Genomic DNA, 71,518 nt, shown 5'->3' on the forward strand with positions numbered 1-71,518 from the left:
AACAGACCTCTGAGAGCAAATGCCCAGGGTCCCAAACAGCTGCTTTTCCAGTTAAAGCAGCTAATAGACCCCAGGAACACTGCAAACAAGGGAATTCAACAAAGCTGCATTGTAAAAAGCACCATTTTGAGCTTGCATAGCTCCTTCTGGACAATAAATGTAAGTATTTTATTCTGTAGTAAACATTAGATTTGCTTGAAGCTTCTGGAACAATAGCTTGAGGATAGCTCAGCTGTTCTGCTTCCCCAGCACTGGGTGCTGCAGCTCTTCTCCAAGGCTGCTGAGACGACACCAGCCTCTGATGGGTCCTTGTAGAAGGATTCATCAGTGGGTTCTTTAAGTTAAGGAGTATGTCCCACTGTGGCCATGCAAAGATGTGAAGTAATGTTGTGCAGGTACAACCCACCCTGGCAGTCCCAGACCACTGAGCATGTGGTATTAGAAATAATGTCCCTCAGCGTCTCTTTCTTGCCTACTGAAGAACCTGGCTTCATCTTGTACATGATGTGTGTGTGATGTGATGTGTGAGCAGAGGATGTGCACCAGTCTTGCTGTAAAGTCAGAATCAACAATGTGAACAACAGGTCTCAAGGTATCTATTCTTAAAGCATCTATCTTCATGGATTTTGATTTAGTAAACCAAGAAAGACCAGTTAAAGTTTGCAAAAAACTGACTAAAACAAAGGTTTCCCTGTGGAAAAAGATTAATTAGGGCAGGAAGAAGCACAAACAAGCAGCAATGTCTGGGGAACCATCGCAAGAACTTCAATGGTTTGCTTTGCAAGTCTTTACAGTGCAATTTGAAACCAAATCTCCCAACCATTTGCTTGATCAGGAGAAATGTGATGCTTCAGCCCTCATAAGGACTAAAGCACATTTTAGGGCAGGTGACTTTGTAGATACAAGCAAATCCTTTGGCCTGCTCACAGTTTTCAGGTTTAAAAGTAGTCTTCCCAGACCCTGACAGGGCACCCCCAAATGAGAGCAGGAGGCTGTCTCAGCACCGAGCAGCTGGAAAGTTGTGGCCTGGGAGGAGATGCATGGCCTTCCAGAAGAGCAGATATAAACATCAGTAATTACAGGCAAAGCAAGGCCTAGTCCTTCAGTGCCTTTGTGCTATATCAAAGACACTGGAAAGTCCAGCTTGGCTCTCAGAGAGAAAAAGGTCTCTCCAGGTTTGAAATAAAGGGTCATAAAATCAGCTGCTGCCTCCTCTCCTCTTCCCTGCTTCAAACATAACTGGCCTGTCAGGGGAAAGCTGCACAGGGCAGCAGCTCCCTGGTGCTGTGAGAAAGCACCGCCGCAGCTCTGAACCAGGCAGGTTGTGCACAGCAGCTCCAGCCCCTGGGGAACATCAATGCAAACACAGCAGAAACTTTTAAACACCCATCTGAGCAACTCCTGCCTAGCTACACTGTGCACAGGTCTTCCAGGCCACCTTGGGTTGGTTGGGTTGGGAGCCTAAACTCCAACAGGACTTTTTTCCAGTGGCTAAATATTTCACTAATGCACTTTATACACACAGCTGTGATGCTGAGTCACTCCAGAGCATCTTCCCTCCAGTTCTTACTCATTATGTTGCCATCAAGGAACACCAACACTTTTCCCGGACCCTGGGGCTCACTATAGAAATAAAAGCACAGCATTGTGTGTACTTGAGTTCATGAGTCCATTAGCTATATTTAGTTCCCATCTACCCAACGATTTGCAAGAAAATGGATGAATGTGCAAACTTAATTGAAAGTTACATCCTATAGATTCTGACAGTTATGTCTTCCCTTGAAATATGCCTCCAGGATGCAGATCTCTCTGAGTGTATCTAGTGTTTAGTTACTCAAAATGACTGCACAGTGTGCTGGAGCCCCCAAGCACCCTCAGACACTCAGCATCAAAGCTGCAGTCTCACAGCTACAAAGCTGATGTATAGCAATGGTATTTTTTGAGGGCAATTTTCTCCTACTAGTTCTTCATCTCAATGGACTAGACAATACGTTAGTTTGATTAAAAAGCAGCACAGTAACAATTCACGACAAACACAGAGAGAAGTGGAAGAAGATAACCAGCTGACAGAGGGCAAGCTCTTGCTGTTTTACTCATTTTTCAATTTATATTGAACCCTGATATACTTTTCTGGCTGCGACATCCCAAAGCAGTACCTTTCCTTGTTAAACCCTGGGATTTGTGACCTGATGTCTTTTGACTCCAGCTCAGAAGAGGTCAACAGGAAGAAAATACATCTAAAATGATAAAACAGGCAATTCAGAAGAGCTGTCTTCTGTTGCTGCATTTGGAAGACACCTGTTTGACCCCCGCAGCTTACTCGGTGTTCAGTTACAAGTAACTTCGCCAAATTAACACTGGTCAGGTTGGAATTTTCCACATAATTTTTTGGTCTGTAGTAGGAATCAAAGGCCATTTCAGGAAAATTAGCTATTTTCTATGACCAGAACAGGGGAAAATTACAGAACATTAACAGGAATGAGATTGTTATTGGAAAAGAAAAAAATAAGGGATGCATGTGATGTTTGCAGGTTGCATCTCTCTGTAGATTAACAAGGGAGAGGAATTAGAATTTTATAGGAAAACCTCAATTTTAGCAGTTCATATCAATCAGCTGGTGTATTTTGCAACCTAGGTATCATTCTAGCAAACTAACAGAATGAAACCAGCACTACAGTGGAGTCAGGATCCTGGGAACTTTCCCACTGTATTGCACCAGAAAATAATTCCAGCAGTCTGGGACTCTTCCTGATCTATGGTATAAAATGTAATATTTAATTAAAAAGATAAGTATGAATTTCTAAAAGCATATATATAGTTTGCTGAGGAATAAACATAAATTTAACAGATTATTTTGTTGTATAATCATACACTGTAGATACCAAAGGCATCCAGTGAATTTTCTATATGATGATCTTTGTCCCAAGCTGAGGGACTCCAGATGGATTCGTTAGCATCACCATCACCAGGAGCACACTGGGGAGGAGAGCCACGCTCTGCAGACTCACCACACATTTACTGCTTGATGCTGCTGACTGCACAGGGCTGTCCAACACACTTGCTCGCTCCTGCTCCTCACGGCTCACTGCAGTGCTGAGCCTCCCTTCTAGAAATATTTCTTGGTGTTGTCTGCATTGAGGAATCTGCTATACTGAAGTTCCTGAGAGATAATAATGCCACAACCCAGCTATTTGATCTGTCCCTGGTGCAGCCAGCTTGTCCGTAGCACACGGCACATGTCCACTGATCCTTTGCAGGCTCCTGACACTCACAGGAATGGGACAGTAGCAGGAGTCACGGGAAGGAACACCCTGGAGGGGACAGTTCTTTCGACAGCATTTGTGAAGGAAAAAAAAAAAGAACTCACAAAAACAGGGCAGCTCCTTCAGTGAAGCTTTCCTTTGGAAAATGACAACAAGCCCCTGCACAGAGTGATGCTATGGCATGGTTTGTCCCTGTCCCTGCCCAGCTCTACCCCTTGCCCAGCCCCAAAGTGGTGATGGTCCCTCCCGCCCACCACAGCAAAGCTGCAGCAGGGAAGAACCTGTTTCAGCAGGTAAATGTGTCCTGCTCTTGCTAGGGGATTTTTTCTTTCAGGCCAATCTGTCCAAAGATTTTCACTGATCTAAACCCATACACCGAAGCGGAGCAGGACCGTCAAACTCGTTATTAAGTGGGTCTCTTGACCACACTTACCAGGGTTTACATTGCCATAGAGTTGGCCCCATTTCTGACCTTTTGGACTCTAACAAGTTGCAGAAAGAAGGAAGTAAAGCCCGTTTGCTCCTGTGTTACAGAAGAAAGGACAGAGGGGGGCTATGGGGTAAAATTGGTTCTATATTTAAGGACTGCATCCGGTTGTTATGGCAACAGGAATTCCAGCCACCACGGGCTCCTCCAAACGCCTCCCTGCCATCCTCTGCAGAGCCCAACTTTGCATCACCCACCAGCCTCCTGCCTAACACTTGGGCTGAAGGGGAGGAAAAAAAATGTGCAATTCATCTTTTCACAGAAAGCGTTTTCCTCCAGAAGTGAAAAGCAAATGAGAAGAACAGCTTAAATAAATATGCCTACAGATACAAGCACTGAAAGCCAAGTCTAGTTAGCAGGAAGGCTCAGACCCTCTCAACCTATGGAGCCCACAGGGGCTGGGAGCCACCAGCATGACAAAACCCACCTAGTGTGTCCGCAGGGGACAGCCACATGGGTCCTGATGTGGGCGAGGTGCTTACGGAGTGCATCCCAGTGCGGGGGGAATGAACCCCTCCTTCCACACCCACCGCTGGTTCTCACCAGGACAGGCCTGCAGTTCGCACATACACTACTAGCAGCAGTCTGTCCCTCACAGTGCCACTTCCCCAAGCTCCGTTACTTTTGTCTGTCTGGTGAAAGTCTGCATTTCATCCATGCATCCATCTATGTACTTATATGGTCCTCATCTCCATCATGCCCAAATCTCAAGGGCCACCAGGACATTGTTTGCTTTTTTTTTCAGCTATCATGCTGGAATTCATAAACACAAAAGCTGTATTTGAGACACATGAAGTAAACCTTCCCTTCCCCATTACTAAAGCCTCAGCTGGAGTTCTGCATCCAAGTTTGGGCACTGTTCATCAACAAAGACAGTCCCCAACTGGCGAGAGCCCAGAGGACAGCAATAGGAGTGACCAGAGATGTAGAAAACAACCTCTAAGGAGAGACAGAGGAAAAAAGGTCAATAAACTCATAAAAATGGAAGGCGAAGTGGACATGGGGTAACAGTTTTTGGTTGATAAAAGGTTCCTGTAGAAGAGAGCAAAGACTTTCTTTCCGTATTTGCTGGGAAGCAGACAAAAAGTAATAGGATGGGAGAATTAGGATGGCTGTTGGGGAAAACTTTCAAAGCAGAAGAACAATAAAGCCCTGGAGTAGATTACCCAAGGAGTTTGGAGGGTGGAGACAGCATTAAGACTTTCAAGAAAAAGGTGCTTAAACATCTGTCGGGGATGGTCTAGACATATTGATCTTGGCTTGGTACAGGAGGATGGATTGGGGTAGGTCTTCGTGTCCCTTCCTGTCATACATAGCCGTGATTTTTCTATGACAACCTCATGTATGCATTACAATCACATGGTGATCTTTAAAAGCCCACCTCACACCTCAGCAGCCATTTACAGCAATAAGTTTTCCTGGCTGTGGTGACCAGAATTAGGTCTGGTATTTCAGAAGGCAGCCAAGGTTTTTAGCGTCACCCCTGGAAACACCTCACTTTGCGTACACACAACAATTTTCAACTTGTCTTTTTATGGCCACACCAGCCTGGAAGTTCAATGTCCCCAGCAGCAGCATTCACAGTTCTCTCTGCTCTATATCCTCCCACCTGATGTCCTTTTACCTTAAACCAGCAAAACCTGTTATTAATCTATCAAACGGGACTCAGGATTAGAAATGGCTGTAATGCAATAACACCTTTCCTGCAGCCCATTAATTCCTGGTTTTCTAAACAGCTTCTGCTAAAGTCTTGCCCGTTCCAGAATTAGCAGCAGCTCATTTCATCTTACCAGGAATCAAAAATCCTTTTCTTAGTAAGACACTGTGGAAAAGAAGTCAGGATATTGCACCCGTGTTGAACGGTGTGCAGTTGCTAACGGGGTGTGGTACCACATTAACACTGACCCAGGGATCCCAATGGGGAGGCTGCTGAGCAACAGGGCAGCTTGAATCCCAACTTATTTGAATTGCAAATATAGAAAACGGAACAATTGGTAGTTGAAACAGAGAGAAAATGAAAGGGGGGGATGCAAATGGAAATGAAATATATTTAAATTATCACAGGATAAGCCAGGAAAGGGGCAAGCTGCACCCAAGGGAGACCTCTGCAGCTGCTGCGAGAAAAAAGGAGCTGATGTTCTCACAGTTGTGTCTTAACTCTAACTTCTCTTGAACACTGTTGTACAAACCCCACATCAGCTCCGTGTGCAGCAACACGACCATGCGCACTGTGCGATGGCTGCAAACCACAGACATGGGGCAACACCTCTGTTAGAGGCACCCAGTCCCCTTGAACAGTCTCCTAAGTTGTCCAAAAGTTTTATTTTCTGGTAAATTCAATTCTAGGAAAGTAAATCTCAGAGCTATTGGTAACCAAAATACGCAGAAGAAGTGTACCAGCCCAGAACAGCCGTGTCATCCAGCATCTCCTGAGTACATCCATGTATCAGCTTTGCAGCGTGTCCTCTGCTTCTAGTTATTTTTTCTAATTCACCTTGAACTGCTGCCATGGCTGCAGGATACTTTAGAAGAAATAGGAGAAGCTGAAAAACCGCAAGGCCTACATCACCCTAAAAATAAACACCCGAGAAGAGTCAGAATTATGAAAACAGTGAGTAGATGAACTGGAACCAATGGAGCCCCCATAAAGCACAGAGAGCAAAACACAAACCAGTGTCAGCACCACTGTGGTGACAAAAGCCACCATCGCCGTTCACACGCTGCACCAAGTACTCCAGCAGGACATGAAACAGCCTCTTTACAGCAAAACCATGATTATTGCAACATAAGACTGGGAGGAAATGCAGCCAGTCAGTGGTACAGCAAGGTATCAGATCAGCCAGCATCGGGTATTTTTGTTCTTGTTAATAAATAAATAAATAAAATTGTGATGATTAAGTGGAAGCAAAATAGCACTGTTATCAATACAGAGTGCCTATGCAGTACATTAAACCCAAGTAATTTAAAGAGCAGAGCATATCATATAAATAATTCATTCTCTTTTGGTAAGCACAATGCAACTTTAGCTGCCTAAATTTTCAAGGAGGGGGTTGCTTTTTAATTAAAATGTAGGCATTTACAAATGCACATGGGCCTTTAATCATTCATGTTTGAAGCAAGCTGACTTGGTCATGCATTAGAAAGAATAAAGCAGCTTTCATCTTTCTGTAGATTACACCCAGCAAACTGCCAGGGCTGTGAATGAGCTGAGGAAGCTTGTCTTGTCATGAGAGCGCATTTTGGTCCCCCGTGCAGCACAAAGTCATCTGGGAAGATGCATTTGCTGAGGTCAAACCAAAAAAAGAACAAAGTGCTGGAGAGCCAACGCAATGCAGAATCAATCTGTCTCAGTGTCTGCCTTAAAGCAGGTTCTCCCCAACAATTAGGAATATTATGAAAGCAGATAACCAGAGTGCAGATGATTTCAAAGGGTTTAATTGCTTTCTTCCTAATGATACTGCAGGCAACAGCCCTCTCCCTCCTCTCCCAGATCTCTGGCTCAATGGAAGCTTCTCAGCTGGTTTGTGGGGTCTGGGTCTGGCCTAGGCGAGGGCAGCACAGTGGGAACCTCAGCCCTGCTCTGAGCAGTAACTTCCACAAAATGGATTTCAGACTAAAATAAAACTCTACTGCTCAGGAGGTAAATCAAAAGCACCCAACCTTCATTATTTTGAAATCCTTGGATTTTTACCCTAAGGTGCTGAGTCTTGAGAGCCTAGCACCATGAAACCAGCATTTACCTGCACAGCCTGCTGCAAGGCATGGGTCTCTGCACGGATCCTGGGCTGCTCTGCCCCAACCTGCTAAAACATCTTGCAGCAACCAAAGATCTCTTCCACAGGTTTTGTATGCACCAGATGACCTAAGTCTGCCTCAAAGCACATAAATTACAGTATTTCAAAGAAAATGAAGAAAGGAATATTTCAGTTAAAACAGCCCAGTGACCGTAACCTGCTCCGCTGGGAATTTGCAGCCCACCAGGAGGTGAAAACAAAGGAGAGGCTTGCAGCCCAGATTCTGTGCTGATGGCCAGTGGCTGCCTGAGGAGAGGCTGCAGCTGAACCTGGTGGCACTGAGCAGCAAGAGAGGATTCATGTTCACCTCTGCCTGGCCAAGCAGATCTACCTGCATGTACGGCTCTGCCCCGCAGCTCCCCTCCTGCTCCCAGCTCCTCCAGACAGCTCCCATCGCCTTTGCTGCTCTGGCTTTTCACAGACAGAAGTTTCTAGAGATGTTCTTTGATGCTGACAGCCTCCTTCTCCACTGCATGGAAACAGATTCAGAAATTCAGGTGCTAACATAAAGTCTTGCTGCAGCAGAAATTCGGCTAGGAATGCAAAGTCTTGCAGCACCCACTTTGCACCAGATTTGCCCAATTTATGTATCTGCAGGTGGGACCCCAGGCCTGGCCAGCGCTGGCCCCCAGCTCTGCACAGCCCCTGGCAGAGCAGTGCCTGCCGGGCCCTGGCACAGAGGACAGAGGCTCCAGCCTGTCCCAGCAGTGCCATCTATTGCCACACTCGGCTCCTTCACAGAGGGCCAGATCTAGGCAGAGAGGGAGAAGAGGGAAAAGGCAAATTCCAACTTCCCGGTTCACCAGCACACTGCTCTGCCTTAGAAAAATTGATAATGTTTAAACTATCTGCTTGTGTTAGACCACACTAATCCCACGGACAGTGATACCTGAGAGCTCTGTTCCCCATCAGAGCCTGGGGTCAGATGTTCCTTCATCCTTCGTGGGCCACAGCTCTGCTCTGACCTTGCTGGTGCAGATCTCCTGTTGTTGTTATCTCCAGCATCCCGGTGGGCCATCTGCCCGCAGCCCCAGCCTAAGGGGGAGAGCAGGAGAGCTGCTACATGGTCCCTCCAGCCCTGGCACTGACCTGTGCTCAGCATGGACCAGGCATGGCATCAAAACCTGCTCCACTTTCCCAAACTCCTCATAGCTGTGTCCAGTGGACTACTGCAGTTTTCTCCATCAGTGCCAGACAGTGTCAACTACTCAGCTCTGCTTCAGATGAAGAGTGAAAACATATTGATGCTCATGTTGTTTTAAATGCAGGGTGTGATACCTTGACTCTATGGATGTCTTCATCTGATACATCATCATTTTGATATTCAGTGGCTTTCTTGTCTCTCACTTCTCATTTTTGGACTCCTGATTAAAAAAACAAAAAAAAAAACAAAAAAAACAAACACTGAAAACATCCCCCAAACTTCCAGTAAATGCCTCTCCTCTTCCCACAGAGAAGCAGTGATAAGCATCACTGGCACACAGCACTGCTGGTATTCATGTTTCAGTTTCCACAAGGGAATGACTTCCACATTTCGGTTTCAAGGAGGAATGACTTCTGGGTGGGAGAGAGGCAGCTGCAGGCTTGGCTTGATAGCGATTGGGGTGGTGAGGGCCGTGGCTCTGTTGAAACGTTTGGCTGGCACAGCACAGTTTTTCCACACAGAGATTGGCATTTCTGCTGACAAGGCAGCCCCACGCCACTTGCATGACCAGACCCAGTCCTCTGATCTTTTCGTACCACCTCAGTAGTGTCTGAGGGAGCAATTTTACATCCCCTTTAGCATGTGGAGTCACAGGGCTTACCCAAGGGATTTCCAGAGCACTGAGCCTTTTGTATGAAACCACGCTGGTTTAGCCTAACTCAGTACACCATGGTGCTCAGACTAAGCACTCCAACAACCCACAGATGGGTAAGTGGTGTCTGCTCTGTGCCCACTTCCCACAGCATCCCGTGGTGAAGGGACCTGGCTCTGTGCCCCATGCAAAGCCATCACCTGCTCAGCTGCTGGCAAGGCACCTCCATGCCTGAGGAAGATGGAAAAAAATAAAAAAAATCAAACATCTAACTCAGGCCTTTCAGGTTTGTAACTTGCTCTTAGCTGAGTTATGTCTGTTACAGCCTTAAGGGCAATCTCTGCCCACCCAGAGACAGTCCTGGCAGCCCCATTCCAGCTTTCTGCCCTTCTCTCAGCCTGCACAGCTGAGACACCGATGTGCCTACACCTACACAGCAACTACTGCTTTGGAGCTTTGGCAGCTAAACCCCAACCTTTGCTCCAGAGCTCTCTCCCCAGGCCCAAGCATATCATAGTACATCACACTGACCTTGGAGGCTCAGGACCTCACAGAGGGTCTTGGCCAAAAACAAGGATCACAGTGCCAGAGACAGAATTCAACTCACCCCAGCGCCATCCTGCCTTATCTGATTCATTTTCAGTCTGGTGCAGAGACTCAGCACACAAATACCCAAACTATAACAGAAATTGCCAATGATTTGATCATCTTTCAATACACTGTATAAATCCCTTTAAAGCAGCAGAGGAAACCACACTGAGCGGGGACATGCTGCAAAGATTTACCTCAGTCTGAAGTGGTTGCTCTGAGTAAGGGTCTGAGGGGGAGCACACCTTCCCCTACAAAAATAAAATAATATAAAAGTCCAGCTCTGCCATCACTCTTCTGGGTACATTTGGATAAGAAATGGGTTAGATTATTGTGAATGGAAACCTGACACTGGAAACTCTGGGCTGCTGCTCAGAGCACATACAGCCTCCTCCAGACACAGGCCTTTCTGAAGAGCTCTGCTACATGTTCAGAGCAGGGTCACTGCAGAGGGAAAAGTTATTGTTTGTGTTACTTACTAATGTCTTTATTTTGTAAGTGCATGCTGTACGGACAATAATACAAGATCTGACAGATGGCGAGCAAGGAAGAAAACTTGCACTGCAAGGAAGGGGATTTAACCATTCAAATTCAAGCCCAGGAAGCATGAATCTGCTCGAGTGCTGTTGATACTCTCAGATCAGCACAGATTCAGGCTGCGAACTCTCATTTGGCTCTGATGCAAAGCATAGTGCAAACCTAGAGAGTTCTGAAAAAGTATTCGGATACACATATATTATTATTATCCCAAGAAAAACATGGTTTTCACCTGATTACTTGAGGTTCCTCCTTTTCATTCATATCCTTTGTTGAAACCATACACACGGCTACGGCTGTAGCAGCCTGAACAGATGCTGCTGTTTAATCCCTGAGCATATTTCTCAGCAGGTCTTGGACCCTCCATCTCTACACATGCCCTGCAGGGAGCAGAGCCTCCCGCAAGAGGCTGATGCTGAACTCAGCTCACTGCATCAGGGCTGATGACTCTGTGGTGGGACAGAGCCCTGGCAGCCCCAGCAGAAGGCTCAGAAATTGGAGGGAGGGCACAAAGGAGCAGCCAGCAATCATGGCACACCAGTATCAGCATCATGATTTTAGCTGTAGACTGCTTTAGCAATCAAGAAGGGCAACTGATAATGCTGATATTGTGGTAAATAATGATAATGTTAAAACAACATGAGCATCAATATGTTTTCACTCTTCATCTGAAGCAGAGCTGAGTACTTGACACTGTCTGGCACTGATGGAGAAAACTGCAGTAGTCCACTGGACACAGCTATGAGGAGTTTGGGAAAGTGGAGCAGGTTTTACCCAGCCAAATAAATCTCTCCTTGCTCCATATCCACACAGCCTCACATCTGCCTCAGGCAGAGAACAGAGGAAACCCAGGCAGGTATGTGTCTTCTCTGCCCTAGAGAAAGGGAGAGGAAAACACCATATGCTGCTAGCTAACGACACTGTCACAGCTCTTGCAGAGTAACTCCTTGAGCAAGGGTGAGAGAGCGAGGACCATGGAACCTTCCGTGGTGCATTTCCCTGTGTTCCTGTTCTAGCCAAAAGTATTTGGGAGTGAAAATATAATGAAGTCAAATATCTGTGTGTGAAGAAGTTGTCAGTACTAGGAGACATTTTCATAGAGCATGAGCTGCCTTCCCAGGCTCAGCAGCTGAGCCATCCAGTGACAAGACACGGACAGACACTGTGGAGCAGAAGTCTGGACCTGGCTGTTTCTGAGCCAAGCAGCTGGGTCTCCAGCCCTTCAGGCTGCAAAACCTTCCAGTGAATTTAACCACAAAGGTTAAGCACCTCCAGCAAACAAGGCCAAGTCATTTGTTGGTGGAGGTTGCAGACCCTGAAGGTGCTCCTGCCTGGGTGCTGCAATCATAGAATATCTCAAGTTGGAAGGGACCCACAGGGATCATCAAGTCCAACTCCATCAAGTCCCAGTAGGAGAAAGTATTGTCCTTGAACCATTGGAAAGCAACTAGGAAAACTGCTTTTGGTCAGTTGTCACAGCCTGTCCAAGTTGCAGCCATCAGCATTGCATCAGGAAAGTGTGGGAAGTTGCTAATCTAAGTACAGCATCACACTTGGGACTCTGCACTTTCAGATTCATCTCAAGCAAAATATCTATAACTGCATTTTGCACTCAAGATATCGTAAAGAAGAAAGCAAAAATAAAAACCCACCATCAAAACAGACCAGCAGGGCCCTACCTACCACTCACTGCCAAAGGCTGTTTGGAAATGCCAGTCTCCATCCGCCTCCTGAAACACAACCAGGAGCTGGCAAAGGCGCCTGGTGATGAGCAGCCTCCTCACCCTGCTGCAGGGGGCTTTGCAAATCCACCAAACAAAGAACAACATTCCAGTTTTTAACTTGAGTTTAGCCAAACATTTCAGCAGATTGTCTTTTCCCTGACACATCTAGCAATATTTTGTCATCATAAATTGACTCTGGTTTATATTAACTAAAACCCTCTCTCATTCAATATCTAGCTTGAGAAATGTTGGCAATGAGCATTAATTCAAAGTAGATTTATACCCACAGACCCTGCTAGAGCACTGGGGTGAGTTTCCCAAAACATGGACCTAAGTTTACCAAATAAGAACATGAAAAACCAAAGAACTGATTCACATCATCCAACTTACACAAGATAGATACACGAGGGCAGCGGGAATCCGCCAACATAAACCACTGTCAGACTTTGCGATATTCGTGTATACTTAAGAAAACATGAACTGCAGTGTCTCAAGAGTAGACAGTACTTGAAAGGAGTCCAGCATGGGGTTTAAAAATTCACTGCATCCTCAACTGCCCCTTGTGGGACACAGTGCTCCTGGAGCTGGGGCAGGAGATGCTTCCAGGGAGCAGCCACTGCTGACAGCTCACACAGGGCCTGCGAGCAGGGATGCATAAGTTAAGATACCTTGGTTTTCCAAGAGATATTTTATTCCTTGTGAACTTCTCACAGGGAGAAAAAACTCTAAAGATAGATTCATGGGATGTGCAAAAAACACTGCCTGCTTTTCCAAATGCCTTCCCAAATTATCCCAACTTACATCCCAACCTCCTCCTATGCAGACAGACAGCCGGACTGTCACAAACATAGCTCACACCCTCCACTGAGACCGTATGTCCATAGGAGACCCAGCTCCCCTCTCTCTCCCTCTGATAGCCAAATGGCTTATCCAAATAAAGCATCAGCATGGGGAACTTCGGCTCCCTTGTAGGCTTGGCCAGAGCTCTGCTGGGAGGGCTGAGGGCCATGAGTGCCATGGCAATTCCTGGAGGCACCCAAGAGGATGCTGCATGTCTCCAAAAGCCAGAAGAATGAGCACTCCCATGCCAACAGCAGAGGAAAGGACAAAAGGCAGGTGGCTGCAAAAGGTTGGTGTGGTGAGCAGGGCAGAGGAATCCAGCCCTACTAAGCCCCAGTGAGAGAGCAGGGATGCTGGGAGAGGCGCCTCACCACGAAAGCAACTGCGAGAGTACTTGGGTTTCTAAGCCCATCCCTTGGAAGGAGAAGTGGCTTCACCTCCTTCCATCCATCTCCCAGAGTGAGGAAGACCTTGCAGTTTGTCATTTCAGAAGGCTGACAGTGTTAGAGCTAGGCACATTTATTTGATATTTCTACAGAAGAATATGTCTGAGGAAAATCAGACTGCTGTTTGGGCCAAAACAGCCAGGGAAGGAGGAAAGGGGGATTTGAAAAATTTCCAAGCTTTAAAAAATTTTATTTTACTTTTTTCTTCAAAGCAAAGCTTTGACATTAAGAGGGGAAAAATGTTATGTTGATAAATATTAATAGAGAAAAGGATTAAACAGAAGGGTAAAATAGCATGAACATGAAACATCATATTTGAGTTTGAGCACAAATGTTTCTCTTCAGCTCAGAGCTTTCCCTGGTTTTGGTCATTGGACAAGAAAATCCACAGCAGATCCATCAGTTTTGCTCGGCAGAGGGGCAGGAGAAAGATAGATCCTTACGGGGCATTCCAGTGGCTAGGCACCCTGCATAAGAAAGCAATTAAGCAACTGAAAAATGGTTACAACGATTTCTTCTACTAAGTGACAGCTGCAAGAGCAAGAGTAACTCACCCAGAGACAGGAAAGTCATAAGGATGTCCAGGAGCATCTTCAAGGCCAGACTTTATCTCACGCCTAGGAAGCAAAAGCCAACAGCTGCTTACCTACCAGCAGCTCAACTTCCTCGGGCACTCTGACACTCATACTTGGCTTTCACTCTGAATTTTTAAATACCCCTAAAAAGATGGGACTTCTCCCTCTCTTGCAGGAATTGGACCCAGTTTTTCCTCAAGCTATTTTTTATTTTATCTACCTGATGTTATTGGCCTGATCAGCAAACGTCGGGGATGCAGGGAGAAAAACTTTTTCTCCTGAGAATGGAGAAATACCCCACGGCACCTTCCTTGCCCTCCATTCCCACATCCCCAGGCTGCCCCAGCCCCATCCCCTCCCCTCACACCCCCAAGGCCTTTCTCCACAGGCTCTCTCTGCTTTCCCCCTTCCAAGCTCACTCTTCCCCACCTCGCAGCTCCAGCCCGGTGCCACCGGGACTAGCAAAACCTCGCTGCGAGCCACCGTGACACGCAGCCCCGCGGGGAGGGCACCGGACACGGGTAAACCGGGCGGGACGCCGCAGCCGGCCTTGCCCTGCGGCTTCGGGGCAGAGGGCCCTGCGCGGCCAGGCACGGGGGCTGCCGGCCGGCTCGTCTCCGGGAGTCGCTGAGCAAACACGCGTGGGTGCCCCGGGGCCGCCGTGCCTACGGAGTGGGGGGGACGCGGGGTGTCCCCAGCACCGGGGCCGGGATCGCTCGCGCCCGCCGCCAGGGGGCGCCTTGGGACCGCGCTGCGCCGCCGCCCGGCACACGGCCCGCCCCCGCCCGGCCACGCCCCCTCACGGCACCGCCCCTTCCTGGCCCCGCCTCGCTGTCGCCCGGCCACGCCCCCTCACCGTCCGGCCACGCCCCTCACAGCGTCGCTGCCCCCCCTCGGAGGCCGAGGGGCCAGGGCTGGGGCAGGGGCTGTGGCTGGGGCAGGGGCCAGGGCGGGGCTGGGGCCGGGCTGGGGCAGGGGCTGGGGCCGGGGCTGGGGCCGGGCTGGGCTGGGGCAGGGCTGAGCCGGGCTGGGGCAGGGGCTGGGGCCGGGCTGGGGCAGGGGCAAGGGCAGGGCTGGGCCAGGGGCTGGGGCCGGGCTGGGGCAGGGGCAAGGGCCGGGCTGGGGCAGGGGCTGGGGCAGGGCTGGGCCGGGCTGGGGCCGGGCTGGGGCAAGGGCTGGGGCCAGGGCGGGGCCGGGCTGGAGCTCTGCCCTGCGGCTCTGCCCTGCTCCCGGGGCCCGCCCCGCTCCTGGCGGTTCAGCTGTGGGCTCCCGATAGCCCCGCAGCGGGTGGGTGGGTTCAGCCGTTTGAGGGCACCTCTTGAGCCCTCCCCTGAGCACCTCTGGGCCTTGCCGCGGGCCTGGCCCCCCGCCTGCACCCGATGCCCTCAGCCCCTGCAGCCCCCTGCCCCAGAGCGGCTGGCCCGGGGCGGGGGGACAAGGCGAGGCCCCTCTGGCAGGATGGGGCCTGTGGGCACAGCTCCTCATCAAGGTGGAAGTGCTAATTGCTCTCCCCAGCCTCCCGCATCACTGCTCAGCGCCTGGTGGGGGTCTCACTGAAGCACCAGTTGAAATAAGGGCTGCAGCTGGGTGAAGGGGCTGGGGGCTGCTCTCCTCCCCCTCCCCGCAGGCTGGTTTGGGGCTGAGCTGTATCACTGCAGCTTTTTCTTTTTACCTCATGCCAGGGTACCAGGTAGTCTCACTAACACAATTTTGGCTACCCTGTGCATGCTCTGTAGCTGGGGGTGCAGAGCTTGTGGTTGCTTTCTTTGTTAATAGACACTTTTGGCAGTGAAGCAGAGAGAGCTGCTTGGCAGGGACTCACTCAGGCAAAAAGCTGATCTGTGTTCAGGTAACCCCTCCACTCCCACAGTCAGAGAGCTCCGAGCTCCACTGGTGCCTAGTGCCAGGCAGAATTACTGACCATTGAGCTGCTGTAAACCCTGGCCCTGGCTCATTTGACCCCCCTCTACATGGGCTCTAAACCCCAACAGAAATAAACTGTTAAAGACAGTGTATTCTGTCCCCTCTCCGCCCCGGGGCTGTCTGTCAGGGGCAGTGGCAACTCCAGGCTGTTCAGTCACCTATGAAAAGTTTCCAGCCACAAAGCAGCTCTGAATTATGAATGAATTTGCTTTGTCAAACGAAGGTCTTGGCTCAGGGATTAGGTCTCAGCCATGTGCTGGAGACAGTTACTGATATCAAAGTCCCCAGCACACATGTACCCTGTGATGGATCCCGGGCCATTGCCCTGATAAAGTGATTAGCTGCTTTAATGCAATCAGAAGGGGAGCAGTACTGCCATGAAAGTGAGGAGGCAGCAGCCTGGGTGCCTGCGAGTGATTCCTGGGCAGCACAAGGTTGGCCCGTGGCTGAAAGTAAACTGCTGCAGGGCTGAGACGTGGCTGCACAGACTGCACTGAGGCCATTGGCTTTACTCTGATGCTCCCAGGGAGGCACAGCCTGTCCCCAACACCTCCCGGGGCAGAGCAGGGGAGGGAGGATCCACCTGGTCCCCGCGGCAGATCTCAAGGCACTGCTGTAGCTCACATTGGCCCTGAAGTGAGGCACTTGTTGCAAGGTGACTCACAGTTTTATGGCCAAGGAAGCATTCCTGTTCACTAGGAACCCGCCGCACCAGTGAGCAGGCGATCCTGGTGATGCGGGTGGTTGTGCAAGACAGTCCTGAACGTGCTACCACATTCGTGGCCTTCAGATACTGCCCTGCTGCTTGCTGCCCCTGCAGCTCGAGACAGCGCTTTAAAGAGTCGATTTCTCAACTGGATGTCCAGGCAACCGGTAGTTCTCCCCAGCTGACCAGCTCTGCCTGTTTGGCTCAGCCACTGTGGCCCACCCACCCATCCATTCATCCTGCATCCCTGCCAGTGCTGGAGCGGGTGGCATCCACCGTGTCAACGGGAGTAAAGAATGAGTTCAAGCCCCTCCTGCTCACAGAGTAGTGTTTGCTCTTGCTTCACCCATGTGATACTGGTTATTGTTTTTTTCCCATTTTTAATATTTTCTTGTCCAAAAGCAACTCAGCAGGCATGCAGCACTGTCAGGAGTGCTGGAGAGCCTGGGAGCCATGATATGCACCACTCCCCAGGCAGCACAGTCTGAAAGTCCAGATAAACGTTACCAAGGCCTGGCCTAACTCCCTCCAGGAGCCAAGCTGCCACACAGGAGGGCAGCACCCAGGGCTGTGGGCTCTTCTCTCTCACAGGGGAGCACAGGAGGTGGCTGGCACAGCCCAGGGGGGTCCAAAATCCCTGTAGGGACACAACTGAGGCTCCTTGTCCCGGTCGGCACTGCTGGGGGCACAGCAAGGCACTGGGTGGGCACAGGCGGGGTGGCTGGTTGGTGAAGGGAGCACCTGAGGCAGTGGGAGATGAGATGCTAAGGGCAGGCAGCAGTGCAGCAGACATTGCCATGGGGCTGAGCTATCCATACTGATCATGAGAGAGGAGCGGGGACTGCCGGCAGCCCTTGGCTGTGTACCTGGGAGAGTCTTTCAGAAGAAAGGTTTTTTTGGGAAGTCCTTCCCAGCAGGATTTACCAAGGGCAGCTACCTGAAAGCTGCAGTTAATCCTCCATGACCCCATCGCTCCTGCTTGCTTCTCCCCTCACCTCGTGACTACCAAGAGCCCTTCTTAAATAACAGTCAATATTGTCAGACTGCTTGTCCAATGGAAGAATAAATATCCGGGGACACCTTGTCCTTCTCAGGGGGAGAGCGCCTGGAGCAGCAAACCCACAGGCTCGGGGGGCCAGTGCAACTCCCTGGTGGTGCCTAGTGGGGGTGGAATCACCTTTCCCTCTGTGGGGGGAGAAGAGGCCAACACAAGAGCCACAGCACATTGGCATGAAGCTCCATGCTGTGGAAATTAGTAACCCTAAAGGGGAAGAAAATTGTTGCAACTAGGAACTTTTAAAAACAGCTACCTAGTGCTGCAGGAGCCTGTGAAGCCATACTGAGGTTTCAGACGGGGTATTACCTCACACGGCAGTCCAGCTAAAACTGGGGGACATGCTGATGCCACGTGCCAGCAGCGGGCACTGCTGGGCAGACAGCCCAGCCCTGTCCTGCCGGCACTCACCACCCCCATTCATGTATGGCTGGAGTAACTCATCTCCGTCTGCCTGACAAGAGGGGCGACATCATTTTCATAGCCCTGTCTTTAGTTACATGGGTGCAGCCAATCCTGGTCTGGTGCCTTTAAAGAGCCATTTTTGGCAGGAAAAGGTTATGATGCATGAATCCTTGGAGGAAAAAAGTCATTATGGTTTTTGTAGTATTCATCAGCCTGATTTCTAGAGAAGGTGCTCTGAAGGGAAAGAAGTAGATGCAAAGCAACATTAGCCTTGCATTTCCACCTCGTGGTCATTGCAGTGCCGGGACCAGCCCACCTGCCCACGCTCACACCTCCCAACCCGCTGGGGCTGGGGAGTGCCATGAAATTCACGTGAACAGGACAGAAACCCCTGCCCAGCTTTTCTACCAGCTCCTGAGCAGGGCATCCCCCTGGGCAGGGTCTCGGGGCTGCTCCAGGTGGGCCGAGATGCCCCACAGCCACATATGCCCCGGGGTGTGCATGGTTCCAGCTGCCATCCCAGGCAGGTTTATTGTGCCACACAGAGATGAGGCAGGGAAAGAAGTGGGAGAAAACATCCTGCTTTGGCATTTGGGGATTTTTTATGCACTCTGCAGAAAAGCTCAAGGATTTTGCAGCACAGAAGGCTGAGCTATTTTCCAGCCTGAGCAGGGAGCACTCTCCCTCGCAGGCGTGGGTTGCTCTTGAGGAAAGCCTTGCTCTGCGGCTGCTGGTTTGCAGTGGTGGCCGTGCTGGAGCTGTGCTGCAGCTGTGCTGCCATGCTGGACCCTTGCAGGGCCCCTCTCATTGGTACCCTCTTAGCACAGCCCACGAACAAGAGGGTTTACTCCTTTTTGCAGCTGGCCCCGATGAGAGGGTCCCATGCACACACCTGGGACACAGGCTGGGGGCTTCCTTACCTTTCTCATTTTTCTTGTATAGGGGCAACCCCAAATTTTTACACATACATTCATCTCCTCCAGCCCCTTTAGGGCTGACACAGGCAATGAAATCTCCACAACCAGGCTACCCGTGGAGGAACATGGCCATAGGGATCCCCCCAAACTAGGATGAGGGACTCCCACCAGTGCACAGCCAGGAGCGAGACAGGCTCCCACCCTTGCTCCTGCAAGGGGTGGCACGGGCTAGAAGGAGCCTGCCACCCCACAGGCTCCAGCTGAGCACCGTGGGTGGGAGGAAGCTTCCCAGAAGATGGTGAGCTAAATAAAGGCAAGGCCTGGAACAAGCTGGGGCTGCCAGCTATTTATTCTAGCATGCCTGTATGCTGCAGAGCAGGAGAAAGACATTTTAAAGCTGCTCCAAGGAAGCCTGTCTGTCTGCCTGGGTTTGTTGATCAAAAATCTAATTACCAACCCTCCCCACCAACATCTCCAAGCCCTGCATCACCTTCAGCCAATTATCTTCCTAAATGCACCTCCTTCAAAGCAGCCAGCCCTTCTATCAGTACTACACTGAAGCAAGTTGCTTGGAAAAAAAGGCTTTAGCATATACAGAGTAGCAGGAGCTTGGGGAGCATCCCCATCCTGCACTTCATTTACTTCTGCCCAGCCCTAATGAGAAATTTCTAACCAGCTTTTATCACCCAGGTCTCAACGCTCGTCCACTCAAAAACTCTCATTAGCACTTACCCCTCTGGGCTTACAGATCTCACCTCCTAGAAAAAAAAAAAAGCACACACCCCAACCTCCTATTAAAAAAGCAGCCACTGCAATTTTTGTTCTTGAATATGTATTTTTTACTGAAAAAATCATTCATAAATTAACAAATACAAAAATGTACAAACACATGGGTAAATAAATGTAATGACACAAAGGATTGCTTTGCTGAGAAGTGTGTGTGTGTTTTAAAACACTAGTCTTCAGTGCAAAAATGTCCCCCTGGCACCTCTTAAAAACATAACAGTAAGCTCAAAAGCCATGATGATGGAAAGCTACTTTAGAGTTTAAAGCCACTTCTGATGGTGAGCGACCTGAAGTATGTGGCTGTTGCTCAGACGGTACTTCCCTTAGAGAAGCAGAGCTTTACAGGTAACTAAGTGTCAGTAAATAGTTTTGCAAATAAAACCCACATGGCTTATTTAAAAAAAAAGAATTCAGCATCGAACAGGACCTGCCCTCCAGTGGGGCTGACCGATGGTGTCAACATGGAAGGGGCGAATGAGTGGCCTTGTTGAATTTCAGCTGCCAGAATATGTACAAGTTCTCCTTAATACAAGAATTTTTACACCATAACAGCACATGCGCTTGACAGTATGTTTTTAACAGTTACATTTACTATACAGTATTTGACATAGCTGATAAGATTAACAGTGCACATTTTCAGATATTCCACATTTTAAAAAGGGAAAAAAAAATTCAACATGATTAGAACAAAGGAACTATGAAGAGGGATGCTGTTGGGGGGGATGGACCCTTTTGTGCCAACCGTAGAGTGCATTTCTGAGCAGAGGTAACGGCTTTTTGTTCAACACAAGGTGCAATGGGTGTCAGGTACACATCGAAGGCTGAGGATCCCGACTAAGATAGTTTAACACCTACTCACACACACATGCATGATTCCTGGGGTAGTGAACTTGGACTAGTTGAAATACATTCCTTGTTTGAAGCACCATTAAACAAAGACAGATTTCTAGCAAGGTCTCAAGATGAAAGAGAAGGGGGCAGAGCAACGTGGGTTCAGCATCTGAAAGGGTCCATGTGAATTAGAGATCAAGACTCAGAAGCAGAAGTCTTTATTGCTATATGCGCCATAAAAAGCAAATCCTCACCTCTGCCTATAAATAACCAGGTTGAATCCCCTCAGGAAGCAAGTTTAAAGCACATGTAAGTTCGAAGACTTTAAACCTAAGTTACAAACTTATCAGCGCTTTTCAAGGGCAGGCTCGCTGTCCTCTCATACCGGCCGATAAGATCTACACAAGAACTCGTGTTTTCTAAACTAACGTTTTCTGGATACAGGTTAGGAATGCCCTGGGCAGTCACACCCACAACAGATGTGTATGGGGATCATACGTCCACGGAACCAAGAAAACAATGTAAACCATGAGAAGTTAAGGAAACTGAAGGCAAACAATGCAATAAAAAGTAAGTTAAAGTACTTCAGAGGTTAAGTATCCACTGTTGTTATGTATAAATACAAATTAAAAAGCAACCCCCAATGTATTTACTTTTAAGTCAGAGAGGTCCAGTAAAAGTGACTGTGTTGGTGCTGGTCAGTGGGGAGGAGAGCCCGGAGCCCAGCCTGCCCACCGCGAGGAGGAGGGGATGGCAGTGGGAGAAGGGAGGGGGCACTCCAGTTTGGATGGTTGGATGGGGTGTCAGACCAAGCTCTCTGGTTCCCGGTCCTCCTGTTTTCATGAGTTTGATTCATGTGTCCTTCATTTCTCTCGCTCTCACTAACCTGCAACAACCTGCCCCACCAGATGTGCCTGTGAAAGTGCTGCCAGGTGCCGACGGTGATAACCAAGTGCTAACCGAGGTGATAACCTGGCTCTGGCAGCACTTTGGTGTGCTGCTAGATTTACACAATAAATACAAATGAAAACCACCTCCCAAACCGTACCATCACGTTACAGGAGTGAGGGCAGGGCGCTGCCGGTGCGGGGCGGGCTCGGTGTGGTGCGGCCAGCTGCCCCATCCCAAGGAGGGCACGTGGGCAGGAGCTGGGGGCTGCACTTCCCACAGCAGCGTGGAGGCAAGCTCCTGAGCAATCTGCCAAGCTCCCACTTGCCATCAGCAGGACAGAGAGCAACAGGCAAGGGATTTTATTCCCTATGGCTTTTGGATTAATTTGCTCATCACGTTGCAAAAGTGACAGAAAGGGGAATTTTTCCATAAATATTCCCATTTCTTCACTCTCCCTGGAAAAAGCCACCCCAGTGGTTTCTGGAATAGGCGATGACATGGCTGTATTTCTCATCCGCTACACTGGAAAGTTTAGGGCCCTGTCCCACAAACATTTCTGCATATGCACAGCTTAAATCATGCAAGCAGTCTCACTGGCTTAAAAGGGAACACCTTGCACAAGTACAGTGATGCACACACAAGTGTTTACAGAATTCAGGACTAAAATGAGTGACCGTATGTAAACCTCTAGCTTGGATTTGAGCCATAGGAGAAAAATAAAAAGGGGCAATTTACACAGCATATTTACACTTACACTTCTTTAAGAAGCGATCCTGTTGTATGTACTTCAAGCAGGTCATTTAAAAAACCGCACAGACGGAGAAGAACGGTATCAGAAGTCGTTGGATCTCCCACCAGGGCAGTTGCCGACAGAATTGCTCCCGACATTCACTGTCGAGAAGCCAGAGTCCCTCAGCTAGGCCACTTCCCGGAGGAGGAAGCGTGTCTGAGGTGAATCCCAGTGCCAGAAATTGCTGGAGGAGGAATGTGGAGACGAGAGCAGCAGGTCAAACCGTTGTCCCGAAACCCAGAAAGCAAGTGGCGGAAAAAAGAAAGAGATTGCTGAGCTCGCTGCACAAGTATCGGGCTGGACTGATACAGCTAGGGCAATTTGTGCGTGCACCTTCAGCCTTATTCTCCAAAATACTGTGATCCTTCATTAGACAAAGTGTTGCTTGTCCTCAATAACCCTTGGAAAAGAAAGTCTAGCATGGTGCTTTCTTGGTGAAGGGCAGAGCAAAGTTATTTTCTCCTCTTAATATTCGGTCACCAGAGCCAGCTCTGGTGTCAGGTTAACAGTGATGTTCTTATACAAGGCGTCATATGTGATGTTTGGAAAGTAGTTCAAGTTATTGAGGCCATCCAGGGCTTGCCTTTCTTTTGACTTCCTCAGCAAGGCATACCTGTGCAACAAGAACCAGAGGCCACAGTCATTTCCACATATCCCACAAAGCCCTGAAAAGTCCTCCCAATGCTACTAAAACACCCTTAAAACAGCCAGTCCCAGCAGCAGCTACAAAGCAACGGATGTGATCTCTTAAAGATAACAGTCGCATTTTCTATATCAATAAATATCCCAATAAATATTTCAGAAAACTACAGTCTATCAATTAATGTGCCACCAGTGAGCACTCAGCTGTCAAAACAACCTGTAACTCCTGCCAGAAGCCTGTGGGTCCCATTCCCAGGATGGGGGCTAAGCTTGAGGTGTCCTGCTGAGCCCTGACCAGCCAAAACATCCCAGAGAAAACAGCTAGTGGGTGATGTGGTCCTTTCCATTTATAAGAAACTGGACCACAAACAAGAACAGAACTAAATGGTTTTAGTCAGGGATGGGGGATGAGGAAGTAAAACTAGAAGAATGATGGTTTGGGGAAGGAAACTGCAGCTGGTGCACAAAACCAGCCTCAACCAGATTTAGGGGCAGCATGATGTGATATAAGGGCAAAGAGTGGGTAGGAAAAAATAAGATAAGTAGAAACATCTCAGCAGGACAGGTCACTGCCTTCCTGCACTGCAGTGCTGGGGGCCTGGCAGCACCAGGGCCAGTGAGAGCTGGGATGAGACCTGCAGACAGAGAAAGCACCACGGAAGGAATGCACTGCGAGGAAGATGAAGGTGCTGGGTGAGAGTTAAGAGGGAAGTGCCGAAGCTGGTTTCAAAGAGGTCACAGCATCAGGACATGGACAGGACACTTAGTGAGTAGTGTTGGGTCCCCCTGCTCCCTGCCTGGGTGGGAGAAGCAGCAGGGCTTCCAGATGGCCGCAGTTAGTACTTGCCTGGGGGTAAGTGCAGAGCAGAGGGAAGTAGAGATTTCAGAGGCGGGACACAGAGGATAGCTATTGCTAAGCCTCACCTAGGCTGAGGGTCAGGCTCCAGATGCAGCAGAGGAGGCAGGAGCGCTCAGCAGCATGGGCATCAGCCTCACCGGGGCAAACCCCTGCCTTGCCCACCCTCACCACAGATCCCCCCTCCCACAGAACTGGCCCACAGCTCCCGCTGACATTGAACTAGGGCTCCTGGCTGAGGCCAGAGGAGACCAGGAAAGCACTGGGAACAAGAGCCCAATGCCATTGCACTGCCAGCCTTCCACGCTTCAAGGGTTTGACTAAAAATGGCTTTTTAAGCCAAAACCAACTTCTTTTTCAAGAGTGAAATGAGAAAAGCATCTCTTACTGGCTGCATTCTGTCCAACAGAGAAATGAAAACTTGGGCTAAAGATGACATAACCTCAAATGGAAACTGCCCTCAGAAAGTCTTCTGTAAAAAGAGACCAGCAGACAGCTCAGATGGTATCTGCAACATAAATCCTCCCTGCTGCCTCTTCTGCCAGCAGCAGCCAGCAGCCCCTCTGCAAAACAGAGCTTGCGCTGTCCAGCAGCTCATCACCTGAGAGTGTTAACTCCTGCAACCGTTTGTGAAAAAGGTATTTCTCTGGTTTTCTGTTGCACAGTTTTCAGAAGACTCAAATTCCACCAAGATCCCCAGACAAAAGCAGTCAATTCAACCAACTGTTGCACTCTCCAAAACAACCCTAGCTCCTGGACAAAGGGGTCAGAGCCCTCCTGGAGAGCTCCGGGGAGAATTTAGCTTTTTGAGAATAAAGACAAAGTGTTCATGTAGTACTTGTGCTCCTTAGGTACAGGAGACAGTTACTGCTCCTGATGGATGTCTGAAGTCTAACAAGAGAGCAAACCCTGAGTTCAGGGGCTCTATACACCCATTCCAGCTTGTGGCCAAGAGGAAGGAACGGAAGAATGGAGAGGGATGATGTGCTCCATCTCAGCGCTGCAGCGGAAGTGTGCTGGAGCTGCTGCCATCTCCCCATTCACACACACCATCATGGGGTGAAACCAGTGTGAGTGCCACCCTCTGACTCGAACCCCTTACGCTGTCTGCTACCGAAGAACACCAGTGCAGGGGGACACTGCTTCTGCACCAGCAACTGCCATTGTAGAGCAAACCCAGGGCGTTGCTACTGGACTTTGTTAGTGTTCCCAGGGATACCTGATGCTTTAGCAGCCACACCCCAGGAGAGACCCTGATCTCTGCCTTCTGCACGCTGAGCAACACCTCCTTCGACACTGACACCAGACTCTTCTAGAAAAACAGAAGCTTCTCTGACATCTGGCATTAGCCACCCTTTGGGAATATCCCCCTGGAGATACAGGACAGGCCCCCAGCCCACTGTGCTGACAACTCCATCTTTTGGATGGCATCCAAGCAGCCACAGCCACAAAGCAAGGATCCTTTGCTGTAGGGATGCGGGGGTATAAAACATAGGAATGGAGGAATCCAGGCAGTGCTCTGCCTCTATCTCCCTGCAGTTAGTTTCCTTCATGAGTTAAGGTTGTTACTGGCCTCAAACAGCTGCAGGGAGCTTCATACACAGCACAGACTGTTTGTGAAGGGCTTTGGGATTCTTAAAAAAAAATTACTTGCCTTCCTAGGAACTGCACTTCTCCCCGGTGATGGTGGGGAATTGATTTGTATTTCCCTGTGTCTCCTTCTGGTCGAGTCACTGAGTAGCCTGCATACTGCACTCTGCAATAGTAATGGGAGAAATAAAAAAAATTAAATAAAACAAAAAACAACAGTTGCACTTGCTGTGCTGTCAGGGCTTGCCAAGACAGCACAGATAATGCACTTGGGGCTTTTCCTTTCCACCCAGCAGAGAAGCTCTGCAAGCCTCCCCACTCCAGCCTGGGCTCTGGACAAGTCACACAACACTCAGCATCTCAACGTTTCAGCTCAGTCAAGATCAGTTTGAGCTCAGCAGCGTGAGATACTGCACACAGAGCCAATAATTTCCCAACCAGCACTTCTCTGTTTGCTTCCCATCTACTGCCTGCACAGGCTGGAGCAGGTCCCCTTCCCACCGAGCCACGGCAGCCAGGCTGGCTCTTCCCCAGCCCCCAGCCCGGGTGCAGTGGGCACAGCAAGCCCAGCGCCGGCTGCAATGGTGCCAAAGCTCCCCTGCAGCACGTGCAAAGCTTGGCTCACAGAACCACCATCACAAGCAGAGTTCAAGGACGCAGGCTGAGCTGAGCCTGTACCTGTTCCAGAGGTCATCGTCTTCACCACCCCAGCCCCAGAAGGCGTTAGGGAAACCATTGATCTTCTGAAACTGCTGAACAGTCAGGCCACTCACCCCACCAAAGAACTCGTTGTAAGGGAGCCTAAGCAGGAGAGAAGGGGTTAAGGCAGAGCCTGTCAGCACTGCAGCTCTCCCGCCTGCAATGGGGAAAGCCCAAGTTGTGAGGATGCTTTTTTCTATTTCCCTCTCATGTTCACTTTGCACAAAGCCTGAGAAGCAAACCAAGATTCATCTGACACCTTTTAAATAGATTTTACTTTTTTAAAATTTAACACTGGCTGCTTAGCTATTATGGTAGTGAGGACGAACAGTGCTTACAGATACATGTACTTATCCAGCTTGGCTGCAAAGTGCCTCGGCATCTGTCCACACCCATAATAGTTACGGTCATTTTCTGGTATGTGGTCCACATCATGAAAGATGAGACAGTCCCAGTCCAAGTCCTTCATTGCTTCCCGAAAGCCAACATTGAAGAGCATGGCACGGTTAAAGGGTTGGTTTCCAGCCTAGGAGGGAGAGAGTTCCATCTCAAGGGGAGCCCTGTGCAGTTTGTGCTCTGCATGTGCGTTCTCAGTCTTGTCGAGAAAACTGCAGAGGGCAACCAGCTTCCACATCAGTGCCGCAAAAGGAAATGATGTGTTGGAACAGACAGACAAGTGAGATCAACCAAGATTTAAATATTCAATTTACTGTGCAGAAGGCAAAAATAAAGATGCTAAAGTCTTATTACTCAGACACCTGAAAAAAATAAATTTTGATTAATCTTTTTAAGAAAGAGCTAAATATAGAAGTAAATTTACTGGGTGGATGAAGTCAGACAGCTTAAGTGACAGGTTCACATACACATCAAATGAGAGCCTTAAGTTTATTATATTCATAAAAGTCTTCTAGATACTGCCCAGACAAGAAACACATAACTCTGGTCAGGCCATTGCTGTGCCTAGGTGATGCTCCCTCAAACTACTACAGGGATATGCAAAAATAGCACAGTATTATTTAAACTGCAAACACCTGGTTCAAAGATGTCTTTTTTTAAAAAAAATCTCCTCCAATACAGGATTTTAAAAAAAAAAAAAAACAAAACCCAAAACTCTGAATCTCTACTTTATTTCTTAGAAAAATAGTCATTTTTGGGCATACCTCTTAGCTGTGCCACTTTTAGGCAGAATGGGACAACTTACACATTGCAACATGAACCCTAAACCTGTCAAAGGTTAAATGATGTGATCTGGCAGGTAAACTACTTGGGACACAGCACAGATCTACACTTACAGCTTTGGAAGACACTTTTTTTTTTTTAAGCACAGCACATCCGTGCCCCAGCAGCTGCCGCCCCAACCACCCCAGGGCTCACTCACTTGTTCCACAACGTAAAAGGCAAACTGTAAACGTTGCCGCTGCAGCATGGGAATAAGGTGTCTGAAGAGGACGGGAAGATGCTCGTATCGATTGCGGAACGGGATCAGAATAGCCACCTGAAGAAGAGAGGACACAGCTCTTACTGGAACACCCGTGGCCCCTGCTGCCGACTGAACCCCCGGGCTGGGGAGCGGGACTAGCTGCTGTGGTGTTATAGGCAAAGGAGCAGCACTAAACATGGTGTCTCAGCTCTCCCATGTAGTTCTGAGCAGCCTGAAACCCTTCCAACCTCCACAACAACGATTTCTTATTCACTTTTTGGGAAACCGATGCTTTGGGGAAATTCAATGTAACGTTGAGCGGAAGGGAGATCTGCAGCCCACCCCCCCCCCCTCACTGCCCCTGCCCAGCGCTGGGGACAGCAGGAGTGGGTCCCAGCAACTGCCTCCACGCTGCCCTACCTCCTTGTGGGGACAGGAGTCCCCAACACTGTCACCTTGCCTCTCTGGGCCAAATCCTACCCCAGACAGGGCGGCGGGGGGAGTAGGAGGCTCAGCAGCGGGGAAGCAGGCAGGCAAGCTCACTGCCTGACTCTGTAGCAGTCTGTGCAGAAACTCAGAGCTGACTCATGCATCATTAAAGCAGCCCTCGAGTTCAGCGTTTATTCCCTAGGTAACTGCACCCCACACTTCAGAGATCCTTATATTCATTACTCTGGAGCTGCAGCACATATCAGAGACGTTTCCATTAACGACTTCCCACCACCCACCCAGGACTGTCCATCCCCCTGCGCTCAGCAGGGACACGGGGCTGCCCAACTTCCCAGTCACCTTCCAGCGAGGCAGGCAGTCGCTCGGCTTCCAGTGGCCTCCCAGCTTGATGGAGGGGTCTTTTGAGAAGAACTGGTGGATATCCTCCATCGTGATCTCACTCATATTTACATCAATGGGGCCCTCTGTGGAAACAGAAGGGAGAAGCAGAGTAGGGGGTCAGGAACTGCTGTGGTCCTGGGGCAGCTCAGTGCCTGCTCAGAGTAGCACTCTGATGCATTCCTGCCCTCTATCCCCAGCACTGAATGCAGGCAGCCTCTTCTTTTTCCCAAGCACCAACAAAAACAATTAGGGAATGCTGCTGGCATGACTTGTAACACTTCCACCTCCTCAGCAGCTGGGCTCTGCTCAGCCTTTGTGGCTGCTGTTGGATGCAGCTCTCCACCAGACACACACACCAGCTAGGGCAGACCTCTACTCCTCCATACAAGTTTCCAGCAGACATAAAACCCCACACATCAGCAGACAGCTGTTTCCCACTTTGAGTAAACATTTACTCCAGAAGCCCAGTTCCCTGGCTATGGTTCCCTTATCAGGGTCCAGTCTGTCTCCCACATCAGCTCCTGCCCAGCTGTACCCAGTACAGCTCAAGGCTGGGACTGGCAGCACTACCAAGGGGCAAGGGAGCCACCCTGCCACCGCTGCCCCTGGAAAAAGGGCTAGCTGAGCCTCTTCAGCAGCTCCCAGCACACAATCCCTCTTTTATTTGCATTTGCCAAATGATGGGCTCCTGCTTCAGCAGGGAAACATGCCTCCAATGTAGCAGGGATTAATTTGTGTGAGTGGGTAAACAACTCACACAGGAGAGGACCAGGCTGAATAGCACTCCCATTCATCCCCAGGTGCCTGGCAGCGAAAGTACAACACCAGCAAGCCAGGGAGCAGCACGATGTGCCCTCCAAAGCCATGGAGCCATGGGGACATCAGGATGCTACTCACTCATAGAAGGGAGCCTCTCGGGACAGGTGTGGTTGGGGAAGTAGGTAAAGTCTTCAGGAAGAAACGTTGTGGCTTGCAGAAAGGTGTCATTGTGGTTCAGATCAAGAGGATAATCTGGGAAACAGGAAAAAAAAAAGTTTACACTCGAGCTGCAGGTCTTTTTTATTTCCAGCCACCTGCCCATGCCACTGCGAACAGACTCCAGAGCCACCCATGGCTGAGGATGTCCCCAACAGCATGGGGGGGTCCCATGCAGCATGAGCTCTAGACTTGCAACCCAGCTGGGTGCTCACCCCCATCCTGGGGCAGGTGGCTGCAGAAACACCAGCTACCTTAGACAACACTACACCAAAGAAACCTTCACATTTTCTGGTCAGATGAAGAATTTTGAGTGTCACCTTTAGGCATCACAAACAGATGAAAGGAAGGAGGCACGTGGCGCTCAGAAGGAAAAGCTACTTAGCACCTTGTCTCTGAAGGACCATGGCACAGCGAGAGGGGACGTGTTCCTCCAACGGGTCCTTTCCTAACTGGCTCAGAAAGGGAAGTCCCCGGGCAGGTCCCAATGCCTGCAAGGACTGTCAGCACAGCAGCCTGCGCAGGGAATCCTGCCTCGCATCCTCCTCAAAGGATCAATAAAGACTATCACATTACACCAGCCTTTCCTCGGGTTTGCATCATGCAAGAGCAGAGGAGCCCCATGCCCCAGCAGTCACGGCAGTGCCCAGCACAGTCCCTTCCTCCAGCCCCAACCCACCCCCCCTGCCATTCCCCTCCATCCTTTTACCTCCCGGGCAAAACCCCTCCAGCCTGTTACACCTGCAGATGCTTTAAGGAGGTTTTTATATAATCATGAACTTCTGCTTTCTACAGTAAACCCACCAGAGATTTGCGTAAGGCATCTTTAGCCAAGCATGACCTTTATTTTAGGCACTAGAAAAAGTTCCCTGTCTGCAGAAAGGCATCAGCTGCTGCAGGAGGATGCTGCCTCTTCACTTCCTCCGAGCACCAGATGCTTAGTCTGGGGTTGGCCTTTTGATCCCACAGCACCAGCCTTATACCCCAGAGAGGTCCTGGAAAGCAGCTGCTTAGGGCTGAGCCACCCAGTCCCATCAGAGGCAGCCTCCAGACCTACCAGGACAAGAAGGTGTCATCCTCTCCAATCACCTTACCATGCACAGGCATTTCTGCAGCAGCTAGCTCGCAGAAACATGACACAGGGCTGACATTCACCATACTGACTCAAAGCAAGAGCAGCCCTGGTTTCTCATGAGCACAGTACAAACCAGCTGATGTTCAGGCACCCACAGACAAAAGAAGGGCTGGTGTCCCGCCCATCACACCCCAAGAGCTGTCCAAGCAGCTCTGCAACGCCTTGGACACAAGGGTTGCAACAGAACCATCAGCAAACAGTCGATTTACAGTAGGTAGCCAGATTTTTAAGTTATTTTACCGAACCCAGTGTGAAATTCAGATATTTTTTTCTCAACCAGCCACTATAACCTTTCAAATTAAGCATACATTTAGTTTCAAGAACATATTGATAGCAAAAAAAGTTTCACACATTTTGTCCTGAGAGTAATTTAATAAACCCAGAATTACAGCATAGTGAACTGAATGAATTGGTTAAGATTAAAAGTTAAGAACCTAAGTCATATTTAAGGATAGGGACATTTAAGTAATTACATAAGCACAGTATATTCATCATAGCAAAAAGGCTGTATCTAGTAACCACAGTAATGAACTATCATGAAAAAATAATCTAGCGACAATTTAATCTTTTAAAGCAAAGCAGGGAAGGTAGCATTTACCTGCAAGGTCAAAATCTTTCATTTAAATCAACTCAGACAAGTCATTGCTGGCCTGATATTTCAGCTTACTTTATTGTGCTAGTATCTACCATCACGTCATTAGTAGTGTTTATCTGCTCAAATAAGTGGTGCCCAAACTATCTCAGACTCAAGATGGACTTGTAAACGAACTTAAGGGCTTTTCAAGAATGATAGATATTATTTCAGATGCTTGATACTGCTCTAAATATTCATAACCTAATTCCCATTAAACTCCTATCACCAGAACACACTCTCAATACTTAGTCCAGCTGACAATGCATGGTGAAGCTCAACAACCCTTTTTTGCATGAAGGGCTGCCTTTTTTGCTTGCAGAAGCACAGAAGGGACCCCTCTCAGCTCACCGAACAGGAAACCTATTATGACATCTATTAGCAAATGCTGAAATAGATATAAATTACTTCCTCATTTTAATACAAGAGGAAAAAAGCTAAGGGCAAAGAGTAAGTGCAGATGAATGGGGGCAGGCACACTGTGCTTGCAGCAGACCATACTGTGCTTAGCCACCTTGACATTCAGGGTGGGATATTGCATTTTTAAGGAAGCTACCCAGAAATTCAAGTAAAGCCCCAGGTCCCAGGAGAGCACACACACACAAGGCAGCACTGCACAAAGAGCGGCTCCCCCCCAGCCCCTTGCTGGGACCCACATGCTGTGGAGGAGAGGTTGCAGCTCCGAAAGCGTCTTCCTACCTCCCAGCGCTCCCAACACAGCTGGAGAAGGGACCACCAAAGAGGGGCCACCGGTGTTCTACTGCCCAAATTGGTTTGTGATTTGTGCTAGCTCATCCCTCACAGCAGCATCCCTGCCCCTGCTCCGCATGCCTCTCCCAGGAGGAGAGGGGATGCAGGGATGTGACACCCACTGCTGCCTGCATGGTAGGATGGGGGCAGGAGAGCCCGGGAGCTGCTCCCAGCAGCTCTGAGTCGTGACAGGGATGGCCAAGGCCTGTGCTAGGTCCCTCCCTGCAGCCAGAGCAGGTGGGTTTGCTCTCCCAGCCATCACACTACCTGAAGCAGCATGGGGAGGAGGCACTTAACCAGGCAGCATGACCCACTCAGATCCCACTGAGGCACCTGAAAACCAAGATGGGTAGGGAAGCTGCCAATCCTGCTGTTAACATAATCCTTGTGGCCACAGTGCCACATGCCTTCCAGATGTCACTGCCAGCTGTCATGCGTCTGCTTTGGGGAGAAGTTCGCCCAAGGATGGTGCATATTGCTTGTATATGTTCTCGGGGCAGGAAGGGTATCAGCCCACGCCTGCTCAGCTGGGATGGACAAGAAGCCTGAGCAAAGCACGTTATTTCAGTTGTTGCAGTACCATTATCAGTGACACTAATGTGGTAACCATTTCCCTATATGCTGCAGACAGCAGGAGCACACAACAGATTTTTACAGGGCTCAGAACCCCAAGGGCCAGGATTGCAGCAGGACATAGGCTCTCATCACCACAAGCAGCAGCAGTGGAGCTCTAACCCTCCTTCCCTCAAGCAGTCAGCTACTTCCTCACCCTGCGCCTGCCTTACTTGATGTTTCCAGCCTTAAAAATAGCCTGGGCTGGCAGCCCTGGACGTCTTTGGCACAGAGAGGATGTGACCCAGGGTGTCGATCTCTTGCGCAAGTTGATAATTCCCCTCCCGTGCCCATCCCTGGTCAGAGTACAGCTGAACTGGTGGCCACACCACCTACTCCTCAGCAGGCTGGGCAGCAAGGACATGGCTTGTATTTTTTATTAATAAGGAAATAAGCTTGCTTTGTAGTTCATCAGACCCTGCTGATGAACCCTCACAGCGGAGGAGCTGAGCTCCCCGGCACAGCCTGATGCCAACACACCAGTGAGGTGTCAGCAGGGAAGGTACATGCTGGGTGTCACACCGGACCAAAGGCAATGCCTCACTCTGGCTTATACACAGCCATGTGCGTTTATGCTTCACTGTACCATATTTACACCAAAACTTGTAACCCTGTTATCAGCTTTATATTATGGATGATGAACAGCCTGGGAGTGGAAGCCTGCAACTCCACTCCTTGCATTCCGCCCAAAGTTCAATATATTATTTGTGGCAGATCTCCAGCTAAATCATCTCAGTTCACCCTTGCATGGGAAGAGTGAAGCTTGTGAGCACAGGCTCCTCCACGTGCACAGAACCAGGGCTCTGCGCAGGCGTGTGCCTGGGAAGTTTTTTAAAATATGAAACCTGATCCTTGCACTGAATTTGAAAATGTTTACTCTCAGACTGGTTGAAGCTAACAAGTTGAATTCCTGGAAAGCAAAGAGGTTTTTGTCTCAACATCCCATCACTTGAGACCTGTCAAGATTTTCACTCCTTATGCAAGTTACAGCATTTGAATTTGTTTTTTTACATATCTATATTAAAAAAATATAATTTTTACATAGTATATACAGTAATTCTATATATACGATGTATTTTTATGTTATATATAGTATGTATTTATATATATACACACACAAAAATAAAACCAGAAGCAAATTAAAGTTCCCACCCTGCATTTACCAGCATAAATTAATTACTTCAAGCAAGAGTGGTTCAGGTTAACTTGATTTCCAATGAAAATGGAACCTTTGATCAAAATGACAATTATTCAAGAAATACCTGAGTCATTTACACTGCTGTTCCTCTTGGCATAGGCACTGCGGACCACCTGCTCATACACCTGAGCTCCTATTGTTCGCATGTTTTCACGAATCATGATGCCTTGGGCTTGCATCATGAAGAGGTAGGTGTTCACTGCAAGGAATGAAAAAAAAAAACAACCCAAGATTATTTCCATGAGCACCAGCTTTTGTAGGAAAGAGAAACAGGAGTCTTTTGGAACCATTCCCAGCCTTCTGCTAGGTTTCAGCTCCCTCCTGCCAGAAGGATGCCCGGGTCGCACGTGCCTCAGTTGCCCGACAGGAGCTGGGAAGGGCACAGAGTTGGGAAGCGGAGGCGTAGGACATGTTTGGAAACCGGCTGGTTAATAAGGGGAACGTACCCAGCTAGACCTGACAATGCAGACTGTAATGCAGCATTGCAGCTTAAACAAGAGTACCTTTTGCTGCCTAAGTAGGCAGCTTTAATTAGGAAATACCATTATAACAGGAAACTAAGCTGCACGCCTGGAGAAAGGTATTCATTCCTAGACTGCAGCACCAAGGGCTGACACTTGTTTGGCAGAGGTACCTCAATGGGCACAGCAAAAAACATCCCACTGCCAGTCTGAGCCCAGCGGCAATCCATACATCCCAGAGCAGGCAGCATTTTGCAGCACAAGTCCCCTGGGTCCATGGGGCCAGCCCCCCCAGCCAGGTTTCTCTCCCCTGCTCCTTTCCCGCTGACCCTGTGCCCTGGCACCGCTCAGGCTGAGCCTGCTTAGGTTTCAGTTTAAGCTGACACCCGGCACTGGCAGGAACAGGCCCCAAAGCAAACAGCAGCAGGCACAGCCCTGCGTCACCAAAAGCGCCTGTGGGGACAGCAGGACAGCCACCAGCAGGGATGGCAGGATGGCCACCATGCATACCACAGCACCCCTCCCCATCACAGTGCCAGCCACGGCCCCAATGCAGTGAAGTTTTAGGCTGAAGGAAAACAAAAATAATCTTAACTTGAAAACAGGGAGGAAGGGAGATCTAGAAGGTCAGTTCTGCACTAATAATTAAAAAAACAGGTCAAAAGACACTCCAGAAGGGATGAAGAGAGCACTAAGCCAAGGAAACAACAGAGACCCTGCATAGAGGAGGGCAGTAACTAACGAAATGTCACCAGGAAACATCCCACAGGCAGGTCATTTCTACAGCAGCGTATCGCAAGCTGTAATAACCTGAAACCGGCGGCTGCCAGTGCCAGGAAGATACAGTCATCACTGCAGCCACCGGGAGCACAGACTATAGGGGACCCCAGAGGCAGCACTGCTATCAGAGGGCAAGGGTCCCCCCAAACACTGCCCACCAGTACATATGCTGATGCACTGCCCCCCAGGGTGATGAAGCCCCACACCATGTCCAGGTGCTGCCTGTGCCCATTCTGTCTCTGAGCTATGGGGAATTGCTGGGTTTTCAGCAAGAAAGGTGTCGGCTGCATTAAACACTTGGCAACTAAATGGATTGAAATGCAATTTTAAATGCCCATTTCCAGCCCTTCCCTTCCCACGCACGTACCCTTCACACTGGAACCAGCGATGACACCTTAAGCCAGCGGTTACACCAGAAACAAGCAGGAGCTGCCTCAGCCAAAGCTGCACTCAAACCCTCTTTGCTCACCCACCTCTTCTAGGGCCAGCTCTGCAACCCAGAGTAACAGCAGGGTAGGTTAGTGACAGCTACAAAATATTTGTGTGTTCTGGGGCATTTTCTTGGCAAGATATTCCTATTGCAATGACAGTGAGAGGCAACAAGGGCTGCTCCTGCTCAGAAAGATGGGAAATTTGCTCTAGCAGATCCCCAGGGAATATAGCTCAAGGAAAAGCTGGCATTTTGATGTGGCACCACAGGCCAGAAACAAATGTTGCTGAAATTCCCCATGCAAAGCCTCACACTCAGCCCAAAACCTTCATATGCTCACACCTGGACTCATCTCCTGCTTGGAGCTCAGCATGAAACCACATCACCTGTGGGCACCAGCAGTCCAGCCCCAGCATCCCTCCCCATTGCAACCCCAGCTTTGCCAGGCAGCTGCCAACCAGGACTTAGGGACATGGGATCCTGGGGGAAAAGATGTGTTATCGGAAGTGGGCTGTTCATGGCTATTCTGGGTTATTTACAGGTTAGTGGTAAATAAATGAGAGATGCAATCAGGCTGGCATGGCCTTGGGGCCTAGGGCAAGATGCACAGGGCAGCTCTGGACCGACCTTGCCTGGCCAGGCACAGGGCAGGTCTCCCAGATGACCACAACAAGATGTGGAAGTTGGTAACTTCTCCTTCAGCCCACATCCCAGCTCTGTCTTGGTTGCAAAAGCAACATATTAAGGGTTGAGGCTTGGGGCACATTTATAACATCTTGCCCCAGTGACAGCACCCACCCCAAGCTGCAGGCAGAAACACTGCGAGGCTCTACCAAGAGGCAGCACAATCCAACGCATCCAGCAACAGGACAGCATCCTCCAAAGGCAAGCAAGCACAGCAGAGCACAGACTCGTAAGGGAGAGCGGCACTGCGCAGTCTCACCTTGGCCATCAGCAAACAGTGAGGGTTAGAGACTGCCCAGCTCCCTTTCCAAAAAACCTAAAAGGCTAATCAAGAGCCAGGGCACAGCTCCTTGCCTCTGCACAGAGCAAAAGGTAGCTGAAGCCACTCAAGTTGATGGTTATCAGGACCAGGCTGTTGATAAGTGGGGGCAGCAAGCTTGTACCTTCCAGCTTGCATAGAGTCTGAGTCAGTGGCGAGGCATAACTCACTGATGCTGAACAAGTAATTTAGCTTTCTACTTCATTATGCCTTCTACTTGCTGGATAAAGCAGAACCAGGTTTGGTGAAGCATGAAAGAAGAGGAGGCAAATCAGCATCCAACCCCTGCTTAATTTAAGGAAGAGGGAGGTTTGCCGGGCACAGTGAAAGCGCCGTTTGTTCCCTGCTCCCTCGGCGGGCAGACGGAGCAGGACCTCACCACAGCCACATGACACAGCTTGCTGGGTCGGACTCGCACGGAGCTGCAGTGGGAATCCTGAACAGACTGTCACGGCAGCCACCATCCCAGGGGAGCACGAGCACAAACAACACCAGCTTTGTTCAAGGCAGTAGCTGCCTTTTCACATATTAACCCCTTTACTCAAGCAATTAAGAAGATACCTGGCCAAGAATCAGCTGTGCTAGCAGGGCATCATGCACTCAACACCAGGAACCCCCATGACCATATTGACCTTAGCCCAGGGACAAGAGCCCCTTCTCCTGACGCCAAAACAAAGCACAACCATGAGATAAGCTCTGCCACTATGCACTTTTTAAACCCCATGCTTACCCAAAACATGCAATTCATGCAAGCCAGAAACCAGATTTAAAACATGTTATTTAAAAACATTTCAGTCCCCATACCCATGCAGCCCATGGGGTCACTGGGGTCCAGACCTAAATTTGGGCATCACTGCACCAAACTCAAGCCTCGCTCCTCAGTTTCCTTCTAATGAGAAGCTGGCCATGTTTTAAATTTATTAAGTCTGACCTGGCTGACCCTACAGAGCCCAGGGCCACTGTACCTGAGAGGCAGCATTTCCCGGAGCCATAGTGCCAGAGCCAGCACCAACGGAGGAAGGAGATGCTGAGCATCCCCACCACTGCCCTCTGCCAGGGGAGGAATGAGCACACAGGCACGCTCACAGCATGCTCGGCCTGAAACAGGGTTCAGCCAGAAAGCAATTCTCTGTGTTGCAAGATATTGTTAATCTAATCACATAGGATGATCTTGAAAATTACATTGGCCTTCTGCCTTTATTCCATTTGAGCACGCAGCACTTCAGACCACATACACGGAGTGATAACAGCCCAGCTACAGGCACTAAGCAGCAGGACAAGAACAGGAGGGGGATTTTTGCTGCTGTTGGGGAAGGGCAGGTGGGAAGATGCCCCTTTTCCAACAAATTTCCAACAGACCCTCACTACCCACACAGAAAGTGAGCAAAATTTAAGAATCCATTTACCCAAATGACTGCCTTAAGATTATTCTTGTTATTTCATTAAAGGACAACTGAACCCTGCTGGGCTTTAAACATGTGGAAACCATGATATCAGACCTACAGCTTGCCACCAAGTGAAGCAAAGGCACATGGCTGCACCCCAGGGGCAGTGCATCACTCGGGATGCTGCACCCCAACATCCCTGCTCACAAGCAACAGGGAGGACAAGTGCTTGTCCAAGCCAGGAGTGGATGCAATGACTTCAACCAGGGAGGTAAAGTTCAATTATATAAATGAGCACTGAAGGCTTCCTGTAATCATTTTTCTGTTGGTATTTTCAGAGCACTTCTAATCAAGAAACAGCTGACTCTCTCACAGAAAATTAATTTCATCGTGATGATACGTATTAGAAGAGGCAGCAGGGTAATTTGCAGCTTGGGAGTTGATTCGGAAAAGGTCTGAGTGTGATCCATGCCAGCTACCAACACAGGAAGGGGACTGACCTGACACATCTTGCTCCTGACCCCAACACGCTTCTGTCGCCTGCGGAAAGGACCTTCCTCCAGCATCCTCCAGCACAGGGAACAGCATGGTATCCCAATCTCCATGTCAGGAGAGACAGCTGCCGGAGCTGGGCTCAGGAAGAGGGGCCAGGCAGTTCACAGCAGCCCTGCATGCCCGCAGCAGTATCAGCGCCCAGCACGGTGGTCAGGCTTTCCTGAGGAAGGAGTGGGTCTTCCTCTGCTTTGAGATTTAGGGGTTTTTTGTCACATTCAGCATTTTTCCCTGTTCATTAGTCATCAGCACTGCAGAAGTGCAGAGAGGCTGTTTGAGTTTATCATGGTCTCACTGCAACATGCAGCTTTCTCCTGCCAGCACTCGGGGCTCTGGAGGAGCTGGACCCCATCTTGGCAAGGGCAGCTGCCGCGAGCCCCTGCCCTGCCCCGGGAACACACATCTCAACCAACAGTCATAAATCCATGTACAACCAGGGAAACTGCCACTGAACAAACTGCTTTGCAGACGTTCGGATCAGGTATGAAGCACCCAGCAGAGCTTGAGGGATGCCTGCGCGTGGGAGATGCAACAGAGACTCTGCCAGGGGTGATGGTCCTGCAGGCAGCAGGGATGGGTGCTCAGGTCACCCCAGCACCCTGCCAGAGCTGGGAGATCCTGCCCCCTGCAAACACCTCCTGCAGGCCCAGAGACAGAGAAACCAGCAGAGTCATGTCTACCTTAAGCCTTTTGTTAAGCTCTCCCAGCAGATCCCCAGCATCAATTCAGCTCCATTAGAATTAGCAATACAAAGGGGTTTAATCAAACTAAGCCTCCAAGGAAGAGATAGACAGTTACAATAGTCTTAACTCATAAACAACCTCACTAGGAAATTTAGCAGCATCCCATTGCTAATACACCATGAGACCGCTGTGTCTATTAGCCTTCCAGTGGCACTGTATTCCCCAGACGTACAGAGTACCAGAACAATTAAATACGAGGTTCCTATTAGTTTTAGAGAATTTAATATTAATGCCATGACTGTTACTTAGCCCTTCGCCTATAAATAGCACAGGAAGGAATAATTTGATATGTTAAGTGGTCTAAGAATTAACAGTGCAGCAGCAGCACTGAGCTGGTAATTACAAACCACCCATCCCCAAAATTGGCAAGTTTGCAGCCTGCACGTGCATGAAGCAAGTGGGGAAGACGGACGACTGCAGCGATGCGCGACCAAAACCTGAATATGGGGAATTTGCATCTGAACTGTCTTAGAGAAAAATAACCCTGGGAAGACAAGGGAGAAGAAAATGGAGATTATTCCAGTAGTCCCTAAATTTTTTAAAATACCATTTAAGATGGTAACTTTCAGTTGCAATCCCACAGCTGGCTGAGCTGATACTTGTGCAACTCACTTTGAAGAATACCACACTAATTTTAGGACAGCAAGAGGAGCACGACATACTCTGCACACATGGAAAAACTTGGAAGGTCAAGGGAACTCATAAAGCATTTGCAGCACCAAAGCACCCATGGAAGGAGCCCTGCACCTTGGCAGCAGCCAGGGCTGATGGTGGGACTGAGCTCCAGGTCACCCAGGCACAGTCCCAGCCCCCAGGGCAGCCCAGCACCGCCATGCATGGCACTGAGCTCCCCAGCACCGCTATGGACCGTACCCAGGTGATGCTGCAGGTGGAGAAACCAGAGGACACAGTTTACCCGTGCACCAGGGCAGTAATGGTGAGGATGGTTGTAAGAGCACACAGGGCTCTGCAAATCCCAAAAGCAGCTCAACTCCCGGGCTCCCCTGCAATCCCTCTTTGCGAAGAAGGGCATAGCGACATGTGCAGGCTAGAGCACAGAGCATAACAAGCATTTGCCCAAGTTAAATATTACCCTTCCTAGCGAGATTTGGACTCTCCTACTTTAATTGCAGTTCAGGAGATGCAATTGCACACGACAGCATCTCCTGTTTATTTTCCATCCCTCCTCTGCGGCGATGGGCAACTCTCCCCATCTACAGCCAGCCTGTCCTCCCCATCTTGCTTCCCTTCGCCAGGGTCAGCGCAAATGCTTCCAAGGAGAAAAAGAGCATCAGCTGCCAGCAGATTTCTCCGCACACAGAGCATAAAAACACAGCACTCACTGGGCACTTGTGGGCACCGCACAGTTAAATGCACAATAAAAGGCTCTTCAGCAGGCGGAGTGAAATGGTTGCTAACCTCTCCGGCTGGCAGCACTGGCAGGCTGCTGTTGGCTACCGACAGCAAACATTTACAGTTCAGCATTTGTTCCTTAGGTTCATTAGGAGACAAAGTGGTGGAAATTCCTGCGTCCTGGACACCATCTCGATGCAGCAGGAATCCTGACGCCTGAGCCCGATGCTCACGTAGGATCAAGATGAGGAAACAGAGGGAGAGCTTTGGTTAAAAAAAAAAAAAAGTATTAAGTGAACACTTGGGCAAGCAAGGCAAAGGAAGAGCAGGCAGATGCTTCCCAGGGCTGCCCCTGAAGCAGGAGGCCACAGAAGGACATAGGTGGCTCAGGACAACTCCTTGTCTCCCGGGTCATGGGAATCAAAGGACAGAAAGGAAATCCTCAGCCTTAGGACATGCAGGAAAAAGGGGATGTGGGATGGTTCTGTCCAGGAAATGCATTCAATAGGGAGCTTTCATGGGGCTGTCCTTCACCACTTGAAGCAATCTAGAATACTGCCAGACCATGGCAGAGAATAGAAGACAGGCTGGATTTGGATTTTAAATTTATATATACATCATAAACCATTTAAATAGATTTTGAAATCACTGACTTGTTAGTCTTCCAAATTAGGAGATTAACTAACTATACCTATCGGAGAGTATAAAATTGTCAAGATAAAAACAACCTAACGAAGTTACGGATTTACTGAATCAGTTCACACAGTACAAACTGCACAGTCTGAAGTTTTAACACCCTGACTTTGATAGAGGAAAAGAGAATTGGACTGTTGTTTAGGATACTCCCCCAAACCAGACAGAGACCTGATTTTTCAAGCATGCTTTACAAGTTCAGCATGGCTGAACAAAAAGGTTTATCACATGTACAGCCTCATGTTTGCTGCAACCGAGCTGTTCCAAAGCCGGGGGTCTGAGATGTTGTTTCTGGTCACTGGTTTGCCTCTTAGACCAGGCTAGACCATCCCAGTTAACACGCGTGAAACAATATGCCCTTCCAGCTGTCATGCTTAAATGCAGGCACAGGATCTGTGGTTACAGCATTCATTCTTTGCTCCATTCAGCAAGACCCACGGCACAATGTCCACTGCCATTTATGGCTAAAGCATAGTCCAGTTCCTATTTACACCATCTTCGTCTCTCAGAAAAAAGATTTACAAGGAAAGTCCTGCTCCCTGTCTTGTTTGCCCTTGACGTACGCATCCCAGCAGACCCGCTTCTTGCTACTGGAAGCACAAAACCCAAGGTAGAGATTTCTGCCCCAGCCGTGTGCTTGCCTAGGCCAAGCCACTGGCTGCTTCGTGTTCCCGATCTTGGCAGGGCAGGGTGCGCCAGTGGGGACACATCACAAACCACCCCACGGGAGGTGCAAGGCAGGTCACAGAGTGAGCACAACCCTCAGCCCATACTAAGGCACGTACTGTGGCGACCCCCAAGCACCATGATGACTGCTCTCACCAGCCTGCAGTGTCCACCACTGGAAGTCACAGTTTCCATCTTACTGGACACTGGGTGTTTCGACTCCTCGCTGGGGCTAAAAAGCCCAGAGCCAGAAGCACACAGAGTAATATTGTGGTCAGTACCTGCTAGTGAAAATAAAGTATGCTGCAATTGCTTCTGCCCTGAAAGTATAAAGGCTGCTTTGCAGCGAGCATGATTTGCACTGTGGAGATTGCATCTAAGGAGCAGTCCCTCTGTAGCAACACCCCAAGACTGTCCCTGTAGTGGTCTCTTTTCCATACATTGCCAGGTCCTGGGAAACCAGCTGTTTCAGCAGCCAGAGAAGGAGCACTCACTGCCACAGCCCCACCTCCACACTACGCATCAGCCCGGCTCGTCCGCTGGAGAGCCTGTCAGCCCTTTCAACTCCTAAAAAAAATTCTCCAAGCTGAAATTCTGTAATCACGTGGGATTATTGTTGTCAGAGATTTTAAAAGGCAGCAGCCTGGAGCTCTCTGCCAAGGCTACTTTCACCATACAGTGCCATTAAGATCCACAGGAGCTTGGCCTTCACAGTCAGATTACAGAGTTGTTCTTGTCTGCAATAATTAAAGACTGCACTGCAAACAGTCAGTACAGCTGTTGTGTTTTTACAGAAAAAAAAAAAAAGCTATCAGAGAGAGGATACAACTTTGCAGTTCCAACATACAGACCACTATGGGACTTCGTTAGAACTCTGATGTCCTAAGATATTTATTAGCCTTGTTGTGAGCTATGTAGCCTTGAAATACTTAACAGTTTTTATATGGTTTTCTTCCGCCTGACAAGCAAACTGGTAATACAGCTGCTGTAAATACATTAACCAATTCCATTATCAGAGTAGGGAATGACTTCATTGGAAATAATTCATCCCTCTATCTATGAACTTATTTAGCACTTAACTAAGAGACTACACATCAAATCACAGCCTGCATGATACCTTCCTGTGCGTCAGCAGGAAAGCAATTGCATGAGAGCCTGTTTGGGATGCCTTGAACAGGGGAAAATGGAAGAACCCTCCACTCCATCACCCCACGCCTCAGACCTCTGCCGTGCACTTTAGGACCAGACACTGGGGCTCGGCACATGCCAGACCCCTCTCTTGGGAGAGCAGGGCAGGGATGTACCATGCCCTGTGGCTTCCCCCCAGGATCACCCTCCTCTCCCTCCCTCTGCTGACTCGTCCCTCCTGTCCAGTAAATGTTTGCCATGGCTAACAGCACTGCCATCCTGGTGCCAGGCATAAGAAAACCCTAAACCTTATCATGGGAAGCAGGGAATAAAGTGCCCTGGCATCAGAAACCAGATTCACACCGCCCTTTACCACAAGCACCCCACTTGCAGAATTGCGCCTAACGCACTACCATTAAGTTACATATTAATCCTAGATAAGCAGAAACAAGGCTATTAAGTGAGCAAGCTCAGGCTCAGGGATAAGAGCGTCCACAGGCTGAAGCTGTAACCAGGGTTCAGGATCCACCATGGAGTGATGGGGACATTGCTGACTGCAAGGACCAGAAGTTGGTGCCCTCCAGACTCCCACCCCACCAGGTTTTTCTCCTGTTTGTAGAAACCCGACAAAACTCAACAAGTTCAGAGACACAGGTTGCCTGTGAGCAGGCTGTGGGGCTCCAGGCACCAAGCCTGGCTACTCACAGCCTGGGATCCCAGCAGCATGGGGCACATGGTGCCCTGCCTGTCTCAGTGCAGGCAGAAGGCAACCATCGTTGCCTTCTCCTGCCCCTAGTCATCAGCCCTCATCTACATGGTGGCTCTGCAATTGTCTGGGGACTTACAAGCCAAATTTCTTCCCTATTACCCCTCCTCACAGCTGTGGAGAGGGACAAGCACACATAGGGGCATATCAGGGAACAGCAAATACCCCCTCCCTTCATCCCACTCCCACTGAGAAACACCTTTAAGCTCCTCACACACAGCAGCAGCTGAAGTTTCTAAAAGAGTTGTGTGTTTACCAAAGGATCTGACCACTTGCTTAACGATATGAGCAATAGTGCAGGGGGTAAAAAAAAAAAAAAAAAGCCTAATCAATTCCAGCATGCCTGTGCCCAAGAGTCAAGCTCTGCAAACAGGAGTCAGACATCCGGCTACCTTGGAAAAGATAAACACGCTGGGAATAGGAGGCCAGCGCTCCCTGGGTTGAGCAGCCCTCCCCAGCCCCACGTGGGACACATCTCCCCCACTCGGCTGCACTGCCCCAGCCTGCCGACTGCACAAACTCCTTGGGTAAGGAGGTGGCACTTGGCAAACGAGGAGGTGAATTAATTTCTAAGAGGTGGGCACGTCTCTCTGCTTCGGTTCAGGAGCTGGGTTTTGGACACAGTGGCTCCAACAGCCCATCCACGGGGGCTGGACTGGACACACAGCACGCAGGGGCTGCTCCAGCCCCTACCACAGCCTGCACACAGAACTTGGGTAGGCAAGAGCAAGACAGAGTGAGAGCTGGGGAGCAGCTCAGTGCTTTGTCACTGCAGCACAAGGGCGGGCTCTGGGAAAGCTGGGAGCATGCTGGCACCCTCCTGCATGACCAAATCCCAGTGGAAAGACACCACAGCTGAAGGAGATGTTCAGCCTCCAAACGGGGAGGGTGGGATGGCTCAGAAATACAACAACTAAATGCAAACCCTGGCCACCCAATGCACCGAGGCAGCGTCAGTCCCCTACTGCATCTGCCTGCCCTGGGCTTTCAGTCTCAGACACCGAGGGGGAAGCCCCTGCACTCACCTGAAGCTGTGGTGATCCTGTCATGGGCTTCCCTGCCCTTACCCAAGCAACTCCCCATGACCACATAGAGCCCAGAGGTACCAGCTTCCAGTTTCTGTCCCCTCTCTCATCCCACTCCCATTTAGGAGTCTCCCTGGCCCTCATTCCTACTGGCTACTACATTGCTACCGGGAAGTTAAACTTGCAAGTGGGTAGTGTGCTATGAAGTCTTGGGGATGGCATATTTTCTTTGCATCCTAAAAATACGTACCAAAACACGACATATCTCAATGTGCACCTCAAAGATGCACCAGAACAGCTCCTTAGCAGTCTCAGGGCCAGGCACAGGCATCACCCTGGCAGGCACAGGCAGTCCCCACACAGGACAGCTGGAACCAAGGCAGCTTCATCAGGGGCTTAACAACCTTCTCTCTGCAATATCCTCTCACCTCAGACTGGCATGGTTGGCCACTGCGGACACTCCCAGGTTTGGGAGGGCACAGTGAAGGAGCTGGGCACAACTCCTCCAGGCCAAGGCAGCCCCAAGAGGCCACAGGGAAGGAGCTGATCAGGGCTGGCATCCCACAGACTCTGCCCACACCAACCCCTCCAACACACCAAGCAGAGCACCAGCCCACCCCCCTCCTCACCAAGGCACCAGACTTTCCCTTCACACTGGATAATGAGATTTTATATTACACCAGTTTATCCACTCAAGATACTTCATTTGTCCATGTCCTGTTTGATTCTCCAAGGTATTACTGCTAAACACCATCCTCCTATGCTCGCCCCATCCTCCACACAGCCAAGCCCTTGGCAGTGCTCTTCAGCAGCACCCTGCAATTTGGGGATTTTTCATCCACTCCTGAGCCAGGTGCAGATGCAGTGACCCACATACAAGGGTGGGAGACAGCAGAGACATGTAATAGAGGTTGCTCTTCTGCAAGTACAGTCTCTCTCTGACTGTAGCAGAGTCCTCTTCCATCAAAGCTGGTTTTTAGCCCTTTTACAGGCTTGGGAACCAAGCTGGCAGGGGACACACACCCCCAACCCCAACTCCAGAAGCCCACTGCTACACCAGGATAGCAGGACACAAGCCTCGTGTGAAAATTTCCACCAGTGGGGTTTTGGTACCCATCAAATGTGACACCAAGAGCCCCAGTCACAACCAGGAATCTCCTGTGTCCTCGACAGAACCCAGGGACATCACAGCTGCAGCCCGAGGCTGAGCAGGGGACCGCAGCTGGGGGAGGGCAGCATGGGGGGAAAGGGTTGGTGTCAGCACCCACTGCGAGCCCTGTTTCACTATCAGCTTTCTGCAGCGCAGCAGCAAATGAGACAATTACTATGTTGACTGGCATTTTTTCTTTTTTAATTAGGTGAAAGCAGGGTTAAACTAGAGCACCCTGAAGCTGGGCGGCCTTCCCAGCACAGCTCCCTTCATCTGCTCCCATCCTATGGCCCTTCCCAACTCAACGTGCAGAACAAACAGCCCTGGAGCTGCTGAACAGGGCCAGATACCGGCAGACACCTCAGCGCTGCAGCCTAGAAACCTTAAGACCCTTTGATACAACACAAGACACCAGGAAGCCAGTGCTGACAGGATGACTGCAAACCAGCAAGCCTGCCAAGGCCTCTGAAACATAACAGGATGCTTGACCAATCCTTTCTTGTAATTACAAATGCAAGTTAGGGCAGGAAAATGCACAATGGGTTTGGGCTAGAGGAGAACTGAGGCAAAGCCTCATTTGCAGGTTTGATTAGTAATAAATGAAACACAGGAACACTTTGCACACACCTGTCAGCCACACAAGAAGCTTGGCCAGACCCACACGAGGGCTCAGGCCATGTCCAGGAGAGACAGGACAGCTGGGAAGCCCATGCCTGTGGCACAGGTGGGACACAGCTGAATTTATCTCCCTGTATTTACTCCAGCATCATCTCCACTGCAGCACAGAGTGAGGCAAAAACACAAGGAGGTCCAAGAACTGGAGGGGAGAGAAGTTTGCAAAGCCCCAACGCTGCTTTAAGCAAGGGGAAAGGAGCAGAGACGCTGTGGGGAGCACTGGCACCTGCTGCTGCGTGAGAACTGCACAGGTTGTTTCACCTCAAAGCAGAAGTTGCCTGTATCCGTTCCCCAGCACAGACTCCTCCAGACAAGGCATTTGGTTGGGGTATTCTCTGTTCCGCAGGCAACGCCGACAATCACGTTCACAGAGCGGAAGAGCTGTGAGCTGCGGCTGCCCTCCTTATGTCAAATGGCAGTGAGATGGAAAGTGGTTACTGGAATAAACTTCTCTTTTTAAGGAAGAGGAAAGGTGATTTGAACCGCTGGCGTGTTTTCAACAGCTTGCTCAGCTAAGTTGGGACAGCTCGCCGCACGCAGGTGAAGCAGCACAGGGTGTGCTCACAGCACGCTGACCGTGGGCATGGGGACAGGGCACCTGCAAGCACCAACACACCTCTCACAGCAAAAACCCCTTACCTTGCAAGAAAGAGCTAGCCATGCACCTTGGACACCCCTGCCCTTCCACTCCAGGCACACCCTGGCAAGTGCAACAGCTCTTCACTGGAAGGTCATTTTAAACTGGTCTCAACATCTGCTTATAGCAACACTTCCTTCTGCCCACCTCAGCACACACGCAGAAACAAACTCTGCACACAGGTCTGCTGCTGCCTCCACCCCCCGGCCCCCTCCTGCCCTGTGCACCACTCCGTGCTGAGACAAGCTGCAGGCAGGGCCGAGCTGAGCGGGACCTCACAGCCGGCAACCCGCTACCCTGGGAAACGGGGAGAGCTGCTCCTGCTGCAAGACGTGGGCTCCCACCGCACAGTGCAAGAAGCAAGTGTCTCTATGCTAAAAGATGCAAGAAGCATCGTCTGCTTTATTCCTCTGCAACCAGCACGAGCACCTCTGCTGCCACAGCCAAAGTCCCACAGGGTCCCAGGGCAATGCTGCTGTGGGGACCAGGACGAGGGGAGTGGAGACCCTTGTGAGCTCCAACTCAGCTGGTGGCCACTGCAGGGGTGTGCGGGGTTCCCTGTGAAAGGACTGGAGAATCTGCAGAGACAAACAAGCTCACACAAAAGTCATAGCTGCTTTTCTGGAAGGTGGAAGCCAGACTGCCAAATGCCAGAGCATCTCCCTTACCTGCCAGCACAGAGCTTTATATATCTGAAAACAGGTTTAAAAGAGAAAGCTAGAAAAGGAAGCATTTTTCCCCAAAAATCCTCTGGGATGCTGAATGACTAACAACATTTGCATGCTCCTACCTCCCCATCACTTCAGACTTTCCCCATCTGGTTTTGCATTTGGGCACTGCTAAGGTCTGAAACCTGCCTGCTGAAGTACCCAGCTTCTTTGAAAGCAAGCCTTGCCACACAGAAACACAGCTGAATATTCTCACTTGGTAGCTGGACTCCAGGCGAGCATTTTCAAGGGCTTTGATCCATTTCAAATAAGGCAATGAGCTTAGCCCTTGATTAAATACATAGCATAATCCACCTAAATCTTGTTAGCTGAGAAGCAAGTCACTCATCTCACTAGTTGTGGGTGGCATTGTGTTTCACTGCCAGGCAAGCAGGGCTGCCTGCAGCGTGAAGGTGCCCCTCAAGGGCTTGGCTCAGGCGGGCAGAAGCACTGGGGCAGCTGGCAACGGCAGCAACAAGGCATACCACTGGCCATCACAGCCCCAGCAAGCCCATACAGATTCAAGGTACACAACTTCGTGGGATCCTTCTGCAAAGCTTCCCCCTGTAACAGGCAAAAGCCACCCACAGAAAGAGCTTGCCACCTCCCTGTTGGAGGGCACAGGGAGGGTCCCTCTGGGCTTGCCCTGCAGCCAGGGCTATGGGCACCTGACAGCCAGCAAAGCCCTCAAAAAAAGCACACCAAGAGATATCATTGACCCTGAGCAAGGGAGCCAGGCTGCAGCAGAACAAGGATGTACTGCAGCTTTGTGGGCATTTCATACCACATTGGTCATGTTTCCCCTTCCTCGGCAGGAATGAATCAGTAGCACAGCATTTGTAAAGCCTTAGCAGGAAGGCCTGGGTGCCAAGTGGGAAGCATGCCATGACAAGGACAACTGTCCCTGCTGCTGGACAGGCAAGAGCCTGGCTCAGGGCGAGATGGAGGTGTGCAGCCAGGGTCCCTCACGCACACACGCCGCTCCCAAGGGTGGCATCACCGTCTGGCTGCTCCGGCCAGCTCTCGCTGGCTGTGACAAGGAAGAGCAGCACCACTTCCCTCCGGGTCCCAGGCTGCCACGCTCCACTCCTCTGCACTTCCCGGCACAGATGCCAGCGTGGGTGCACACATGCTGGTGCCATCCCCAACAGTGGGACACAACAGAACAGGGCAGTTTGGGAAGTCTGGCAAAAAGAAATTCTCCTTTCCAGGAGAGCCCTGTTTCTCTCCTGCTTGGCTCTGGGATAATTCTATAAGGTGAGTCTTTCAAAGTGCAGAGGCAGAATACTATGAGGATGCTCTTTCCCAGCCTGGAGCAGGAGTCAGCATGACCCCACTCCCCAGCAGCAATCCCCCCCAAACAGAAAATCACATTAGGATGTGGGACAAGAGAGATCTACTCCCGAGATTACAGTGTATTTATTATTTGAGTCACTAGAAGACAAATTCCCTGAAACACACTACTGATCCTCATTTCCCTCTGGGTTTTGGACCCTGCAGGTGGGGACCAGCTCTGCAGGAAGGTGACCCCCCTGGGAGCTGATCCCAGCCCAGAGGCAGGAACCCTGCAAATCTCTGCTTCGTGCTGAATTAGCAGCTTCAAGGCTTCCTCCAGCAGCCAAGCACGTTTCAACAGTCACTGGAAGGATTTTAAGTTAATTTAACCATGTTAACACATATGTGGCTTCTGTAATCTCAATTACCTTAAAAAGCCCAGGCACAGATCGAGGTGGGGGTTGGGAATGAAGAGAGGAGAAAAAAATTGATTTAAGAATTAGTAAGGAGAAAAAAAAAAAAAGGCCTTGGCACAATCCCAAAGCACAGTCTCAGGCAGATGAGGAAAAAAAAAAAAAACTTCACAGGATTTCAAAACCAAAAAAAGCAGCCAACAGAGGCGATATCTGCTTTAATCAAATACTAGCCAGGAAGGCTCAGCAGAGCAGATCTCACCAGTCACCAGCTGGCATAGCAGGAATCAGCCTTTTGGCACTGATATCCTCACCCAGAGCCGGGCAAGGGAAAGGGCTGCCCGCAGAGGAGCCGGGATGATAAATGACAGCAGTTGAGCATTGCAGGGGCATTTCACTGCTTCAGAGGTTGCTGCTATAACAATCTTCTCTGACTCAGCAGCTGAAAGGGATGCTGGGAAGGAAGCACCATAAAAAAAAAAGTCATGCATTATTAATATGGACTCTGGCAGCAAGACATGAGTTGGAAAAACACTGAGGGGAAAAAAATATGACTGCAGAGTAAGAGCAAGCTGCATGTGTGGAAGCATTTCACACTCCTGGGGAGCTGCTGTGCTCGCAGGGCTGCTGCGGCCAGGGACCACCCTGTGCCCCTCCGTGGGGTCCCCCAGCTCCAAGAGAATCCCATGATTGCTGATAGGAACTTAATATCCACTATTTTCTCCCTCGAAGCCGATCGCTGCAGCCCCAGTGCAGAAAACACCAGAGGCCTTGGGCGTGGCCCAAGTTTCAGGCTCCCACAGCCCTGGGCATTCCTGCCGTGGAATACAGCCATTGCAGCCAGTTTGCTTACCTGTGGTCTGTGCATCACTTGCAGACTCCAAGCAGCTTCCCCTTTGCTTCCCACCCCCCGCAGCCCCCCAGCCCTGCCCCAGCAGAGCCCTGGCCACACTCCTGGGTATTTTAGCAAGAGCAACCATTGCACAATGCACCCGAGGTTCTGTGCCACAGCCTGCAGCCTCCTGCCAGCGTGCCCACTGACGCAGAGGGCACAAGAGGGACTGAAATGCTTTCCTTCTCCTGCCAGGTAGGTGAGGGGAAAAAAAAGAAAAATCAGTTCTCACTTGACTGGTGCACTGCAGTGTTTGCTTTCCTCTTTTATTCTTTATGCTTTGAACTTTTTTTTTTTTAGAGGCACTTTATAAACATTAGCATTCACATAGCCCCTTCACCACTTTCCATCCAAAATCCTTGCTTAAAACAGCCTCTCCTAACCTGCTGCTGAGGGAAACACCATAAATTAAGAGTACATGCTCCCCTATCACAGGCATCACACAAACCTCCACCTGCTTGTCCTCCTCGTTGCAGGGAACCCTCTGATTCCTGCACAGGAGCCTTTTGGCAGTGTATCAGCATATTTAAAGTTTCAGCCCAGCTTGGTCCCCAGCCTCTCCAAAGCAGAGGAGGTGGCTAACACAGTGCCAGGATTCAAGAGGTTCCTCTGATTGTTTGTATGGCGATAGCATTCAAGTAAAACCAATCAATTATTTTGCCATAAAACTCCCTAGATATGCAAACAAACACTAGCTGAAGACTGCTTATACCATAGTCCAACCCACAGCTGTGCAACAGGGCTTGTTGCCTGTATTTGCTTTCTTCCATTACGTGTACAGCAGCATCCTCCATACAGAAATATTTCCCAACCTTTACCTTTCAGATTAGAAAGGCACAGGGAGGGAACAGCTTTGCAGGCGCCATCCCACACACAGCAGGCTTGGAGCACGCAGCCCAAGAAAGCATCGCACAGACACGCGCCCGCTCATCGGGGCAGGAAAAGAGCTGTTTTCTAACACAGCAAGCTCCCACCGAGCAGGGAAACTGAGGCACAACCCAGGGAAAAAGCCCCATGGTGCTATTTGAACACACATCCCCTGGAAGCAGCCTTTCCGCTAAAGCAAGAGCCATGGGGACAGGGATGGATTCCCTGGCTGGGGTCCCCTCTGCTGCAAGGGGGGCTGGCCAGCACCCCAACAGTTCTTCAGAGGGGCCCTGGGACAAGACGCACATGTGGGGCAAGGGCTCTGGAGGGGCTCGTGCCAGCCTGGGGATGCCACACACCACCACAGGCTTGCAAAAGTAAGAGTGCATTGGTTTAGCACCTCAAAATCAAAAACCTAGAAAAATAAGCTTTAGGAAGTTACAACCAATGTGGCCACGTACTTCCAGCTAAAGCCTAGTCCAAGCAAGCACTAACCCCCCTTTTGTCTCCCTTGTGTAGCCAGGAGTGAGGTAAAAGATCAAACTAAGCTTCTTGCACCCCTGAAGTAATATTTACAAGCCTTGGAAAAACAGTGTCAAGTAAGGTGAACTAAAGCTTGTGGCTTTATACAAAATACTCACAGTCACTACAGAGCACAACGGATGCCCCAAACCTGCCTGTGTCCTGGCACAACAGCCTGCTCCTTCACTTTCAGTTTGAGCAAGACCAGCAAGCTCTGAAAAAATTCCTTTTGTAATGGAAAAAGGGCATCACTGCCTTATCTGTCACACTCCACACCACAGCTACACCCGCGAGTACACTTCCCACCAGGACGGGGGTTACACATACTATTCCTTCATCACCCCTGGGACCCTTCCACGTAGCAGGTAAAAATGGCCAGGAGCAGTTTTCCTGCCATGTACTGACATCAGCTTTTTGGTCTACCTTTCCTTTCACAATAATAGCAGCGCTGGAGTAATGCTAAAAGCCCTGGTGTTTTTAATGGTCTCAGTTTCATGTTCTCAAAAAAAACCACACCCACAAATACCTCTCAAAAATTTGATTTGGGTTGCATTTCAACAGCAGTCCACTACATATTTTCTGCTCCATCTCTCAAAATAATACTAATACCCACAGTATTTAGAGCAGGTGTTAGAAAACCTTCAAACACACATTAACCATCCTAACACACCAGTGTTTAAAATGCTGTCAGACAAAACCATGGTCAGAACAGTCCAAGTACAAAGGAGAAGGAAAAGCCAATATGAAAATGAACTTTACTAAAATAACTCAGCAAAGGTTTTGTCAAAGTAAACACACCTTTTATTGTAACAATGATGCTTTAAAAATAAAGCTGTTCAGGAAAAGATTTTCTCACTCTGTATAGCTGTGTCTTAGTTTCTCTTCCAGACTATTTATCCCTTGGTGCTGCCACAGGCAGAGCAGAGGGCCCTGCAGAGCCTTACCCAGCTGACAGCACATCAGCCTCAGCCAGCACCACTGGTTGAGGGTCACCGGTGCCACCCTTGTGAGGTTCCCCAGAACTCATAAAATAAAATGCTTAATAAAATTAAGCATTTAAAGACCCATGCACTGCTTGGATATTAAAATCCACCAACAGTTAACAGCATTCAAATAAGAACAAGTGCAAACATACAGCTCTCCACATTGCTCATCTCCATTCCCTGCAGTGGTCCCCAGGGTGTTCATCGTACCCTGCAGAGCAGATGCTGCCTGAGTTAATGCAATTAATGAGTCCACCTGGAAAAGAGGCAGACAATCAGCTCAGGAAACAGAGCAGCAGTGTCAGAGCCCTTATCTTCACCAGAGCCAGCAACCACCTGAAGTGACCAAGCGCCTGCTGAAGCCCTGGCCTTCCACAGTTTCCCAGTCCCATGAAGATCAGGTCTCCTGGAAGTCTAGGCTGACAGCACTAAGAGTTTTGCTTTAAGGTTTGGTCTGTTGCAGATCACTAAGTTTTGAAGCATTTAATTTGCAGGAATGAGCCAGTACATGGAAGCTTTTGTGATTGCTGATCAGCTTCCACAAGCCAGGACTTCCAGAGATAGACGGATCAAGCATGAACTCTTCACATACTCTCTGCAGTTGCAACACCCAGCGAGCCACCAGCAAAATAACCCAAACCAGATGTGCCTGACAGACAACACGGGTGCTTACAGGCAAAGAAAAACCTAATAATTCACCTGCCCTCAAAGAAACCTTGTCATTTGTTAGCCTTGACCAAAAGGTGGTCTCCAACCAATGCTCTGCACCACCAGTGCCTTGGATGCATTGGCACCGGAGCAGCTCTCTGCACGCTGGGCTGCAGCCGCTCTCCTGCCTGCATGTGCCTTTTAGGCAACTCGGTGCTGGAAGAAAGCGATGCTACCAAAGAAGCTACTTCCCACAGCTGCCACCAGTCTCCTTCCACACATAGCACAGGAGATTCTGAGCTCAAGTTCTTGCATCAAGGAGTGCTCAAGGATTTCTTACTACCCCCAGTCACTGTCAGATCCAATGACTGCAAAAACCTCAGTGGCATATGCTGTGGAGCTGGGCTGTTCCTTCCTTCGGTTGTGAAATACTGATCTTTCAGGGAGAGGAGGGTGAAGGAGGGCAGTGCTGCCTCTGTTTCACAGTAAGATCCCATACTCCCTTACACTGCAGGGGGAAGGCCTAGAAGATGGAAGCCTGGGCTACAACAGCACAAATCTCATTTCATTATTCAGAGCTGTACCTCCACCTTCTGTCCCCGCTCAGGCAGTGCCCAGTCACCCAGCAAGCCGCCAGCAAACTCAGAAGGGCACCTGAACGCAACCTCCACCTGGCCGAGCCAAGGCCACCACGGCCCACCAGTGTGCTGCTTGGATGAGCTGGGCACCAGCACCCTGCCACGACCAGTGTCCCCTGCCCCTCGCCCTGGACTCTGCACTGCCATCCCCCTTTGGCCTTCCTCTCCACCAGCCGCTGAGTCTAACCAGGCTTTTCCCCCTGACATACCCCTGAGAATTACACAGAAGACAAAAGCAGCAGCTACCCACTCCCCCACTTGCCTCGCCTGGACTCACCAGCCCCAGCTCTGTGTCCCCACAGCGCCATCCCCCTTCACAGAACCAGAGACACCACTTTTCCTCTGTTCCTCACCACCAAGGGCAACTCAAACACTTCCCATAGTACCATGGTCCCCTCAATCGGGGGCAAGGCAGTGGCAGTGAAATATTTTGCCATTTTCACCCGTGGAACTCCTCTGTGCTAATATTTGCCAGGCTGGTGCATTAAATAACCATACTAGATAAGCCACATTCAGCCATATAATATTCTTGCAAAAGACCAAAGCAGCAAACAAGCTCTACAGAGGAAGCTGCTGGTCTCCACAGTATTGCTCTGCTGTCCACCGAAATGCAGCATGAAGGAACAGTGTTCAAAGCACTTCTGCCTATCAAAATCAAAGATCTCGCACCATAAATGGAATTCAGGGCTAATGCTGCTACTTCATACCCTGTATGACCAGTCAGGAGCAATTCTGTTAAGTTTTGAGGAAGTAAAGCCAAAGCAAATTACAGCTGTCTCACAAATGTAACAATCTCTCACCCAATAATTTAAATTCTCTGCATTATTTTTCTACATCTGATCCAGCCAAGACTCCTGTGCAAAGTTAATTTTAAAAAAATAAATGTCTCCAACATCTGGAGACACAACAAGGGAAAAAGCCAAGAGCCACTACCCAAGCACCAGGGAAGGCCCCTGACCTTCCTCCTACCAGCCATGCAGCAACCACACTCTGCACAAGGACCAAGTCCAAGGTCTCAGAAACTCCTACTGCTGTAGCTAGAGTTATCAAGATGAAACAGCAACTTGCAGTGCAAGCAGCTTGTAAAAGCATTACTGTTTTCAGTTGCAGGAAGGAACTCCCTTGACTTCCCAGGCCCTGTCAAAAGAGCACAAAACCAACAAGACAAGACCATTTCAGGGACCGTAGCTTAGCTCCTTGGAGGACACAATCTCCAACACCAGGATCCAGACATGGACAGAATAACTCTGGCAAGCCCATTTCTGCACATTCCCTCTGGAAAAGGCACACAGGGTGGTTGTCCCAGAAGGGCAAGAGCCTCAGTGCCAGGAATGAGCCTTGCAAAAAAAACCAACCCACCTGTCGAGGTGCACACTGGATTCCAGAGCAAGACAAAACAGTTCACCCCATGCCAATCTGATTATTCCAAAGATGAGGCCAGTGCGACAGCACATAATTAAAGCAGTCTGTCTCACAGCCCTTTACCCTGCTACCGCTGCTCACAAGAGCTCCGAGCAAGGCAGTGAGCAAAAGCAACCTCCCCACCCGTAAAAGCATCACCTCGTACCTGCTGCCTTGCAGGGCTTCCCTGGCAGGCAGCAGGGACCTACACAGATACAAGAGCATCTCCTGGAGCCTCCAGCCGCTGCATCTCCACCAGCCCCGCCGTGCCTCGGCCCCAGCTCACCGCCGAGCAGAACAATTGGCCGCCTCATCCAGCGCACAATGGCCACGATGAGACAGACCCACATAATCACTCCAGCCACGGCAGGGACAAAAGCAAGTGAGCACCAGGGAACAGCATGGAATAAAAAGGGAGGCTGCTGTATTTGTGCCATCAGCTGTGTCCCTAGTAATTTCCAAGGTGGCTATGGGAGGCCAGGGATGTAAATTGTTAAGGTGGTGTGTCTGGGGAGGACACACGGGTATTGGATGCGACCGCCAGGAAGAAGGCAGCACTGGCTGTTTACACTGGATTACTCTGCACAAATTCGAGGCCACAAGAAAATTTCAGTTCCATAGGAGGAAACCTTGAAGGACAGAAATATGGAACTACCCCAGGCACAATGCAAACATAAATCCCAAAAGCTCTGGGCTCCCTGTGGGTACCAAGCGTGGCGATTTGCTGACAGTAAACATTAATTTCTCCCTGCATTTCCGTCTTGAGCAGACCAAGGGCATGCTGGCATTACCTGGTTTGCAAGGAGCCAAATGCAACTGCTGGCTGGGCAGCAAGCAACCCAGAGCCCAAGCTGGGCTCCCCTTCCCCATCCCCAAAGGGCACCAGGAGCAGTGTTCCAGCTTTTCCAGCCAGCAAGGGAGCCAGCAAGCATGCCAGCTCCACGCCAATGCGCTGAGACAGCACCCAGAAGTGCAACTGTCCCAGTTTTCTCCTGGCACTGGCGCACAACTGCTCAAACACAACAAGCCTCAGGAACACCAATGAATCTCACCCCCCCCCCCCCCATCAAACCAAGGGCTCGGGGACAGGCTTGGCCCAGCTCTATCCTCTGCCACGGCAACAGCACACCTTTCCACAGGGATGGCCGGATCCTCGATGCCATCCCACCGCAGGGCTGTTTGCAGCCCAGAGGGGCTGACGCTGCCCAGGCAGGGCAGGCTGGCTCCAGCCCTGGTACTGCTGGCCACTGACCCCTGCAAGCAGAAGTTTGCTGCAGACGACCTTTCCCAGCAGCCTGTGGCACAGGGCAGATGAAAGCCCTTCCAGGCACAGGCTCCAGCTGGTTCAAGCTTGCTTGGAGCTTCAGGTCCCATTTATTTTGATTTTTTTCTTATTTAATTGAGGTACAATCAAGAATGGATTAATCATTCCTCTGCCCACAGTTTAGCCGATGAGCTGCAAGTCCTTCTTCAGTCACTTCCCCAACACATCATGCAAGGGACAGTTTTAGGACAGAGGCTTCTCCAGTCTCTTCAGTGACCAGAGAAAACCAGCCCAGCCCTACCCCACAAGGCAGCGGTGGCCTGGCCAAAGGCCCCCAGCACACCCCACTGCCAGCATCTCTCCATCACACACCACACAGTTGCTTTATTAAAATCCCCAGCTCTGCTCATGTCTTATCTCACTCTTCTTCCAAGCTTCTCCTTACCGCTCTGGCCTAAAAACAAACTCCCTCCAAGTGCTGGGAGGATAAGCCCAACCACCCTGGGAATACTGGGCTGGGTTTTCATGACAGAACACTTTTGGCTGAAAGAGGGAGGAAAAAAAAAAAAAAAGGCAGCAGATCTTCTGTCACCTGATGGGGAGATGACTCAGAACGTCACTGACATCCACGGGCGGGTAGGAACAGGGACCACCTTCACCTCCATCTCTCTGCCTCTTCCAGCATCACAGACAGCAAGAACACAGGGCAGGATGTGACCATATTATCCAAGGTCCACGCAGGAAAAGGCCTCTGGGCACAGAGCTGGTTTTAAATAGCATTTTATACCCTACAGCATCTCCAGCACCTCTAGGACTGGTGACCACACAGTAGCAGCACAGACTGAATTAGACAATTCTAAAAAAGAAACAAAACCATCCTTATAAGCTAAGTATCCTTCTGAAACTGTACAGATATTGCCCCGGGGCCCAGGGAAGCCTGTCCACGGCCACACCACAGCTCCTGATGAGGACATCTCCTGTGCCTGCCCTGCAAAAGGCTACAGGATGCAGCTGATAACACAACTTCCCAGCCCCACAGCAGCACATAAACAGGACGAGTCAGGCTGTGTTTGTAGAGGGAGCAGACGGCGGCTGCGCTACCCGTTAGCACCAGTGTGAAATTGTCCTCCAACGGACGCAAGAGAGCAGCTTGGCAGCTCCAAGGCCAGCCTGCAGGACAGCAGCCAGGAACTTCGTGGCCTGCCCATGGGGACAGCAAAGCCCTGGGCCACCACGGGGAGACCCAGGATGCTCAGCCTCACTTGGGCTGTGCTCAGGACATGAGCCCCACGAGCAGGGCTTCACACACCAAGCAACCCCTGCTTGCCCCAGGGAAGGCTCCCTAAGCCCAGTGGCAGCCAAGGGACATCATCTGTAAATAAAAACCTGCAGAAGTCACCCTGAAAAGCACACAAAAAAGTCTCCTTGCGATGTCCAAGCTAGGAATGGCATGAGCAACACCAATGACATTTCAAGGAGAAACTTCCATTTACAAGATTTCTTTTGAAAGGTTTGTTTTTATAGAAATAAATTGTTGCCAAAGTTCGGTTGAAGGCCAAACCACCAGACTTGGCTCCTTGCGGAAATGAGATACACCGTATGAAGACAACAGCTGCTTTCCGAGGCACAAGTCTTCCCGTATCTCACGGGAGATGGGCGCACAGCCCCACTGGCACCAGCGCTAGGTGCTAGCCAACCTGGCACACGGCTACTCCAGTCCCCGTGAAGCACACTATGGAAAAGAAGACAGGCACGAGTACGCTCTCCTTCTAAAATACACACTTCTCATCTTCCCACTTGACAAAAGGAGTAGGATTTCCGCCAGAGAGCGAGTTTAGACCACGAACACTTGGACAACACTCCACTTCTTCAAAACAAACTCTCCGGCAGGCAGGAGCCAGGCTCGCTGCCCCCCTGCTCGCCTCTGGAAGCGGCACCGCTCGGCCCCGCCAGCCCGGGGAAGCCCCGCGGGGAGCGCGGCCGGCACCTCCCGCGGCCCCTCCACGCAGCGGGGACCGGCACCCCCACGTGTGCCCGCCCCCAGGGGCACGAGTGGGTACCGAGCACCCCCCCTCCACCCGGGGGCAGCCCACCCCCCGCCCCCGCCGGCTCTCCCCAGCTCCGCGGGAGGCTTCCAGCGCCGGGCCCCGGCAGCCGGGCGCGCCGGGCCCGGGCCGCCCCCCTCTCCGGGCAGCGGCCACCGGGGATGCCGCGGCCCCCCCCCCGCCACCCCGGGCCCGGATTACTCAGCGTTTCCAGCGGGAGACGACGTGCCCCCGCCCCGGGCCTCGGCCCGCCGCTTACCGATGCCCGGCGCCACATAGACGAAGTAGAGGAAGGAGGAGGAGAGCGAGAAGAGGAAAAGCGCGGCCAGCAGCGACCGCCGGGGCAGCAGCCGCCAGGCGCCGCGGGGGCCGCGGGGCCACCGCATGGCCGATCCGCCGCCGCCCTGCCGCTGCTGCCGCCGCCGCTGCTGCCACCGCTCACATGCGCCGAGGCCCGGCGGAAGGCGCCGCTCGAGCCGCCGCCCGCGCCCAGCGCCGCCGCATGAATGAGCCGCGGCGGGGCGGGGCGGGGGGCGGGAGGCGCGGGGCGGGCGGGGACGGCGGCAAACTCCGGCCGCCGCAGCGCCCGGGGGTCCTCGGCGGAGACCGCCCCGCTCCCGCGGCCCCGCCGGTGGTTCTGGGGCACCCGGCCGTGGACATGGGACACCCTCCGGTGGTCCCGAGACCCCCAGCAACGCTCCTGGGCCACGCAGCAGTGACATTAGGACACCTGGCCATGGTCCTGGGGGAGCACTGGTGGTCCTGGGACACCCAGCAATGGCTCAGGGCACCCGGCCATGACCCTGGGACACCTGGTAATCAGCCTGGGACACCCAGCACCAGGAGAGCAAGAGCTGACCCCCCCAGCCCCCGGGGGCAGCAGGGGCCTGTTTGGACCAGTGCTGGGTGCCCCCAGATATTGCAGGGGAGGAGGTGCAGCCTGGGAGGAGGTGATGGGCACAGATGGGCAGAAGCAGAGAGGGGGCGAAGTCATCACGGTCAACGCAATAATCAGCACTAACAGCAATCAGCAGCCCAGTCAGTTAAAGAGTAATTAAGTAGTTTTGCACATGTTGGTGGGCAGGTCCTCCGTTGTGTGTGGGAGGAGTTGGAAGGAGATATGGAGATGCCTGGAAATTAAAAAATGGGAGAAACGCCATCCGCATCAGGGGAGCCAGGAGAAGTAGCTGCAGAGCAGATGGGGCCTGGTCCAGCCCATGGAGCTGCGTTTTTTGCCTCATTTATGATTGCAAGATCTGTTCAACCCAGACTCGAGGGAGGCCGGAGGGAGAGGTAATTCCTTAATTCGCCAACAGATAGAGCTGAGAAAACCAAGCGTGGGCTCCAGGCCCAGGGCGGGCAGCTGGGCTGTGGAGCAGGCAGAGGCCGGCTGCCTCCACCCAAGGGTGGGCAGCAAAGACCGCGGCACCTCCGGGAGCAATGGGCCGTGGGGTGGGGTGTGGGGACAGACCATCTGCCAGGATGTGCCCGGTGTGCCCCCGACTGCCTCCCCACCCCAGGGGTGAGCCTCTTCCTGGCCGGGAGCAAGACACTGCTCAGTCCTAACTTCTGACCCAGCCAGTTGGTGACTGCCTTGCTGGGGGCTTTGGGAAGCCCAGCGCCGGCCCCACGTCAGCCCAGGACCAGACACTGGGATAAAGGATTCTCCAGGTACAGCTGTGTATCGCAGTAATCCCGGGAAGGATTAGCCCCACTTCCAGCCTGGTCACAGTAAGGACAAAGAAAGAAAACAGTTCCCACATTCAACAAATGGAAGGCAAACACACTCCTGATAGACACATAGATTCTCAGAGGGAGGAGATAAAAATTAAGATAAAGTAAAAAAGAGCAGGGATTAGCAGAAAAGTAGAAATCTCTCTTTAAAAGGTAAGGCATTACTTTTCTTAATGTGCTGAGGTGCAGAAGAATCTTAAGGACAGAGGATACTCAAGAGCCAGGAGGCTGAGGAGGAAAGCAGGGATTTCCCTGGAGGGGCTGCATGAGCTGCATTAACTTCAGGAACAAGGAAACTGATACTCATTTTCCAGGATTGCCATCACCACCTTCACTGAAATAAACTAAATCCTGATCCCTATTAATTTTTGGGAGCCCAAAATACTCCAGCTGAACTGCATGGCCAAGTGGTGGCTGGATTTGCTGTTTGCAAAATAGCTTTTATCCCATTCCTAAAAGGATGCCTTCGGCAAGGAAGCCCAAGAAGATTTCTCTCTTGGTTTATGATTTGTTTGATGCAGACATGGTCAAAGGTGAGACATCGTTGCAAGCAGTAATCTAACCTTTTGAACATATTTAATTAGCAGTGACATGGCTGGAGGAGCCACCCAGAAACTCACTCCCAGGCCCAGGCTGCCACAATGGGGACTGTCACAGAGTGAAGTCAGGGAAGCCCTGGAGCCACACTGGGGCATGCCTGCCCTGCTGCCCTGGCTCTGACTCACCTCTCCTCTCCCTCTCTCCTAGGGCTCAGCTCAGCCCCAGTCAACCCACTTCACTTTCCCCCCCCTTTTTTTTTTTGCTTGCTGTTTTTCCCTCTTTTCCCTGCCCCTCCTCTCTGCTGCAGCCCAGCTAAGGGATTAGAAACACCAGCCAAAGCCATTCTCCCTCCCTTTGCCTTCTTCCAATAAAATAAAACAAAATGAAACAGGAAGAGAGGTTTAAAAGTCTTGGATCATTCCATAGGGCCAGGTTAGGACATAAGGGTGGGAGCATTTCCAAGCAGGGCTGTTGCAGGGACCACATGGGTGGCTCATGCCCGGGGAGCCCAGGCTCTGCCACGTCACCTTCCTCCGCCTGCTGTGCTCCAGCCTGCAGCAGCTACTCCAGCCCTCCTGGCCTGGGGTGGATAAGCAAAGTCCCACTTTCTGCAGAATTTAAAATACTGATGGTGCCTGAGAGACATTAAGGAGGGCTTGTGTGAGCAGCTTTGCCAGCAGCCTGAAGGGGAAGGTAACATCTGTTGGTGCGTGGCCATGAGCCGGAATGGAGGGACAGGTCCTGCCAGTGCACCTACACTTACAAAAAGATGTAGCTGCCCCCTGAGAGCAAGTCTCCACATAAAAGGCATTCTGCATCACTGGAGGGAGAGCTCTGTTTTGATGGCTCAGGGGTGCCCCAGCATGAGCACAGTGCTTGGAGGGAGGGAACGGACACTATTGCACCACGCACAGTCTGGAGAGGTTGGAGCTGCATCTTCACAGTGGCACCAACATAGCTGCTCAAGTGCTGTGTGTGGGAGACCAACCTGGCAGCTATCATTGCTCACTCCTGATGAACGCTGGCACGGCCAGGCTGGGCAGATGTCTGGCAGGCCAGATTCTGTACCCAGCTGGGAAAGTGCCAGAGCTGCCACAGGAGAGGGCAGCCAGGGGCTGCCTCACACCCTGCAAGGAGCAAATCCACCTGCCCAGGAGGTGCCCTGAGGTCTCAGACCTCGGACAGGCAGTGCTACATGCCCCCAAGGGCCAGCGGGGAGCTGGCAGGGCTGGGGAGTGCTGCCTGGCAGGGTTAGCAACAGAGCCTAACACAGGAGCTGACCCCAGAGCAGGCAGCCAAGTAAAAGGCTGCTGTGGGGAACATAATCCTCAGTTTTGGGGTTTGAAAGAGTCATTAAAGAGCTGCTCCACTCTGACTGCACATCTCTTATTGTCACTTTACGCAGAGGCTCGACATGGACTACGTAATCTGGGAGGATAATGTTCTGCCGCTTCAAAGGACAGATTGCAGCAAGGATGTCACAGGCCTCACTAGTGTTTTGCAGTCTTTGTCACGGTCTCTGGAGCTTCTGGAACCTTCAGCCCCAATGATAGAGACTTTTCAGAATAGACTCCATCCTGTGATTAGGAAAATGCCTCCATTTATAAAGGTGAGGACAGTCAGCATTGCACTGTGTCAGCCCTCCAGCTGCTCAGCAGTGCTGTTTGCTTTGGATCTTCCCTGGAGTTTCTGCTGCCGGATGGTTTGTGAGCAAAATGGGAACCCAAGCTGTGTCACTCAGAGAGAGATGGAGACTTGGGGTGGACTGGATGCTGACCAGCTCTCAGCTTTGCAAAAGCAACATGCTCCCTTTTTTACTAAAAGTGTCTTTGCAACATGGCGCTTGCTCCAGCTCCATGTAAAGCCAACACAATGTCATCACTGGCTTTGAGCAGGAGCAGGACACAGAGGATGCATGCATGCAGGAATGTAAATATTTTCTACATGTACACCCACAGACACAGCGTATGCAATAAATACTCAGCATATCGTTTGCTGTGTGCCAGATCATAGACATAATTATTGATGCAGCAGGTTTTCAGAAAGACACAACAGGGTGTGTACTTAATTTGGCAATAAGAGCACACCTAAGTGGCCCTGGCATTTTCAGCTGGGTATTAGACCACTGCCACCCACGGGCACTGCTATTTTCTCTCACACTGATGTGTTGGCAGTAAGAGAAAGGAAACCAAAGGCAGATATTTGTTTATTAAGATGGAAAAACTCCACTGACTGCTGCAAGGTGCTTTTTGCAAGCAGGATTGCTGTAGACCAGTTTCCAGATTATGCCACCCACTATGCTTTCTAACAAGGCTGTTAGGGCTCTGATCTTAATAGCACCCCTACACGTGCCTAACCATAGGGATGGCTCATTCTACCACAGTCAACAGATGTGTCATAGCTCCAAAAAGAAGGCAATAACGACAGAAATTATTTTGCAGAGCTCCATGTTCACTGGGAAGGTGGCTGTCATCAGAAAAATAGGCTAAAATATTAAGTTTGTCATGGTATTTTGTAAAGATTCAATTGATTTCACTGCCTCTGTTTGTGTCAGCCCACTTCTAAAGGCTGATGATCTATCCCAGTCAAAGCGGACTTGTGCAAAGACTCATAAAATGCCTTTGAGATCTAAATATTCTGTCAAGGGAATACATCAAGCTGTACTTTCCAAAATTTCCCAAGGAAGGAAACTTCAGCAGACAAGAGTCAAAATTATTGTGTAATTTACTGTAAGTAATTCATCCAGATTTTAAAATATCACTTAACAAAGTCCATTTTAAAAAGCTATGACGATGACTGGGCTAAAACACTGCCAAACAGTCCAAACTGTCTGAGAGTCAGAAAATAAACAAGCCATTTTCAGCACACCGGGAGGTCAAGATGGGGATGCCAGGAAATTCTCCACTGGACCCAGCCTTGTTTGTGAATGGTGTGGAAGAGTGCTGCTCCCCCCTGGTCTGCGAGGGATTGCAAGGATGTCGGGCAAAACCAGATGACAGTGCAGGCAGAAGTGAAACCCTGCCTAACTCCTGCCAGGTGACAGGGATGGAAAAGAAACATCTGGACTATTCAGACACACAGCTGGATTTTGAAACTAACAGCAGAGGCAAGAAAGTGGGATGAAATTCTGCCTCTATTGAAGCCACCTGTTACAAAGACTTCAGGACTTCACACCACATAGAAATGTGACTTCTTTCCAGAAATCTGGGGACAAGGACAACCAGGAAGAAAAGAACATTTCCGAGGAAATTGCTTTCTATTAACTCATAATTACATAATGCAAAATTAATTCACAAAGGCCAACAGCTTAATTGGATTCCCAAGGGGGGAAGACAGTTGTGTGGTGAATAAGAACCTTCCACAGCTATGTTAAATATGGTGTTTCAAATACAGAATATAAATATTTCTGCTGTGCAACAAAACATGCCCGTTTACCTTCAACAGCTACAACCCAGGGGATTTTAATCACTTCCACTCAATCACTGACCAGTGCCAAACTACCCAGATGACCCTACAAAACTGCTCCATTCTGGACACCGCCTTGCACTTCCAGCCACACAGCTGAATCCTAATTAATTCTGTGAATATATTTGCATATTTTGCTGAAGTATAAAGGCTTTCAGACATCTTAACCTTCTTCCCATCTTGGATTTTTATTAACTGGAATAAATATTTAATTAGAAAGGCAAAGAGCTGAACCTCTTCACCACCCAGGCATTGCCCCTTTGATATACAAGGAAAGGACTTGTAGGACTTTCTTAAAACATGTGCAGCCTTTCATTTCTCTTAAAATCAGAGCAAAGTTGGGCTCTGTTTTGAGGTTTGTCGCTCAGAAGCAGCAGGGCAAACATTGCACAAAGTGACTCCTGCTCATCTTGCTCTGGTGAGGGGAGGGGAGGTTTGCTTTGCCCTCCACAGCCAACAGGAGCTTGGGCATTTGTTTTCTAGGTCCCCATGTCACTCATGTCCCCATGAAAACCACAGGGCTGGAAAGCTGGCCCTGCTGTCCAACACTTGCCTGCATGCTGCTGGCTCCTGCAGCAATCCCCAAGCAGCGACTGCTTGGCTAGATGTTTGCTGTGATGAGCCGTAATGCAGCCGCAGGAAGAGCTCCTGGTCACGGCCACTGCACAGCTCCGTGGGAGCTGCCAGCTGCGGCAGGGTGGGTACCAAGCTGGACCATACGCTGGATGTTTTCCTCCTGTGTAGAGCACTGAGGTGGTGCTCACATAAGCCAGATAACATCGACACACTGCCTGTCGGGCTGCATGTTGGTGATGGTGCCGGGTGAGAGGGGCATCCGTTTCAGCCATGCCCCCTTTAACCTCCCAGTAACTTGCAGTTCAACAGAGCACTCAAATACCTGCTTAAAAGCCACTGACTTCAGGAGGGCTTAGTCATGTGCTGAATCAAGGCTTAGGAAGCAGCTCAGCCCATGAGAGCGATCTGCTAGAACCATCAACACCACCCTTTTGGGTTCCCTCTCCTCTAGGCTTAATTACCACCTGCTTTTGGCACTGGCACCATTTGTGCCATATGCTTTTATTTTTCCCTGAAGGAGCATTTGCACCTTCGCTATATTTATTTTATTCTGAGGAAATCCTAATGATTTCCTTTCATGCTTGATTTTGTTCCTGTTTGCAGTGGGACTCGTGCTGTCGTTCTATAAATATGTGACTGATCTTTGCAGGAGGGAGCACAACTGGGAGCAGAAAAGGTGAAGTCAAGCTAAAGAGCCAGCTCTAAAACCAGCTGCTGCTTCTGCTGCTGCAACTGATTTATACCTCATCTAGAGAACAACAGTTCAGAGCCCAGAATCATTGCCTCCAATGATTTATTTGGCTGTGCTGAAGTTTGGCGACGTGCTGTATAATGTTTTTTGCATGGAAGTGTCACTCTGAGGGAGGTTTAATTGCTTTCAACGTGGATGGTGATGAGAACGCCTTGGAAAAGCTATTTGCATACATTTTCTCGAATGCCAAATGTGTAACTTCCTCTATACTCAGGCAGTCTGAAGTTGCTTCCCCACATTACTCAGCTTCATTGGATGCCTCTGAAAAATTAACAACCAAAAATTCCCCAGCATGGAGCAGAAAGTGAAACTCAAGGCCAGTTGTTTTGAATAGAGGATTATTTGTAATAGTTAAAAGAGCAGGACTCAATATGGGGTTGCAAACTATAAACATAGATTGCCCCAGGCTGTGGGCATTCGGGGCTCTACGGCCAACACTACTTGCAGAAGTCCCCGATGAAGCAAGGGCAAGGGCTCAGCACTGCCTGTTCCCAGGTTATTGGCTTGGCTTGCTGAGCAAAAGAAAGTAAATGAGCAATTTCAACAGTACAGGGCTGGTGTCAAAGAGCTGAACTGCCACCAAGGGCAGGGCACACACCTGCGCAATGCAGCACCCGCACCACCGCTCGCACACCGTCTTCACAGTACTGATTCTGGAAACCGCTCACCAGAGTCATCCCTCTGATGACCTTCACACAAGACCAGGATGCACAAGTCTCTTGTCCTTCTTCCTTCACAGAATTCAAGGGCAGAGTATCTCTCAAGGGGACTCGGAGGTTTACACATCATCAGTCACAACAATTGGATCTAAATAGATCTCTACTCCACCGCATATCTCACTCTACAGGGCAGTTCATTTTTGTACTTACTTAATACTTTGAAGCACCAGCTGTTGACATAAGCAGGACCCTGCCTATAGGAGTGAAATAGGTATTGATTTAATGCCCTCAGTGCAAGGGATCCTAAGGCACCTGGAAGTGACTTATTTCAGAACTGCAGCCATCCCTAGATGAGCTTGCTGCCTGCCTGCATTTCCCTAGATACATGCTCTTTTTCAGCCTAGACATTGTACCTGAAGAGTTATTTACAGGAGTCTGGGATTTGCAGGCTGGTTGGCATCACTCTATGGCAGCCCCAGCTGTGCTGTCACACACAGCAAAAAGATGTACAGCATTTTTCTGTCCATCACACAGTGAATGCGCTGCAAGACCAACACCTTCTGGAAGCATCAGATTTGTTGTGGAGGTGCTGTGCAGCTGCATACGTGTGTGTGATGGATCAGCACCTTTTGAGCGCGATGGATTTGCTGACCATGTACAAACCATCTGCCCAGGAAAGTCACAAAGACAGTCACCAGCCCTGGCCCCACACACAGGACAGCAGCAGTCCTGTTCACCCACAGGGAAAGATGTCAATTGTGTCAGAGTGGACCTTAAAGGAGGCAGAGCATTTCCTGATGGACACCACATTTCTGGTGTGATGGGGTGGTTTGTGCCAACCTGGATACTGCAACATGGCACCATTTTTGCTGCCAGCCAAATTTGGGTTTGGTTTTGCACATGTGGCTGTGTGTGTGCTGTGTATCCATCTGAACAACAATCAGGCTGAGCCTGCTCTGGTATTTCCTCTGGGGAGCTCAAGATCTCAGCCAAGTCCACGCTAGGGTCTGCAGCTGACAGTGCAGAAGGACCCTGGAACACAGGGCAGGGCAGGAAAGGCAGAGCATCACCAGCTAGTACAGAAACAGTGGAAACTGTAGCAAAGCAGAATACAATAATCTAAACTGGAATTTAATCAAGACATCAGGGCCCATATTTGCTTGTTATGAATAACCTGAGTGACTACATCACATAACTGCAGCCAGAAATACTCCAATTAAAAGTCAGGCTTAATTTTGTAAGAGGAAAAGTAGAAGTGATAGTTTCTTTATTTCTTGATGCCACCCAGTTAAAGCAGTGTAATTCTATGGAATTTGTCAGCCACACATCCTGCTTTCCTGAAACACAAGCTATGGGGTTCATTACAGGGTTTTAGAGATGATACTACATGGCCTGTGAAACAGAGGTGGCCAGCCATGATGACCTAATGGGTCTGCTGGCCCTAACTGCTCTGTGTCCCCAAAAAAATCACCACCTCATGATTCACAGGGAAGAGAGGTACTCCCTGCATTACCAGCATGACAGCTGGTTTCAGCCAGGTTCACAGAGTTTCTCATCTTATGCAACCTCCATTAATCATTCACAACAGCTGACTGCAGCTAGCAGGAGAGTTTGCTAAGAATGGTGCCTAGTTACAACAACAAACCAGGCTTGGCTTTGCCATGGGCATATTTTTCTCAGATAAAACAAGAGAAAGAAAAAATTACAGCGTGCAGTTCACGGTACACAACCTGGATTTAAGCTGTTTAGTTTGTAACGGTATTTTAAACTAAACAAACAGCTTTTTGTTAACTTTTTCATGAGCGTTGCAGATTTCCAGGTTTAGAATAGCACTGATCACTTTGAGCCAGTACCGCTTCGCTGGAACGGAGGGATGAGATGTTATACATCCCAGTCAAAACTCTGAGACCATGAAACCATTTTGCTGGCAGTGTCTCTGAAATTAATTGGAGTAAGTATCAGCCGACAGTCTGACGCTTGGACTTTCCCTTGGCTTTCCGAGCAGGGAGAGCTGCTGGGTTGCAGCTTCATCTTGCCCCACAGCTAGGGAGCAACATGGGAAGCAGCACTATGGCAGTGAGCAAGGCACCCACCTCAATCCGTGTGCCAGAGCTGGCTGGATGTGGCAGAGAGAAAGAGCGGCTGGATCTATCAGAAGAGTCATTGCAGGGGTGAAAGGAGGCTGCCAAAGCTGATGTCTTCCTGAAAAGAGAGGAGAATCCAAGAAGAATGGCCTTGCCAAGGAAATAAATAATTCCCTTGCCCTTGGCTCTTGCTCTTTTTTCACCTGGCTCTCCTCATCCAGAGCTGCTGGACTGGGTCTGGCTGGGGCAGAGTGGAGTTTCTTCAGAGTTGCTGGTCGGGTGCAGTGTTTTGGATTTGTGACTAAACCAGTGTTGATAACACCCCAGTGTTTTACCTACTTCTAAGCAGGGCTGGCACAGCATCAAGGCCTTTTCTTTTTCCCACTCTGCCCCCGCAGCAAGGAGGCTGGAGGGGTGAGAAGCTGGTGGGGGTGGACACACAGCCAGAACAGCGGACCCCCAGTGACCAAAAGGACATTCCAGGCCATAGGATGTCATGATCAGCAATAAAAGCTCAAGGACAGGAGGAGGAAGGGGGGATGTTTGAGGTTATAGTGTTTGTCTTCTCACGTAACCCCTATGTGCTTCCCTAGGAACAGCTGAACACCTCCCTGCCAATAGGAAGCAGTGAATGAATTCCTCATTTTGCTTTGCTTGCTTGTGCAGCTTTGCTTCACTTATTAAACTGTCTTTATCCCAACCCACTAGTTTTTTCTCACTCTTGCCCTTCTGATTCTCTCCCCCATCTCACTGGAGAGGAGTGAGCAACTGGGTGGGTGCCTACCAGCCCACCGCAGCTAGATCAGTTTCTTTCCATTCATCCTTTCTGTTTCTTTTGTTATATATCCCTTCTTTCCTATGAGATAGTTAATCGTTCTTGCCAGCATTAAATCTTTGATACTGTTGCTTTTTCACTTTACCTCTCTTAAATTTGTACTTCTCACTTTATCTCTGCTCCAGGCTGCAGGAGCAATGTTGCTCCATCCAGGGCACAGGGCTATGGGAAGGGATGCCCCTCTCTATGATATGGGCCTGCGTGTTGTGTGTCACAAGTGATTTGTGGAGTAGGTGTGAACACGAGCTGTGTTTTATCAACAAAGCAATTGCTGTCCTTATGAGGGGTTACAGAGATAACAGGAGAAACAGAACTTTCTTCTAGGGAGACACTTCAGGGGAATGCCTATAAAAACCACCACCAGCTGCCTCTGACAGAGACGGAAAGGAGACATGAGAGAAGGTGTGTCCTACTGGCCAGAGCAGGAGTCAGCACATGCAGATTATTATTTTCCTCTATTATCACTTTGCTGGATACTGAACTGGATGTCTGCATCATTCTCTCTCCCAGCAGAGGCAGCACGGGCAGGGTAACAGACCCAACCAAAAAAAGTAGTCCTACTACTTGGACTCCCAATGATCTGCTAAACAGCACTGGGCAGAGATCTCTCTCTTTCTGGCTGCATCATCAGGGCTACTGATAGAAGCCGGCTGGAGGCTACAAAGACCCAGCTGGTGGGAAATCCGTGTGCACGCTGTCATCAAGTCACAATGCGGAGTGCCCACCCCAGGTGCCTCCCCACGTCCCAACTGCCTTTGCTGTGCCATCTCATTACTGGCAAAAGGCAGAGAAGACTGGCATCCTTCTTGGAAGGGCCCTGCTCCTGCAAGGGCTGGCAGGTTTCAGAGCCAGCTCGAGAGCAGACTGCTCATGTGAGCGTGAGGTGACAAGTCCTGGGAGTGCCCAGCAGCTCCAGGCTACCACCGTAAGCAAGAAATGCAGTTGTTTGTACAGTTGTTCTCTTTTCCCATTGCCATTTGTTTGTAGACATGTCACAGCAGATGCTTCTCACCAGTACAACGGATACTTGCACTCATTTGGGGCTGGTACCAGTAAGTAATCCAGCTAACAAAACACCCTGTCTATCAGAGTTGTCACAAGGATTTGTTAATTCCCACTGACAGAAGGCCTTTCAGGATAGTCTGTAATAAGGAAGGAGGAAGAACTTTTAATTTATATACCGCCAAGAATGTCATCCAGAGAATACCTTAACACTGCCCTCAACAAAAATGTATTCAGCATTAAAAACAAGCCCCAGCAGAGGGACAGGCAGTGGAGGACTGCTGCGGGAGGGAGGAATGCAGGGGACAGGAAAGGCCAAGCTTCCTGCAGCTGGTATTTGGGTTTCACCTCCCTGGTGATGAATGGCTTCTGTCAGGGAAGCAGCTGCTGCCTGACCACCGAGGGTGAAGGTGGACACTCATGGTCTCCCCCAGTGCATGGACCCGCATCTAAGGAAGCTTGTGACATGTCCAGAACAGAAAAGGTGGTGGCTGTGCTCACAGCCCAATGCAAACAGGCGACTGGCTACATGAGAAAGGTGCAGATACTATAAGTTTCCATGATTTCAATACTGAAGAGTAGCTGGAGAGGCTGTCAGGAGCAAGACTGCATCTGCTTGCCCTGCTCTTTGTCTCTCAAGACGTCTGCTTATGGCCTCTGCTGGCTTTTTGTAAGGGGGTGTGTGTGTGTGTGTTGTTTTTTAAAATTCTAATTCTAGCCTGACCATAATTGATTTTTCCATTCTTGGTTATTTTGTTTATTTTTCTTAATTTACAAGAAATGGTTTCTACTGCTGGCATCTTCTTACCCTGTCATCCCCTCTACACACACACACATGCAAGTGCCATCAAATTCTGGAATGGATATGCAGGCACCAAATATATAGATACACTCCAGAAATCACACCCATGGCAGGGTGCAGGAGTCTTGAACTTGGAATGCCTGTTTGAAACTAAGCATCAAACAGCCCTTTAAAGAAGAAAACTAGACTGGCTTGAGGAAAACATTCAGGAAGAAATGGTCAAGGTCAGTACTTTGTCATCATTGCCATTTCACCTCATTTTCTGAGCATGCAGAA

At 50.1% G+C, this 71,518-nt stretch overlaps 1 protein-coding gene across 1 annotated transcript; it reads right to left on the reverse strand.

Annotated features, from left to right (window-relative positions):
* Positions 1-19,883: 19,883 nt before the first annotated feature.
* On the reverse strand, positions 19,884-59,259 carry B4GALT5 (beta-1,4-galactosyltransferase 5). The gene is made up of 9 exons (XM_074920370.1): positions 59,054-59,259; positions 33,757-33,891; positions 29,289-29,402; positions 28,350-28,474; positions 27,519-27,635; positions 26,479-26,666; positions 26,120-26,242; positions 25,506-25,607; positions 19,884-22,966 (listed from the first exon to the last, which is right to left on the reverse strand). The coding sequence occupies exons 1-9, from the start codon at positions 59,178-59,180 to the stop codon at positions 22,819-22,821; spliced, it is 1,179 nt and encodes a 392-aa protein (XP_074776471.1). The 5' UTR covers positions 59,181-59,259; the 3' UTR covers positions 19,884-22,818.
* Positions 59,260-71,518: the final 12,259 nt, after the last annotated feature.

Source organism: Athene noctua, chromosome 16 (genome assembly GCF_965140245.1).
Source record: "Athene noctua chromosome 16, bAthNoc1.hap1.1, whole genome shotgun sequence".
Lineage (NCBI taxonomy): Eukaryota > Metazoa > Chordata > Aves > Strigiformes > Strigidae > Athene > Athene noctua.

What these genes read in the sequence shown, in the direction of transcription:
- B4GALT5 (XM_074920370.1), bottom strand. Translation starts at nt 59,180, where the DNA reads ATGCGGTGGCCCCGCGGCCCCCGCGGCGCCTGGCGGCTGCTGCCCCGG. An exon ending in CGAGAGGCTCCCTTCTATGA is followed by an intron (nt 28,475 to 29,288) that starts GTGAGTAGCATC and finishes CTGTTTCCACAG; the next exon opens with AGGGCCCCATTGATGTAAAT. An exon ending in ACTGCCTGCCTCGCTGGAAG is followed by an intron (nt 27,636 to 28,349) that starts GTGACTGGGAAG and finishes TCTCTTCTTCAG; the next exon opens with GTGGCTATTCTGATCCCGTT.